The following is a 72,089-nucleotide window of genomic DNA, read 5'->3' as shown; positions in this document are numbered from 1 at the left end:
GTAAACACAATAGTTGTGTACGTCATTGTCAAAGAAAAGTCAGAACCAAGGACACAGGTTTTCAGTGGAAAACAGTATTGTGGCCTGTATTTTGATACTGTGTGTGTGTGTGTGTGTGTGTGTGTGTGTGTGTGTGTGTGTGTGTGTGTGTGTGTGTGTGTGTGTGTGTGTGTGTGTGTGTGATAGCCTACTTGCGGACTGAATTGTTGATGGTATCAGAACAATGTGTCATATGACAAAGGCAACTGTGTTTGAACCATGTTTCCTTCGGCATTACATTTGTGGTCAGTGGTTAGAACAGAACAGCTATTCTAACTGGAATGGTTGTGCAGATTATTTATAATATGGTGACGTTATGGAGACAGAGGTCAAAAGCTTAAACATACATAATGGATAATGGATCTGTCAGTGTGTGTTAGGACTTCCTCCACAACAACCACTTTCAAATATAGTTCTCTAGGCAGAGGGCAAAAAAAAGGATCCCAGTGTTTGGTAAATCAAAGGCAGTGCTTTGATTTAGATTTTGATACTACCATTTTTAAAAGCAACAGACCTAAGAATGGAGCTCCTGTGAGCCAAGACTTTTTGTCTTTCTTCCTATGGGGCTTTTATGTGCTGCTTCTTTTGTCAGCATCATTTGCAGAGGAGAAAAGAAAGCGATATGCACTAGTCTAGAATCTAGATCACTAACAGTCTTTTTGGCACGGACGGCTCAGGCCTGGCTTCAGATCTCACTTCTCAGAAAGGCGTTGCTCACAGCTTGTACCAGCAGGTTCCTTGTTAACAGGATAGCGCCTCCAAATCTGCTCCCGTAACACCTCCGGCTTGGGTCATTATACCACAGAGATCACACCTGCCATCCAATCAGAGCACACCACAAAGCACTTCCTCCAATCAACCAACGACACAACACAAGTCAGCAACAGGCAAAAGCAAGTACAAAAACTAAAAAAAATATATATATTTCATCTGGGCAGTAGATGAGAGGAAGTGGTGGTGTGGTGTGGTACTAGAGCAGGCATCATAATCACTTTTGGATTTTGGTGGGATACTATGAACACAATAGAATCCATGTGTGATTGAGCAATTACAGTGCATTTACTATATGCCAGCTGCTGTATAAATCAAGCCATTTGTGCAGTGTGGTGTGGCAAATGCATCCGGTAGATTGAGGGCCTGCTGGCTTTGTTTGAAATAAATGCACAAATTAAGTTGTGTTAAAAGAATGATGTTCTTTATGTAAATGGGAAGTCTGATTAAGATTGATATATATCTCTTTAAAGATAAACCTATGAATGTGTAAAGTACATACTGTATAAAACATGTCTGACAGACAAATGAGTTAGCCTCACACAGCCAGACTAGGGCAAACATTTCTTGGACCAGCGGATTCGTCTGGTTCCAAGTGAATATAAAAATCGCACCTGCGCGAAGTGAGTGGTGCAAACACGACGTCAGTTACTTTGTGTGCATGAGCACGGATCTCCGTACTAATAAAACGTGGCTAATACATATGGATCTCCATACATGTACACACACAGTGAAAGTGAAACATTTTTGAGCGCTAAAAAAGGACAAAAGAAGGTATGGAGTCGAGCAGTATGCAAACATGAGGATCAAAGGAAACAATTGCAAGCAACATCCTACATATCAGAGGTCAGAGCTCTGACTTAGACACAACCATAAACAAACATACGCCCATATATATATACACGCATATATGGATGGAGATCCGGTTGTCCAGAGCCACAGATCCGACCGCTATGCCCATATATGGGCATATATGGGACTGACCGATACGCATTGCTCAAGGGGGTGCGATGCACACCTCAGAGTCGTTCGGATAGGCTGTCACAACCGACTATCAGACCGAAATGTCCATATATGGGCATACATGGATATCCAGTTGTCCAGTACCACCGATCCAACCAATATGCCCATATATGGGCATGCCAATATACAGGATACTAATTACATCAGGGATCTCCATATGTGGCTCTCAGACATATTGGTCAGATCACTACACTGTAGCAGCTGCAGTTCCAATTGTATGGGGCTGGTGTTTAAAACAGGCCTTGCCAAGTTCTGTTTTCACCTGTAGTACGTACATAAAAGGAAATAATCCTGTGACCTAGCACCATATTTGTTGTTTAAAAGCAATCAAGGAGCAGAGATGAAAGGGAAGTTTCATAATCAGAGCCGTTATCTATTATTTTGTATTTATTAATTTATTTTGTTTTTATTTACAGCAGCCAATTATTTGCACTCCTTTTATCTCCCAATTTTGCCATTAGGGGATGAAGTCCTATACCCATGCAGGCAAAGCCTTATCTAGGACAGTGCTTCTCAAACTTCTTTGACTCAGGTCACTCCTGTAAATTCCACCACCTGAATTGGATTGCTACTTTATAGCAGCACCTTATATTTATGTCATATTACGGTATGTCAGTAATGTCTTTCCCCCTAAGATGTGTTACAAGGAAAGACAATTGAAAATAAATGTATACTTGATGTTTAACCGTTAATATGTTTTCCTTTTTATTTCATTTTAAGTGAACCTGTAACCTAACAACCCTCGGATCAGGAGCGTTATACACCTGTGGTTGCGACGACACCCGTTAAGAGCGTCACCCACACAGTCTCCCTCTTTCTGTCATTCTGGTCGGTAAGAGCTTAGGAGTTTGTGTTTTGACTTTGATTCCTCACGATCAGGGCAGGAATTTCAGGGAGGCCATGAAGGCCATGGCCGTCGTTGCCCCTCGGTTTGGCCTTGTGCCCCTCAAAAAAATGGCCTGGCCTGAGGCCACTGTGGCCTTAATACCACTTTCTCCTCTGTCTCTTTCTTGTCAATATGTAGACACCAGTGTCTCTTACTTGTCACCATACCAAAAAATATCTTCCAAGCCAATGAATGATCTAATTTTAACATAAGAGTTTAAGAGCTACGTTTCTCAAATGCCTTTTGACATTAACACTCTAATAAAGAGCCCAGGTTTTTTACGCAAATGAATGATGACCGGTAGATGATGACAATTCTTCTCTAATTGTCTTTAGTGCTTTGAAAAGTTTAAAGCCATTACTAGGAAAAAATAGAAAGTGAAGAAGGTAAGAAAGTAGACAAAAGTTCAGAGATCACCATGGAAATAATACACTTGATTTTTAAAGCAATTTTTGAAAATGGGTTATAAATTGCTCCATCTACGCCTTCTCTCTCAGCTTTCCTACTTACGGATGAGGACTAACCACTCTCCCTCTTTAAAAACACACATGCGTTCTCCATCATGTCTACTTGACTAGTATACATTTAGTATTTTATTCATAGTAATATTATTGACCACTCCTTTTGTATGTCCGTGGCAAAAATATATTTTGAGGAAAATGTCCATCACAAGCCCAGGGGTTGATGACCCCTGACCAACGCAGTAAGTTTGATTTGTGCAGGGCTGAGATTTCTTTCACTGCAGATAATCTGCATTTCAAAATCATCCTTAACCCCTAAATTCAATTAATTCTTTCAATGGTCTAAACCTTTTTATTTATTTTATTTGATGGCCTTCCTGCCCTAGCATTTGGCCTTTGTGCCCTAAAAAAACTGACAACACCAAAGGCCAATTGGCCTTGCCCCTAAAACGATGGAATTCTAGGCCTGCTCACAATGCTTGATGCCTACTCTGGGCTGCCTTGTGTGTGGCACCCCCTTGGTGTGCCGTGAGTTGTTTGATTGATTGAAGACTTTATTAGAAGTTTGCATAGGAAAAGGTACAGTTTCATGACAGTACAGTTCACTGGTACAAGGTCAACTAAAAGGAGATCCTAGTGAGCTTTTCAGCTTATTTGCACAGGAAACCTTTATGTATCTCATATAACATTGAATGACAGACGGATAGAACACATTACTACTATGCAGTAGATATTGTCAGAAATAAAAAACTAAATAACAGTGCAAAAAATATACAGTCGTCGATATTTACAATAGACGGGTCAGTGGGAGGTTTGGGCTAGGTTTGTTTTTACGAGCGGCTGCCGCCTTTTTTTTTCAGGACGATTTTAAAGGATGTTAAGGATTTACACTCCTTTAAGGCCTTCGGTAAGGCATTCGGTAAGGCGTGTCTGTATTGTTTGTTTGAACTCACATGGAAGTTTGTGGGTAAGTGAGTAACTTATTTCCTTCTGCTATAGCAAGGTCTACTAGCAGCACATAATAGCATAGACGGGGCCCGTTTTGGAAGAATAAAAAATCGCCCGCTCACTTCACATGGTATCAAATGAGAAATGACACACGTGCATACAGTATCTCCTTGTATGGGTTGTTCTGTCCGTGACATCAGCTGTAGTGATGATGGTCTTTGCGTACTTTCTATGACGTTTATCTTGTGTGGCGTTAGTCTCGTACTACGGACATAGGGAGGGACACGGACATAGGCCTATGGACATAGGGACCCCAAATGTCACTGTTTGTTGCAGAAATGTGATTCCCCCCCACCAAATTATGCACAAATGGTCTCATGAGTCATGTGAAAATGACTGTCAAAGACGGTTTTCATAGTACTCCATACCATTTGCCTGTAATTAGATTCATAAAAATGTGGGCGGGGCCAATTTCTTACAACAACAAAACACACCATATATTGTGAACGCAACATCCAATCATCCCCAAATTGGAATAGTGTATTGAGGAGATTCAATAGAGTGCACCTCCAAATGCGCTTTTACTTCTGCACATAGGGGCGCCACAAATTCCACCATCCATCATAAAAACTATATTTCCCCCTGCAGCAGCTTCCTCACTTCCCCACAACTGACACAGCCCTGGGGTAGCCATCCCGGCCTGGCAAAGAATCCAATTAACGAGAACACTTTTCTTTTTTTTTAAAGATATGTTTTTGGGCTTGTATTGATAGGACAGTAGACTGACAGGAAATGGGAAGAGAGAATGGGAGTGACATTCAGCAAAGTTGGTCGGGATCGGGAATCGAACCAGCGACACACTGTCAGGCTACATCGAGCATATGTGGTATGTGCCTGGACCGGTAGGCCAGTGGGCACCCCAGGACTAGGATAACACTTTTCTGAGATGAGACCTGTCTGTCCTTGTCCCTTTTATGCCCATATATGGAGATCTGTGATGTTACACACACTCATACACACAAGTGTGAAGTCAATCGGTCAGGCGAAGTCAATCTGTCAGTGCGTGTGAGTCACACTCACACGCACATGCACACAGAGATTTTGTGAATTTATAGAAGGATAAGATGATGGGCCTGTCCACGGAAGACTAACAGTGTAACTCTCTGGGCCCTATTTCAATCCATGCCTTACTATTACTACTATTTTAAATGTATTTTCTATATTTCAAATAGCTGATCTACAAGCTCACAATGTTTCGATATAGGTCACAAACACACACACACACACACACACACGCACACACGCGCGCACGCACGCACGCACGCACACACACACACACACACACACACACACACACACACACACACACACACACACACACACACACACACACACACACACACACACACACATATATATATTTTATTGGTGAAAGAGACATTGTCCATCACAGCCCCATATCCGCCAGTGTTATTATTCTAATGAGTTAAAGTATTCAATAAAGGGTATCCATGCCTCATAAAAGCCCTCAGTAGTGCCTCTTAGAGAGAACCTAATTTTCTCCAGGCTTAAATCATTGAGCCTCTCATCATTGAGCCAGACTGAGGGAGAAGGTGGCTTTGGAGATTTCCAGGATAACAGCAATCTTCTTCTGGCTAATAGCGTTGCAAACGCAACGATTTCCATCTTTTGATTTGTAAATTGCAGGTTTGGTGATGTGCCAAATATGGCCAGCAATGGACAACATGGTTGCAATGTAGCTTCGAGAATTTCGGACAGTGTGCCAAACACCAAGAACCAAGACTGTTGCAAGTACAGGCACGACCAGTAGGCTACATGTGTGTCAGGTGTGCTTGTGGCTGGGTACAATGATCACACTTTGAGTCGGCCTCAGGGTACATTTCAGCTACCCTGGCTTTACTAAGATGGGCTCTATCAAACTGAGGCGGGCGAATGAGGTAGTTGAGTTGACTTTATATAAGGCGTCTGCCCACCACTCATCTGACAGCTCTATATTCAATTCTCTCTCTCAATAATTTTTTACTCACTGTGTGATAGCAACAGTAAGGGATGAGATGAATGTGTAACTATTTGAAATAAATCCATTCTCTGTTGGAGATAATAACGGCAGTTTTCCCCACTTCTGACTGTTAGGAAGATGTGGAAATGAGCCAAAGACATGTTTTACAAAGTTACGGATTTGGAGAAATCTAAAAAGGTTATCAGTAGAGGTTAAATTCAGCACAGAGGGAAGGAAAACTATGAAATATATATTATCCTTGTATAAATCCTTAAAACACCTAAGTCCAAAATCATGCCACCTATTAAAGAACAGGTCTATGGTAGAGGGAGTAAATAAATGATTCATTTTGATGGGCGAGTATATGGATGTTGAGAGGAATTTAAAGTGGCGTCAAAATTGGATCCACATTTTTTAGGTCAGATATTTGAAGTATTTTAAAATGTTTTTTCAAAAAAGTAAAAAAAAATGGCAAAGAAGTTTAGGGATAAGGGGTAAGGCATGGACGAAAATATTGCTCAGTGCACACCGTGCTGCCACTCAGTAGTGTTAAGTAACCAAGTACATTTACTCAAGTACTGTACTTAAAGGAATATTTTAATTTCAAAAATATATTGGTAATTTTATCGTCTAATCTGGCTTTTATGATTTGCTTGATTCAATATTTAGATATTTGATGTAAATGTTATCAGGCCCTCCAGGCCCAGGGCCTCTCCCCATACACACCCATTGTAACTTCAAACTCCATTTTAACTATGATAGATTCATTAAAAACACCCATTATGTTTTCTGGAGACTCATAATACCCTCCTAATACATGAGCAGGCTGTGTTTTTCGATAACTTTATTCATTTATTTTTAATAATTCATTTTTGTATTACATTTTTCCCATTTTCCCAAAGAATTTTAGCCTTTGTCTGGGACGCCCTGCACGTAGAAACATAGACATGCCCATTAAAACCTGGGAGCTGACCAGTACAACCACTGACATTTTGGCTTTGGAGTTAGTCAGCCTTCTTTGGGAACAGTAGAGGATTTGGAAATACTGATCTGCCAGCATTGATAAACAAAGGTCATCTAAATTCAGAGGGCCTAGACATGTGTCCTTAGTCATTATAATTCCAATCTGTATTTTCCAGCCACAGTCATACTCTGTTTGTTCCAGTAGCCTTGTTTTTATTGCTGACATTTTGTGTGACACTTCTGTTGTCCCTGTCAATTAAGCCATTCATAAATAACCCAGAGATATTGTCCTTGGCCTGGGACTACATAGCTCTGACGGGAATTGTTTTGGAGGAGACATATTTCTCTGAATTGACGTCTTTATTTTATGTTCCCTCTAAAGTGGTACAAGAACAAGGTCCCTTTTTACTGCACATAGTACATTGAGCTAAATGAAATAAATGTTTGATCAAATCCATATGCATGTTTAACATCCGTTATTGTTAATTCATAACCCCGGAAATATAGAATTATTGAAGTCCTGCAGCGTTCCAAACATTTCTCAACATGAGGGAGATGAGAGCAATTTAGTTTAGACATTAATGGAATCCATAAAGAGAATATTTCAATAAGCCAGTCTGATGCATATGATTACAGTATGGGGAGGGACTAGTCCAAAAATCATGATGATGATGTTACAGTACTGACAACTACCGCATTGCATCTTCAAGGCTTGGAACGATAAAGGAAACAAGAGATGACAGTAACTATATTTTGTTATGATTCATTATATACGTATAAGATTATATCCCGGCGGATACAAGTCATTTGTAAAACTCAGATCTAACTCTGACCCACTTAAATTACATATAGCAAGCCTCACACACACATATATATGTCATTCAAAAGAGCAACTGATGTTTTTCTATAATACATAAAACACAGTTGACATGATCGTGTCTTTTTTAATAGAAGGTGTGTGCCCAGGTAGCTCAGTCGGTAGGGCTCTCGCCTTTGTATCGCAAGGTCATGGGTTCGATTCCGGGCACCGCCAACTCAGCATATGAGTAGCACGGCTTGGCAAGTCGTGTGGCAAGTACTGGGTGTTGATGGTAGGTGTGGCGCTCCACCTCAGCAGTCCATCTCCCAGGGGTCTAGCGCATTGTAACGGGGACAGACTCCCGCGTGTTACCGGCTGATATCGATAATAAGCCACTCCCGACCTACTTGTGGTTCCTCATATGCCTCTGAAGAGATTTCCATTTTAGGTCAAAGGTAGTAATAAGTGGATAGGTCTACTGGAGGAAGTTTCTAAACTTTCAAACAGTGGTGTAAAGTAATAAGTTACATTTACTCAAGTACTGTACTTGAGTACAATTTTGAGGATTTTTACTTTACTTGAGTATTTCCAATTTTCTGTACTTGTACTTCTACTCCACTACATCTCAGAGGCAAATATTATACATTTACTCCAGTACAATTATTTGAAAACGTTAGTTACTTTGTAGATTTTGATTATTATTACAAAACACACTAACCACTTCAGCCGTATCTATTTGGGCCATTTGAAAATAGCCGATCTACAAACTCACAATGCGTTGCGATGCGAGCTTGTAGATTGCCTATTTTCAAAAGATGTTTTTATACATTTTGAAATGGGACATTCTGCAATGAGTACTTCTCTACTTTTGGTACTTTGAGTATATTTTCATGCCGATTCTTTACTCAAGTGCATTACTCAAGTGCATTTCTACATTGCGGTATTGATACTTAAGTACTTTTTTCATCACTGCTTTCAAACCTGTTTTTACAATGAGGGACATAGTTGAAATAGGGCATCGGCTACAACTGTAAGGTGCTAATGAAGACTTTTTTGAAGGCTTTTCATATTACCATAGGGAGGGAGATGTGAATCTGGGTGACATATGGAGGGCGACTGGAAGTCTGCTCCGGGGTCCCGTTGACAGGTGGAAAAGCCAACCTCCGAGGGTCCAAGGAGTGTACTATACTATACCTCAATAATCGAGGAGCCCCAACTGGCACAATCGGTTCCACAATCAGTCAGTGTGCCAGGGAGATGCCATGTGCCATGCCAGGGCACAGAGCCATGCCGTTGACAGCTATGCCAGGTGGAGACGTGGGATGCATGTGGGCTGGGCGGAAGGCAAGTCCTCTGAGACGCAGTTGTTGTCTTTTTGTCCTTTTCAGGGGACATGATTTTCAAAGAAACGCGTCACACATGAAACTCACATACCGGTATACTTGGCCTGAACACTGCAATGATTATTATTTGTCATGTAACATGGTCTTCCCAATAAAGTCATTTGCTTCACATAGAGGACACACTTGGCACAAAGGAGCACAACACCACAAAATAGATGTTCCAGCCTATGATGCAATAGATGCAATCAACTTCAGAATTTCTGGGCCTCAGATCTACAAAGGTAGGCAAACAGTGTTGTGTTTTTTTGCATATCCTGTGACAAAAAAAAAAGGTGTTGTGTGGCATGAACTGAATCAAAAAGGAATGGCATAGTTTCCACTCTGTGATCAACCAGGAAAGATCCTTCAGATATTTAGAGGACGATTGTCTGCATTCTGTAACAGCAATGACAACATCATACCCACCTGAACATCATTATCTTGGTTGGTAGAATTGAGAACCGGCTCCTGGCACTTTGTGCCTTATTGTGATGCAGTACATATTTTTCATGGTTTGAAATTTTTATCGCTCCACAAATACGGTAGCATTTGTAGGCTACATCACATTTGTTTGAGTTGACTCTGGGTTGAACGTGACCCCTCAGAAATAAAAGAATTCGTGGCAATGCTGTGGCAAAAGCTTTTGTAATAATGTACTCACTTCAGAAAAACCTGGGTTCGCTCGCACGGGCTGTGCACAGTCCTCATTTGCATGAGATACGTATAATTCCACGATGATCATAAGGCAAGAGGAATTTTATGCTCTTTGCATCTTCGAGGATCATTCTATTACTGGATCCCAGAAAGACGGCCGCTTTGTGAAAGCTAATGGAGATCAGAATAAAAAAAAAAGAAATTGTTACTCTATGGGATTAAAAAGATAAACAAGAATAGTGGTCGGTCCGAGTTTCGTTAATCTCATTATTCACTATAGGCTAGGCTAGCCATCAGCCTAAAGAACATTGTGTGTTTCAAGAAAGCAGAAGGCCTATTGCAATTGATCCTCAAAGCTGGCATCGTCAGATAACAGTGAAACAGAGAGAGAGAGAGAGAGAGAGAGAGAGAGAGAGAGAGAGAGAGAGAGAGAGTGTCTTGCTCTCAAAACTATATGTACAGTATGGAAATTCAAAGATATCTTTGCCATGCAGTGCCTGTAATAAGTAGTTGTGAGACCATTGCTGGGTACCAATACAGGGGTCAGGTCCTTCAAAGGCATTTGAAGGCTGATTACATCACCGTGCCAAGATCTGTCTCAATTTACAAGGCTCTATTCTGGCCTTCGTGCCCTTCAGAGGACATGGCGTCACGGTCTGCAGCCTTCGCTGAATGCAGCCATCGAAGGACAGACCCCCTGAATTAATTTAGGACATAGTTCATTTTGTTTCAGATTCAACTCTAACTTTTTTTTACATCTAGGCTAATCTTGCTGTCTGGCAATTAACAATTAGGTTAAAATGAAATTTAAGCAACTATTCTTACTGTCATTTACACAAGGTAATCACAATACAAAAGTATGCAAATGATTTACTTGAGTATAAGTATCAATAGTTATACTGCAATTTAGAAGCAATCTTTTACAAGTAAAAGTCTGGAATACATTTTTAATTGAGTAAAAGTACAAATATATTGGTGTCAAAATGTGCCAAAAGTAGAAAGTACTTAAACAGAATGTCCCATTTCACAAGTTTTCAAATGTATTCAATGTATAAAGATCTTTTGAAAATAGCAGATCTAAAGCTCAAAATGCGTCTCATTGTAGATTGGCTAATTTCAAATGGCCGAAATGTATACAGACCTGAAGTGGTTAATATGTTTTGTAATCATAATCAAAATCTAATAAAGTAACAAGTAACTAAGGTTTTCATATAATTGTAGTGGAGTAAAATTACAATATTTGCCTCTGAGATGTATTGGAGTATAAGTACAAGTACGGAAATACTCCAGTAAAGTAAAAATAACTCAAAAATGTACTTAAGTACAGTACTTGAGTAAAAGTAACTTTACACCACTGAGGGAGAGTGTGCATGGGTTGAGGTGGAGTCTGATGAGGTGAGTCTCCAGAATATGGCGGAAAATTGGAAGTGAGTCTGCAGTTCTTCGGACTACAATGGGGAGTTTGTTGCAGTTTTCTTTTTATTCATATTTTTTACATTTTGAGGCAATTTGTAATACTGATGTACAGTAATGCAGTCACAGGCGCATTTATAGAGTATTTTACAATGGCTTTGAACACGGCTCAGCTAGCCAATGATACTCAAAGACTGGAACTATTTATTTTATAAAAAGCATTTAACAATGGATGTAGCTCACATTGGTTCTCAACCTGTGGTACGTGTACCACTGGTGGTACATTGGGCACTGGTGGTACTCAGAGGAGTTTCCCAAAATTAAAAAAAGACATACTGTAAGTGGAGTGAAATATTCATACTACAGGTAGTTCTTCTGACCAAGCAATTGGTTCAAATAGGCTCTCCAGCCATGCTGAAATGAACATGATGGCACAGCTAGCTGCTAATAGAGGATTTGAGAACCGATTAATCACATTAGAAATATCATCAGTTTGCAGGGGAAGTTCACAAATGTAGTAGTTAAATCTGTCCAAATTTGACCCGGTCATCAAATTATTGGCTTAGAAATGCAACAAAAACTAAAAAATCTCCATGAATTGAAGGAATAAATTGTGCCCCCTGTATTAAGTGTGCATAACAGAATAGCCGGATGGGGTAGGTCTACACACCAGTATTTTAACATCAATTATTATGGTGGTACTTGGAGAGTAAAAAGGTTGAGAACCACTGATATAGCTAGACCTTCAACAGAGTCCTTTTAACAGAGTTACAATACCTCGCTAGTCGCTAGCCAGCCTTTTCATAGCTTTGTTTGTTATAGTATAGTCAATGTCATTATCTATGAAAGAGCCCCCACACATTAATTTTGTTCCTGTACACACAGTAAAATCCTGATTGTCAAAGACCTTCGGGGTCCATTTAGTTACATTCTGTACACTCTCAGTTACAAATTGACGAATTAACACTGAGGATTTTATTGTTTGGCAGTAAACATCTGCCATTGAAGTACTACAGTATGTTGAGTAGGTAGTATAAAGTGTTGTGAGTGAGCTTGATACCACTAACCCCTTTCACCCGTGCAGCCTGGCCCTGAAATGTTGAGGAAAATCTCCTGCGCAAACATTTCACTCTAATGCTTTGAAATGTGTCAATGATCGACTATGATTCTAATCCTTAGTTCTCTGAATGTGCAAACACAGCTGGTCGAGTTCAACTGCTAGGGGGTCTGAGAGACATGAAGGATCATAAGCATAAACAGGAAAAAAGGGAAAAAGAAAAAAAAAACAGGATTGTAAACAAAAAGCATATGGAGCATTCCGTGAATGCTAAACAGTTACACCACAGAAACATCAGTGTGCCAGGTGTTTTTAGTAGATTCTAGACTCGACGTCCAGTTGCCTGGGAGGCAAATAAACTACATCTGATCACGGGCCAGCCCGGGACCATCTGGAGAGCACCATGCCACACATCTCTGATGAAATAAGCCAGAGCCACAGTTCTATGACCTTGTGCACTGAACTCAAAACAATGTGCTGCATTTATACCAGTATCAGTGGCAGTGTTGTTGTTTTTTTCTTTCTTTCGTTCCTTTCTTTCTTTCTTCTTTTAAGGGAAAAGTCATGTGAAATGACTGGGCATTTCGAAATCAAGCCACAACCGGCCGACCCACTCAACCGAGACCAAGAGAGCCCGTCGTCTCTCAACTTCCCATCAGCCATCTGGATGTAACTCAAGAACAGAACAGGGCACCGAGCCAAATTTAAACAATCCCTCCTCTGGGGGCTGACTGACTGATGAGGTGCTGCTATACACTGTAGCTCTGACCCCGGCCGCGCTCAGCTCTCGGCTTTTTCCTAGAACAACATACACTTATATAGTGGCACGACGCTGCCAAAGAACATTGCCCCTGATGCAACTGTCTCCATTACATATGTATGTCAACTGTCAAGTGACTGTTGTGTGTGTGTGTGTGTGCGTGTGTGCGTGTGTGTGTGTGTGTGTGTGTGTGTGTGTGTGTGTGTGTGTGTGTGTGTGTGTGTGTGTGTGTGTGTGTGTGTGTGTGTACAGTGGTGGAAAAAGTACTAGTATATATTTTTTAACTTTTTTACTCTAAAAAGTAAAAGTACCAAATATTGGTTATCAAAATGTAGGCCCTACTAAAGTACCGAAAAGTAGAAATCACTCGTTATGTGTCCCGTTTCACAAGTTTTCAAATGTATAAAATCTTTTGAAAATAGCAGATCTGCTACACATTGTGAGTTTGTGTGTGTGTGTGTGTGTGTGTGTGTGTGTGTGTGTGTGTGTGTGTGTGTGTGTGTGTGTGTGTGTGTGTGTGTGTGTGTGTGTACAGTATACTATGGAGAAGGAGGGGGTATAGTGCATTCCACAGTGTGGCCTGTTGAATAGGGACCATGGGGCCCATTATAATCAAATGCAGAAGTAGTAAAAAAGTGACATTTGACAGTGGTGGGGAAACCTGATAGATTTGACTGCAGACCTTCAGGATGACATGGCTTGAAGTAATGGTTGGTGAACTAATGAATACTTATGTTTGCATTAGCTGTCGTAGGTGATAAAATGATCGCTCAACTGCTCTCCCATGAGGTTACTTTATACTTTTCAAACAAGCCAGGGCAGGCAAAAAAATAATATATTCTTTTTGTCAGAATGATTACAGCAGCAAACAGTTACACGGTTAAATAGTAATCACGGCATGTATGGTCAACTGGACTTCTTTTTCTCAGGGCTCCTTTGCTAACCAACACTCCTTTATACACCACTGTTTATTGTGACCTTCACAACAGCTCTGCCTCAACCTGGCTAAATTGACCACGTCCTGTCAGGGAAAAAACTATTAAAACCACTCCTTTTTCTTATTACAAGTCAAGGCTACCTTCCTATTATTATGTGAGCAAAAGGGCACAGGGTCTTGAATTAATACAGAGTATACGAATGAGTGAATGATTGAATGAATGAATGAATGAATGAATGAATGAATGAATAGTTTTATTTCAGTCTTAAGGCATGTACAGAGTTAGTCACAACAAACGTTACAAATACAATATTTGGACCGAAAATGTGCAGGCTGAAGCCAAAGCCTACCCTTTTTGTCTTATAATAGGCTATACGGGTGCCTTAGAACAGAAACAATAGCAAAACATTGAACAAAAGACAAAACCTAAATGTGGACGTTTCACATGTACTAGAAATAATATTTTATGGTTCATAGGGAAGTTATTATGTATCTACTATATTGTCTTTAAACATTCTCTTGAATTTATAGATTGAACTGCACATTCTTTTGGTCGTTCCATATTTATCTTGTCATATACAGATGCACATCTCCTTTTAATGTTTGTTCTTGCTTTAGTCATTTCGAACATACAGTACACCCCTCAGCTAACGGTTTTCTTTCATTTGGAACAATTTCTGAATGCAGCATGGAAGCAATTTCTATTTCTATAGACGGCCTCGCCAAAATCTGTAGTTTTCAAACACTGCAAGAGCACAGAGCAGCATTTCTACTGGCAGGAATGTTCCCTGTCCTTGGTTCACTTTGAAGGATTCCATCCTATACGGATTAACATGGCTATTTTATTAGTGGGCATCAGCCTGGAGCAGGTGCTGCACTGATCCACTAATCTCACCGTCTGATGGATTACCCTGGCTCTTAATCAATGATCGGATTGACACCTCTATACATTATATACAGCAGTGATGGAAAAATACTAGTAGTATTTTAAAGTAAAGTTATCAATACTGCGATGCAAAGTGGAAATACTCTGTCCCGTATTCATTAACTTGAACAAAAATTTGACATTGGCATGTCAAATATAGGCTACTCAAAGTACCAAAAGTATGAGTGCTCTTAGCAGAATATCCTGTTTCACAAGTTCAAAATGTATAAAAAAATCTTTTGAAAATTGCCGATCTGAAAGCTCACAATGGATGTGACCGACCGTGACGCATTGTGAGCTTGTATATCGTCTATTTTCAAATGGCTGAAATATATACGTACATGGCTGGAAGTGGTTAGAGTGTTTTGTAATACCGTAATAATCAAAATAATTGTAGCGGAGTAAAAGTATAATATTTGCCTCTGAGATGTAGTGGAGTAGAAGTACAAGAAAATTGGAAAGTAAAAAGTCATAAACAATACAAACAATACAGTAGGCCTACTGTACTAGAGTATACTGCAGGGGTGCACAAAAGGTAGATCGTGATCTACCAGTAGATCACCAAGGGTGTGCAGGTAGACCACATGACATGCCTCTAAAAATATATAATTTTAAATAAAAAGAATATGTCAATATGACATCAAGAAGGGTCTGTCAGCTCCCTTCATGGCTTCTAAAGTAGGCAAACCTCCAATGCAATACTTTGTTCAAGAGTCAGTAGCATTACAAAGAACCCCAAAACCTACCAATTCCATACAGAATGGGATGAAGACATTTCCCCCAGTATTTCCCATTTATTTCCCCCTTACAGTAAGTGTGTTTGTCTAAAATGTAACGCCAGTGCTGCTATTCCAAAGCCCACCTCAGGCCCTCAGCCAAAACATTTTGGATGGGTAGATCATGTTGAGCCAGTCATTTTAAAAGTAGATCTCACGTCAAAAAAGTGTGGGCACCCCTGGTATACTGTATAGTGAGTGCGGCATCTGTTCTAAACTGATTCTAATTTAAAGAGGTTAGGTTTAGTTCAGTGAGATGCAATAAAGTGTGCCTTTTGTTTCTCATATTATGAATAAGTCTGGGATAAAGTGGGGGTTCTCTGTCTCAGTCTCCTCCATGATGTCGTAATCTAATTCTAGCTATTTCCGTTTGAGAGCCCCAGAACTTTATAACTGGCTCATAAAAGTTGATGATGCACCATAATGTGGCGCACATTATGACCCCATGCATCATTCATATGAGCTGCTTCATATCCCTTAATCTCTGGCAGCTTCCTTTTTATAGACTTTGCCCAGGGGTGTCACACCAAATTCTGGGCCCTGGGTACAAGGATTCACTGCGGGCCCCCCATGAATGTTCTTCATAGGGGGAGAGGGTTTAACCCATTTAGACTGGGAACGCATTATTACGCATTATTTTGTGCTTTAACTATTGAAAAAAAGCAGATATACAAGGTCACAGCGAGCTTGTAGATCTGCAATTTTTTTTTTTATCGTGAAAATTTGTGAAAATCTTTTAATATTTCAAATCCTTCTAAGGCTTAAAAAAAAAAAAAACTTTGTTTCTATGTCAGTGGTGCTCAAACGTTTTCATGTGAAGGACCCCCAAAATGATATGTATTTGGCCACGGACCACAATCTCAAAATATTTTGTTCCAGGGACCCCCCCAGAAGCAACATTTGAGTTACAAATGTTTGCTTAAAAAATACATATATTCAAAGATTTGCAAACATTTTCACGACTTTTCAAAACGAGCAGATCTACAAGCGCTGTGAGCTTGTGTATCTGCTATTTTTCAATAGCTAAAGTATAAAATAATTAAGGCCCCTCCACCTTGGGCCCTAGTAACTCAGTCCCACTTTGACGCACCTCCCCTTGTGACGCACCTGACTTTACCTCTCATCTCCATTTTCTGCCCTCACAACCTGTGGAGTGGTGCAAAGCCGCAGCTATAGCTGCTATATCGGCTCAATTCCTGGCAAAGTCAGAGAATCCTGTATGACAGGGGTCTTCAACGTTTTCAGGCCAAGGACCCCTTAGTTGAGAGAGAGATGAAGCAGGGACCCCCACAACCTTTTCATAGATTCCATATAGTTTCATGGTTTGACAGCAACGATCATCATTGTGTTTTGGATTCATGTCAATTTCTGTTTTCAGATATTTAACCACTTGAGCCGTCAGACCTTTTACTCTGTACTTGGTCTGCACTTTTCCCCATACCAAACCTCTTTGCCGAAAATAGCCGATCTACAATCTCATAACGCCTCGCACCGCAAGGCGTTGTGAGCTTGTAGATCTGCTATTTGCACTATAAATAAAAATAAACTGAAACTGAAACTGAACTGAACTGAACTCTGAGGACCCCCTAGGGGTCCCGGACCCCTTGTTGAAGACCCCTGCTGTATGATAATAGGCAGAGGATGAATGAATAGAGCCTCCAAAAATATAAAATTTCAACACTGTAAAAAAAGAAGAAGAAGAAGAAGAAAAAAAAAAGACAGACAGACATGAAAAGAATAGAGCCCAGAGGGACTCTCCCATTGCTGAATCACAACAATTTACAATTTAGGCATTTAGTAGACACTATTAATCTAGAGTGAATCTTACAGAAAGCAAAGGTAATACATCAAATGCATAGAAATAGTCATCTAGGATCATAGGTAAACCAAGAATCATCAGTGTAACAGTAGAACAAAAAAGAATCTATACTCTGTAGGCCTACATTGAAACTAAACACTATAGGATGCCTGGTCAAACTAGCCTGGTTCCAGCCCATAGACCCGCCCACTCTCAGAGTGGACTGTTTCTCTGGTCTGGAATTGTGTTCATAATAAGTGATTTCTGGAGCCCAAATGACGGCTCCTCCAATTAGCGCAGGGGGTGGGTTTAACAAATAACCAATCCGTGCCGTCAAAGTCCCTCCCCTCCAGAAATCGCTCAAACAGGGTACAATGTCAGACAAAAGCTTCAGCTGAGTCTGAAATCAGGCTAAGGTCAAACATGACCTGGCATCAGTCTAAATAACATACAGTAACATGCTATCTAAATTACATTCTAGCCTTGGCGTAAGCCGACAACAGTTCACTCTCATGAGCTTGATGGTACACAGGTGGCTGGTTCAAAGAGATGGATGTCTCAGAGAGGGCTGGAGCTGCTAAACACTAACATAAGGATCTCAGAGCGCTGACCCATTTGGCACTAATAGCAGTAAATGCAAAGCTTTATCAGCTCCCCTCTGTGACTCAATTTTCTCCGTCATCACTCATTAGCTAATTATTTCAGCTATTTGTCTATTTGAGTGTCTGTCACACATTTCTTTTTAGATTTTGTTCTCGTGCTCGTGAGCACAGATTTTTTTGTTGTGTTCAGCATTGCATTGGAATCTCCTATCAGTGAGAACTCATGTGTAAAAAATCATGTCAATGACACATTAACCACATAAGATTATATCCACTTCGTGCATTTTTGTAGTCAACTATATATTTATCAGAATTATCACAATATCCCTTACGAGTCAAGAATGTCACTGCCAACAATACTACAACTCTTATGTGAAATGGGAACCTTAATGTGAAACTGAAACGGAAAGTTTTAATATTTAAATGTTTGTGTCGGCTATAAAAAAGAAAGCAGATATACCCTCTTGTATTGTTTTGTTGTTGACATCCTACTTCTGTGTGGAAAGAAAAGAAAGAAAACAACAACAACTAAAGCAGTGCTCTTCCGAGCACAGGTCTCCACCAGGCCACACAAATCGGCCTGTTATAGCGCCACCATGAGGCTGATTTGAAAAATGTGGGGCAGAGGTTCTGATTTGGCATCCAGGGAGTGTGTGTGCTCAGTTTGGCAGCGATCGGGCCAACGGCGCCGGAGATTAGCTGGTAACAACCAGGCCACACAAATCGGCCTGTTATAGCGCCACCATGAGGCTGAAATGTGTGGCAGAGGTTCTGAATTGGCATCCAGGGAGTGTGTGTGCTAATTTTGGCAGCGACCGGGCCAACGGCGCCAGAGATTAGCTGCTCACAAACTGCGAGGACGCACGGACGGACGCACGCACGGACGCACGCACGGACGCAAGCACGGACGGACGGACGGAGGGGAAAACATACTCTCCCTCAGCCTTCGGCTGGTGGAGACAACAACTAATAAACATTGAGTCTGCCAGTTTTGAAAAATCTTGAACGTGTGAGTACTTCTGATTTTATTATGGATTTATAGAATTGGCCTCAGGTCATAATGGGTCGAATTGAATGACCCTCTCTCTCTCTCTCTCTCTCTCTCTCTCTCTCTCTCTCTCTCTCTCTCTATACATGTCAGCAGCATCAACATACCTGCTGGGCTCAGATTACAAAGGTTGAACCAGGAGGAGAGTATTAATGCCCCTCAGCTGTATATGAGGCTGCTTTCCTTCCACTATATGGCTATATGAGCTGCAGCAAAGGGCTGTGGAAATAAACAAGGGATGAAAGAAGACAACTTCTATTGTGTTTGCACAACATTATAGCAACATTATAACCCTTTTTTTCCTCCCAGTTTTTTTTTTGCATTATACTTTAGTGTAGTGTGCCTGTGTGTGTGTGTGTGTGTGTGTGTGTGTGTGTGTGTGTGTGTGTGTGTGTGTGTGTGTGTGTGTGTGTGTGTGTGTGTGTGTGTGTGTGTGTGTGTGTGTGCGTGCGTGCGTGCATGCGTGCGTGTGCACATGTGTGAGTGAGTGCGTGTGTGTTGGAGGAAAGGTTATCAGACATAGAATGTGATAGAAAGGTAGAACATCACCCTTGGCTTGTAGCACTGCAGTCCTTTCATCATGCTGACCTCACACACCATAAGCTCTCTATTACCCAGCATCCTCTCTGGATGATAGACATCTAATCATCCATGTTTCTGAGTGGATGAAAGCTGAACAGGAGGAAGAGAGGAGGACAGGGAGGACTGGCCCAGAGAAGAGGATGGAGGCATTCAGCCAAAAGGTGGAAGAAATACTCAATTCTTTACTTAAAGGAGGACTTCACCACTTTTCAACCTATCTTCATATACCGCAATTGGTCCTCACTAATGTTCATGATAAAATACTATAGCACAATTATTTTCTACTTGGTCTGTGTTTCAGAGGACGGCTGTGGGCAGGTTAGAAACCCATCATCTTGTGACATCATTGATGGGGAATCCAAGCTAATAGAAAATGCAGGCTTTCTATTCCTGAAAATTTGCAATGTTAAAGTGGAAGCCATTGTTCTTGCAATAATACAAATCTAAATATGTTTAAAAAATATATATTGTTAAAAAAAAAAAAAGTCAAACGATGATGTCACAAGATGATGGGTTTCTGAACTTCCCGCAGCTCTCCTAAGAGACTTGGACCGAGTAGATTTTTTTTTTTTTTTTTTGGAATTTCATTATGAACATTAATGTCAACCTATTATATGAAGATAGGTTGAGAAGTGGCAAAATCCTTTAAGTACTGTATAAGTATGAATACTGCAATGTAGAAATACTCTGTTACAAGTAAAAGTCCGGAATTCAAAATTGCCTTGAGTAGCCTAAAAATAAAAAGTATTGGCATCAAAATATAGTAGCTACCAAAAGTAAAAATACTCATGTAGAATGTCCCATTTTAAGTTAAAAATTTACAAAAATAATCTTGAATCTTGAATACAGCCGATCTACAAGCTCACAACGCGTTGTTATCTGGTATTTTCAAATAACCAAAATGACCAAATATGGGCATTCCCAGATATCTGCTTAATATATATCGGGACAGGGATCTCCATATATGGGCATAAAACGGACAAGGACGTAATTCATTTGCAAGTGTGACTCATGATGACATCAGCGATCTCCATGGGCATAAAAGGGACATCAATCCAGAGCGTGATCATGTCAGGGCAGCAAACCCATTCTGTTAAGAGTGGTTCCCCTGACATCACAGTGACATCAGAGCATGTCAGAGCGACAAACCCATAGAACCACAGACAAACCCATAGAACCACAGACAAACCCATAGAACCACAGACAAACCCATAGAACCAGTGTCAGGTGTGACGTACAGACAGAGATATGCGGACAAGATGTGACGGTTTTCATAGTAAACTTGCGACCTACGGTCACAAAAAACAATACTACTATAGACAGTGTTCTTTGGCATAGCCTTTTAGCATATATGGATAATGGAACCTTATGAAAAGGTTCCATTGTGAAATATGCAGTCTTCATGGTATCAAGGTTATGCAAAAAATTTTTTGCAAGTTTAATTTTTCAAAATAATGACAGATGTCAAATAGACTTTGTTATGTTATGGTGCAATTGGATTGTCAAATTGCAACTCTGCCCTGGGCCAAAAAGGTTCTTTGTTTAACAAAATAATCAATCACTGCTTTGTGAATAAGCTGGCTATAATTTAGCCACCAGAGTAAATCCAGAGATACATTTAAAAGATAAACAGGATGAGGGATCAATTTGGACATCTGTGATTGGGCAGGTTGATTACTATGGGTTTGTTTACATGATGTGATGTGTAGGCTATAGCAGGACATGAACTCTGCCAGTGGAGTAACATATGGCTTCATAATAAGAACCATTCTGGAATGCAGGATATACATGACATAACATCCTGGCCTTGGACCCATTAAGACATGAGGCAAATACACAAATAAATTAAAAGTCTTCTAAATCCTAACAGTTGCTTTGCTCAAACTTTTTCGTGTCAACGACCCCCAAACTGATATGTAGACTATTTGGCAGCCGACCCCCCCCCCCCCCCCCCTCCCACAATATTGTGTGTGAGGGACCCCTCGCACCCTGTCCTCTTGTGGTGTTTTCCAGTGGTGTAAAGTAACTAAGTACATTTACTTAAGTACTTTACTTTTATTAGGTATTTGTAGCTACTTTACTTGAATATTTCCAATTTGCAGTACTTTTACTTCTACTCCACCACATCTTGGATCCAAATATTGTACTTTTACTCCACTACATTTATTTGAAAACATAGTTACAGTACATGGTGGATTTTGCCGATCTACAAGCTCACAATGCGTTGCGACAGCTATTTTCAAAAGCTGTTTATACATTTTGATAACTTGAAATGGGACATTCTGCATAATGAATACATTTACTTTTGGTACTTTACAATAAGTACATTTTGATGCCAATACTTTTGTACTTTTACTCATTTTTAATTCTGTACTTTTACTTGTAAGGGTGCCCTCACACCAAAATACCTATTAGAGTGGAATCCGCGTTCCGCCAATGCATTTCAATTATAAGGGAGCGTTTTTTGCAGAAATCCTCTGCTGGCATGAAACCTCTTCACTCTCATTGAAATGCATTGGCGGAACGCGGATTCCACTCTCATAGGTACTTTGGTGTGAGGGCACCCTAACAGAGTATTTCTATATTGCAGAATTGATACTTTTACTTAAGTAAAACATTGGAGTACTTTTTCCACCACTGCGTGACTCAAATAATTACAATTGACTTTATCTCAGGGAGATCTATGCCCTTAATTACTTCTCATGGGTTATAATCTTATTATCTTTTCAATCCGCCTTGTGCTTTTCATTCTGGCTCCCTCCTTATGTCTTTCTTCTGGGTTCCATGCAGGTTCAGCAATACATTTTCATTTAGCTTTAGTCATATTTTTGTCATCTGAAATGTTTTAGTTTTAGTCTAGTTTTAATCGACTAAAATATCATACGATTTTGGTCGACTAAATCTACGGTTGATTTTGTCGACTGAAATGTATGTTGGCGGGCCTTGATGGCTGATTTTACACTTGGTTGCATGCTGAAAACACCTGAGCGAAACCAAACATGAAATTACTTGTCTTTTAGTTCTACTGGATCTCTTCTCCACTAGTCCCTCCCTAAAATGTTGGTCTTAGTTTTTATTTGTTGATGAAATTGTCAATATATTTAGTCTTAGTTTTAGTCATCGTAGCTCAGTTTTCTTTTTTTAACTTTTTATTCAGTTTTCGTCAGTGAAAAAAGGTAGTCGACGAACGTTTTTCGTCATAGTTTTAGTCGACGAAATAAACACTTTGAAAATAAATTATGTTGTGCCATGTTCTAGGGTCTATTTTTGTTGTTGTTAGATTAGATTAGATTTAGTCCTTAATTCTATTTCTATCTAAACCAGTGGCTTTCAACTATGTTTTCAACCAGTGGTCCGGGGACCACCAGTGGTCCCTGAGGGTGTTCCAGGTGGTCCCCAGCTAAATGATGGAGAGTTGGTAACCAAATGGACCCTTCTGGATCTTTAACTAAATTATTGTTAAACATCTGTTGTTACTATGATCGGGGAAATCTCGCTCTTTCGAACGACCGTCATTTCTACAAAGGAGCGTCGGAATGTTAGCGACTCACCCCACGGAGGTTAGGTTTAGGGTAAGGGTTTGAGTTGGGTGTCGAACAGATGACACGTAGTAACAGCGAAACGCTCCCGCTTTGATCAATGTTTAGCCTGCAATCTCTCCTATGGTACCCATCAAGCATGGAATTGTGGATTGTGGAAAATCGTATCCAACAAAATATTCTAAGTTTTGGGTCTGTCTGAGAGGCTAAATCTCATCAAATGGTGGTCCGCAGTTCAAATGCAGAATAAATAATGGACCTTAATATGAAAAGGGTTGAAAACCACTGATCTAAACTGTACATGTGGTGAGATAACATTGGAACAGAGGGAAACAAGTGATCTGAATAGTCATCATTCTTTCCCTGCGGGATACCATCTAGCTGGTGAAATAATAGTGAAATTAAACTGTTCTTCATTTTGCTGGCGAGGCAACCCCCCTGGAAGGCCCTCAAGGATGCCTGGAGGTCCCTGGACTCTACTTCAATAAGAAACACTTGTACAGGCTTCAGTAACGGCTGAATCGGCACATAAAACAAAGACAACGTTAACAAACATTTCCCTCAACGATGTGTGACACTATACCTGGCTCATGAATTAAAATACATTAATATAATTTGTTATATGACTTGGAGATTCTCTGCCAGTTTTCACCAAGCCAAGCTACTACTAGAGCAAAAAATCACACCCGTGTGAAGTGGAGCTGTGTGTGTGTGTGTGTGTGTGTGTGTGTGTGTGTGTGTGTGTGTGTGTGTGTGTAGATCATGTGTACCGATTTTTGTGACATTTGAAGAAAATATGTAGGAAAAGGAGCAAAAGGTGTGTTTTGGAGAAAATTCAAGATGGCGGAAAATCTATCCTGGCGCAAATGGGCGTGGCCTATATGGGGAGATGCGTCTTGACCCAAGGAATCCAGGGAAAAAAGAATTTTAATTTTCCGATCCACGGTTCAAGAGTTACGGGGCAAAACGTAAAGTGGGCCGTTATAGCGCCACCATGAGGCCGAGTGATGTAATTATTTTTCGATTCATTCTTAAAATCATTATGAATCTCCTCTCCGAGGTTTGAAACTGTAGCTCCTATGGTTTACGAGAGAAAAATACTTGAAAGTGATTTCTTGCATTGTCCCATTATAAGTCAATGGGGACAATTAAGCGTCGTTTTTTGCCGATTACGTCGGCATGGTAAGGCGGATCGGAACGAAAGGTAATAGAACACCATTCCCGGCCGAGCCGCACATTTTGATGTATATATTGCGCGAGTGGCGTAAATGGTGCGGCACTAGTTACGCGCCGAAGTCAGGCTACATACACACACACAGACACACAGACAGACAGACACACAGACAGACCCACACAGCCACGTATAGGGAGCTGCACACAGCTCCAAAAATCATATACAGGCTTTTCCTCAGGGAGAAGTAAATGTGTTCAGTTCACTGTGTGGGAGTTTAATACCTGTTGAGTGAACAGAGATTTAGTGATGTTGCAACACCATGGCTTAATGTCACCCAGGTGTGTTTCCACTTTCCACTTCTCAGGTTTACCATGATCCAGAGATAATAGCAGATAGAAACATCACTTCAACGGTGTCTGAGACAACCTCGGTTTTGAATGTGGATCACACAAGTTATTACCAAATATGGATAGGGCCCGTGTTAGACCACAAAGAAAAATGTCTTTGATATGCAGGAAATAACTCTCTAAAAGAGGGAGAGCTCGTTCGTTTTGTACTGATGCATTTAAAGCCTCTGCAGAGACCTACAGTAACTGGCAAATGTCCTCCTAGTTTGCATGTTTCATCAACCTGGCATCAACACTTTAGTACGGTGTGCATGTTTGCTAAATGGATTTAGTTTCTCCAAATTGCTAGTTTGGTGTATTTTCAGGCAAAATTTGAGAATGATGCATAAACCGTGCTGGTTGGTAGATTACTCTCTATGTGGGGGCGCATCGTGCACGCTGCAGCACCCCAAGTCATTTATGGTTCCGTACAGTATTCTCAAAGTAGTAATCGGGAATAAACCGTCGGGAAAAGGGCCTGCTGTCTGTAACAATTAAATGTTATAGGTATATTTCAGTCCATGAATTTAAATTCTTATAAAATAATAATAAATACATGTAATATTGGTTAAGAAGTAGGGCATTTTCTGCCACTGCAAAAGCCTGTTCAGTGGCTGTGTGGGACTAAGTACGTCTGCATGCATTTTGTACCCGTATGTACTGTACCTTATGGGAGGCCATAGCTGAGTGGTTAGTGAGCCCGCCTGCATGGGGAGCCAGAACTCTGGTTGTCCAGGTACGATTCCAGGCCAGCCCAGCAATGTGTCGATGTGTGTCCCTGAGCAAGACTCTTAACACTGAATTTCTCCCCGAGCAAATACCTGCTCACCACTCCTAGTTGTTAGAGGATAGGTTAATGCAGAGGACACATTTCACATAATACAGTATGTGATATACTTGTGATATACGGTGACAAAAAACACCCTAAGGAGTGGGGACTATTCTATTCTACCCCCTGAATGCGTTATGAAAATGTTTTGAACATTGTGTTCCCTCTACGGTGGAGGGCACACAAGTAGAGACTCTACCTTCTTGTTTATCATTCCGATTCATGTGTAGTCCTAGAATGGAGAATGGGAAATATGACTTGTAGTGTCAAGAGTTTCCCTTATTTGGAGTAAGAAACACAGTCTGTGAGCAATGAGCATATCGTTTACATATGCCTACAAATTTGAAAGGATGTGGTGAGAACAGAATAAAAAATACAACACAAGAAAAATCTGAGAATCTGTAGATCACTGTGATCTATTAATCATCAAGATACGCTCTGCATGCGTATCAAGGCAAAAGTATGTTCAAAAGTTTGCTTCCAAGGGAATTTTAGAGGCAGAAGCGTCAATTTATTTCATTCATCATCTGTTGGTCACAGTTCATCATGAAAACCAATATTTATATATCATGGGCGAATTGTGTAAAAAGACTAATATAGACATATGTCGATTATGTTTTTGCTGAAGCCAACCTATTTTTTAACATATTAGAAAACATGGCAAGTCAAAGTGAGTTTTAGTGGTTGGAGTGAAATAGACTGAAACTATTCTATTCAATAGAACTAAACATTACAAAACCCAGAAATTATTCACAGACTTACAGTTTGGTTGTGTGCAGTAATCGGTATAATCAATGAAAAGATTTCAATGAGGGGGGCAATTCTCAAGTTGTTGGAATTGGAATACTTTCTAATGTAATGATAATGTTCCAGACAGTAATCATTATTAATCTTCACTCGTACTGTATTAAAATAGCACATTTATAAATGTATTCGCTATTCAGAAAATAGGAATGACTTTGACGAACGGACCCTTTAGCACCAGGTCCATTTGTACGGAATGGATGCACATATAGTTGGTGCTGGTACTCTATGTTCTTTGAAAATGAGCTTTATGTGTGTGTGTGTGTGTGTGTGTGTGTGTGTGTGTGTGTGTGTGTGTGTGTGTGTGTGTGTGTGTGTGTGTGTGTGTGTGTGTGTGCGCGCACGCGCGGTTGCGCGCGTGTGTTTTGTTCTAATACAAGCATGCTGGGGAACCGCCTGAGGCGTCGTGTGTGCCGTAGCGGACATGATGTGTAACAGGTGTGAGGTTATGAGATGGGGGAGATGGCTACATCTGTCCCCTCCATACAGGTCATGTCCTCCCCCATCTGCCTCCCCCCATGTCTCACTAAGGCTCTGAACTGTGTGTGTGTGTGTGTGTGTGTGTGTGTGTGTGTGCGTGCGTGCGTGCGAGCGTGTGTGCACCAGCCGTTGGATATTCTCGGTACTGTGGCCAAGAGTCAGCAACCTCTCTCTCCAGCATCCCACAATCCCTCTCCACCTGCCCGGTCCACCAGTGATGTCCCGCAGGTTCCATGGAGATGCTGGACTCGTGCAGTTTTTGCCATGTGTCCACTACTACGACATGACTCTGCCTGCCTCATAGCTAAGGGCTGTCATGGCTTACACATTTAAAGGAGAATATGACTCATTTTCAACATAGAACTATGTCCTTAATATACATTAGAGTTGTTGAAGATGTACTCTTTGGCTTGCTGTACTGTACATCATTGAGTACATCTTAATGATGTCACTGATCACATAGTCTCGCGTAGCCAGACAACTATTCCACAATCTCCGAATGCTATACAGAGTCTGGAACAACAACTCCTGGACGGCGAGTAATGGAAGCTAGCATTTCCGTTCATGAAAATATATTTTAAAACGTCATTTCTGATAAGCAGCAAGCTAAACATGCTTATTGGTTTTTATTTATATTTGGATAAATGTGCGCGATGTCAAAAATTAAACGGAAGTGGGGAGGAGGCTTCACTTCCGCTTTAACCAGGCACTCATCATAAGAACTTCCGTCCCCCAGACTGTATGACTGGAGCATTTGCAAATCGCGGAGTCAACAACAGGGGCATAGTTCTGCCGATTTAAAATGACTCCAATACGGAACTAAAACTTCCTATGATTGGCCGCTAGTTGCGCTGTTTTCCCCCCGGGCCGATCGCAAAAAGAATTGCCCTCCATTGGATCCCATTCATTTTCCCCTTTCGTTTTCTAACCTTAATTAACATTTTCATGAATACTGTATGGTTCCTATCGCTAGTTAAACATTGCCTTTCAATCACCATCATATTCGTTTTGTCGAAATGTGGTCCAATGTATTTTAAAATAAATGATAAAGTTGCGGGGGGGCGTGGCCAACTAAACTGATACCAGCCGGCTGTGTTCTTCTTCGTGTGCTGTATTTCGGGAGGCTCCGACCACATTCTCCCATGTATCCCTGCGTTGCACGTGACCGTTGGCAGCCAATATCATCTCTGATGCCTTTACAATTCTATGATGGCGACACCCATTCCAAGGGGTAGAAAGGGCCATTTGCGCTGCATAGAAACCAATGGCTTCGCTTCGTCCATATTTTTCTACAGTCTATGGTCAACAGTCTGGCCACGCAAGACTACTGATCACATGACCCCACAATCAATCCTCCAGTTTTAGGCAACACAGAAGGGGGGACTTATTTCTTATTTCCACTCAACAATGACATATAGTTCAAAGTTGAAAATGAGTGGTATTCCCCTTTAAGTTGACTATTCATTGTCACACAAATAATTGCGCATAACGGTTTAATTGTATTTTGTCATTGAACACCGGAGAATAATGAATAAAAATTACATTTGTTTGGCTTTTAGGCTTTGAAGTTAGTTACACAGAGCAGATATGACAAATAATCTAAATATACAAAGGAATGACTGGTATAAATAATAACTATACATGTATAGTGGTGGTAATAGCTGATCTATAAGCTCACAGAGCTTGTGGATCTGCTATTTCCACTACTTTTTTGAAAATGTTTGAAACTACAGTAGGCTACATGAAAATCTTTCAACATGGAAACGATTAGGACAATAATGCAAAAATGATTGCAATTATCTCAAATAATTGTGATTAGACGGCCTACTCATAGCTCCTCTTTGGCCAGCAGCAGTAGCATGGAAACTGCACAATGCTCAATAAATGTGAGTGAGACGACAGTGAGACGAGTCAATAAATTACTCTACACTACAGTGTATTAATCATGAGGCACGTGAAACGCCAGTCATTACAACAGCTTCCAGGTGTAATCTCATGTGGCATGATGAGTTCATGCCAGTACTCCATTATATTGTCAAAAAGGCAATCAACCAATAATCTAATACTCAGCTGCAATATAAAGCCCTCAAATAGCTCAATAAACAATGTTACGGTGGTCTAATACAGTGTGTGTGTGTGTGTGTGTGTGTGTGTGTGTGTGTGTGTGTGTGTGTGTGTGTGTGTGTGTGTGTGTGTGTGTGTGTGTGTGTGCGTGCACGCGCGCATGCGTGTATACATTTCCCACTGTCTGCTATTAAACATTTGTGTTTAAAAGCAGCCATAAAGCAGGCCATTTCTGGAGCTTTGGCTCATTCCAGCTTATTGCAGCGATCCTTAACTTAATGTCTAAGTCCTTCTCGGGTTCTGATAAGATGCTGACTGACAACGAGAGGCCAGATAATTACATCTCGTCAATGTGAAGTCCATTAATGCTGGCTGCTGGTGGTCTGGTATAAGGGCAACACAAAGCCTGTTAGGTAATAGCAAAACTATAAGACTGTCAACTGTGTGAAAGGAGAGGAGGGGAGGGGAGCTGAGAGAATACCTGTCAAACATGCAACAGATAGACTGCTCAGCACTGCCAAATCCTGTGTGTTCTTTCAACTGTGTAAAAATTGGCCCGTAAGCGTAGATGGACAGACAATATCGCCTAGACAGTGTGTTTATTTTTTTGGACCACAATTCTAATATGAGACGTATGAGTCAATGTTATTCTCCATAGAGAAATCACTTCCGGGAAACCAGGGGACGAACGAGTTAAGTCAGGACTTCGCTACTCTATTGAACCAGGTACGTTGCATGATGTACAGTAGTCTGGTCAGCTACAGCAGGCCCCATCAAGAGAGAATCTACCCCACAAAATGTAAGCATCAGTCTCCAGTCCTATGCTACAACCACGACCCAACATATTCGCTAATAGCCTATATACAGCTAAACCTTACAGTATAGTATAGTGGTAGTATGTCTAAACTGCTTCTTTAACAGTGTGTGCCACATACTGTAGAGCTAAATGGATTCTCGCTGTCTACTCTCTAATATACACACTGACCCACCTTTTAGTTGGCCATGACTAATGCATACGGCTACAGACACTGATGTGATGTGCAATAGAAGGAGCTGGGAGAGCCCCCAGTTCATTACCGGCTCACCGGGGTGTCCTGCATTTTGATGGATTTCCCCAGGAACTTTCCACAGTGGTCTCTACATCACACTGGGGTAATTGCTGTTAGTCTAAGTGCACTATACCACTAGAGTCCCCAGACCCCACTCACTCCTTATGGAGATGTGTCCTTCCTTTTTCCTGTGTATGTGTGTGTGTGTGTGTGTGTGTGTGTGTGTGTGTGTGTGTGTGTGTGTGTGTGTGTGTGTGTGTGTGTGTGTAGGCCTATGTGTGTGTGTGTGTGTGTGTGTGTGTGTGTGTGTGTGTGTGTGTGTGTGTGTGTGTGTGTGTGTGTGTGTGTGTGTGTGTGTTTGTGTGTGAAGGAGAGACAGAGACGGAGAGAGACGGAGAGAGCGAGAGATGACGCCAGAGATAAAGTGTGTGCCTGTTCCAGCACGCTTGTGCATTTAAGAGACAGATTGAGAGAGGCTTCAATGATAATGATGTATGAAATGTAAACTAGAGGTCATCTGTTCCAATAAAGCATCTCCGGTCCCCTCTGCTTCCTCACCATGGAGGGCCGGGGGAACCAATAAAGGGCTTGCCTCGTTTCTGCTGTGCTCTCTCATTTCACTGCTACATGGGCCAATGAAATAGGATTGCCTACCACTATACATCTCCCTCACTGCGATGACACAAAGCACACAATGAAAAATAAAAGTAAAGGTGCCAATAAAGATAACAGGAAAAATAGCGAGGTTTAGATAGATACCTCATGAATCCTGTCAGAGACATTGAGGAAGATAGAAGAGAGAGAGACAGACTCCGGGTTTCTGATAACGTCTGAAATGAAACAGAATGATGAATACATTGGTAGGGAATTTGAGCACTGAGCATTTTACTGAGAAGTTCTGCTGGATTAGGAGATGAGAGGAGAGAGAGAGTGGCTCTACTGGACTCTCTATATCCTCTCCAGCAGGCAGCAGCTCAGCTGAGCTGCCGAGAGATGGCAGGGAAAAGGAAAGACTCACCAGGAGGTCTGGCACTTCTGATTTGATGCTAGAAATAATTGACCTTAGCAATGACTTTACCCTCGGCTTGTGGTAGCTTGCACCACCAGAGAGGAATGCATTCGTCATTGTTGGTTCTGTTTAGGAAGAATCATCGGTAGATATTATTTAGTTATTTGGTTTGTCACTGTGATGTGGAAAAACAAAAAAAAAAACTGTGGTCCATCAGAGTTATTACCAAGACGTTTCTGTTTATTGATGTCTTTGATGGACCCAATAATGAGACATGGAGCTAAGAGCATAGTTTAAAGAATTGTTGGTTCATTTGAATAAAACACACTTAACTGGAAACTCTAATTCAGCGAATCAAGAGGTTTTCTTATGGACCTATTTCATTAATAGATTCCTACAGTATAAACAGCTCTGCAAAATGCAGCGAATAAACATTAAACCATTTTAGTGCTTAGAAACTGTCTAAAATCAAGATTCCTATAATTCCACTAACATCAGTTACAAGCGGATCGATCCCCATAAAGAAACATAATGCTATGCTTGGTCATTCAGCTTGTCTCTAGAAAGCAATTCCACGACCGCCAGCAACATTTGTTATTGGGTTGTCTTAAAAAACCCTGCCACAAGAAGTTATTATGTTGCCTTGCCATGGTGGGGAGGCATTTAAAACAATGCAATGACTGCCTGGGGAGTACTTATACCTAGGTCAGGCCTGATTTATGGACCGTTTCAATGGCATAACAAACTCACTTGTAGGCACACTACTTTCACATTGACATGCACAAAGCAACACTCTCTCCACATCTGAAAGTGCCTTCTGAGTTCTTTTTCTCGAAGACTATGCTGGCCTCCCACTAGAACTGCACAGCAGTGTTCATTTTGACAGTCTTTTGAATAAAATTTCATTTTAGTTTTAGTCATATTTTAGTCAGCTAACTAAAGAGTCCCACACAGTCTTCACTCACAATAACTTTATTACAAGGTTTCGGTCGTTCAGACCTTCATCAGGCATCAGTCAACTAATTCTACATTTGATTTAGTTGACTAAAATCTATTTTGGCAGGCTTCAATGGTGTTGTAATGCCTGATTTGTAGACCGGCTACCAAAAAGTAGCAGATCTACATGCTCGATTTACAACACGTTACAGATCGGCTATTTTGACAGACACTTTTAGTTCTACTGGATCTCTTCTCTACTAGTCCCTCCCTTGACATGTTATGTTTTTTATTTGTTAACGATTATTATTATTATTATTATTATTATTATTACCCTATTTAGTCTTAGTTTTAGTCATCATAGCTTAGTTTTTATTTTGTTTTCGTCTGTGAAAAAAGGTAGTTCACAAACCTTTTTTGGTCATAGTTTTATCTAAAATCAACACAGCACATTGCACTATGCCTGTAGGTGCTTGAGGCATGTCTCCACTGAGGTAGTTTATACAGAGCTGTCACCCTCTTGTGCCACATTTACTAACACATGATGATGCCATCCGTTGATTGATCCAGATATAGAGGTAAAGAGCCTGACTTATAGTTTGTCAGCTAGGACTTCTCTGTTATTCAAGGGTCATCTTCACTCTTTGGCCTTGGAGGAGTCCAACTGTCGGTGGTGGAAAAAAACTGTCTGAAGTATTGAAAGAGGAGAAATACAAGTAGTACAAGTAGAAGTAAAAGACCGGAATTCAAAATTTACTTGATTAAAAGTACAAAAGTATTGGTATCAAAATGTACTTAAAGTACCAAAAGTAAAAGTACTCATTATGCAGGATGTCCCATTTCAAGTTTAAAAATTAATGAAATTCTTTTGAAAATAGCAGATCTACAAGCTCACAATGCGTCGCATTGCGAGCTTGTAGATCGTCTATTTTCAAATGGACGAAATGTAGGGCTATATATGGCTGAAGTGGCTAATGTTTGTTTTGTAATAATAATCGAAATCTACAAAGTAACTACTGTAGCAACGAAGGTTTTCAAATAAATGTAGTGGAGTAAAAGTACAATATTTGAATCCGAGATGTAGTGGAGTAGAAGTAAAAGTATAGGATATTTATTGGAAATACTCAAGTAAAGTACAAATACCTCAAAATTGTACTGAAGTACAGTACTTAAAGGAGTAGTTCACCCCCAAAATGATTTTTTTTCTATCGATTACTCACCCCATGGAGACTTGAGTTCAATAATAGTTTTTAGTTTTTGTCGCATTGTCAAGATAAAAATGTGATCATAACTCATTTAGCCACATTGATTCCGGATTTGGGTCTCCATCCAGAATGAATGGGGCTAAAATTACTGAAATCAAGTTATTGTTTTAACAATGTGACAAAAACTCAAAACTATTATTGAACTCAAGTCTCCATTGGGGGTGAGTAATCAATTGAAAAAAAGTCGTTTTGGGGGTGAACTATTCATATAAGGTACTTGGTTACTTCACACCAATGGCCTGGTCCTATGTGACTGTCTGTATCGGAGGTGCGCACCACAGGTCACAGACAGATATATATATATATATATATATATATATATATATATATATTTATTTATTTTTAAACTTATAAGTAAGTATCAATACAAGCGTTTGGGTGGTGTTGGTGCAGTGGTGAAGTCACCGCCCACCACCATGGAGGTTGGGGGTTCGAATCCACAGTGGTTTTGTCGGGCGTCTATGCAACCAGAATTGGCCATTGTTCAGGGAGAGGGAAGCTGAGCAGGGAGGGTGATATTGGTCACTGCAATGGTCCTAAAGACTGGGGCGGCACCTGTCAGCAGGGAGTGTTGGGCGGGAAGAGTACAACGAAGGCCCTACGTTGATGATGGCGAGGGCCACTATATTTCCACCTTCACTCCAGAGGGCCACATTGCATATTGCTACGTCCTACTTTGTCATTGTACTATCTCATACAAAAGAAGCACAAATAGCAGATCTACAAGCACAAAACGCTGCGATGCGTTTTGAGCTTGTAGATCGGCTATTTTTTCTTCTTTTGAATTGGAATCCTGAAAAAAATGTTGTTCTTTTTTAATTGGAATCCTGAAATGTAACATTTTGATTTAATTTCAAACGCATTTAGTTATATATTCATGTTAACTTTATGAACTTAAATACAAATACATTGGACATAAAATAAAAATACTACAATACTAGTCATTAAGCTACTAATATAGACTGACGGAATTAAAGCAGGTCATGTTTGGAATTGTAACAGCTGAAATCAATAAAATATCAGTATTCCGGTATCAACCTGCGGGCCGCATTAAGTGGAGGTGGGGGCCGCATGTGGCCCCCGGGCCGCCAGTTGCCCATGTATGCCCTACGTCCTCCTGGTGGGGGCTCCTCACTGGCAGGGGAGTCAGCAGTCAGTAGGATACAACAGCAGTGACAACACAGAAATGTGTGTGGGGAGGAATTCATTGGCATAACGACTAAATTGGGGAGAAAAAGGAGGTGAAAAATGTGTCTACTCTAACTGAAAATAATGGCTAACATATTGATACAATCTGACAAGAATGAAATAAATACTCAATTACGCTATTACTGCAGTCACAGCATTTTGCTTACGTGAGTAAAAATTAATTCTATGAGTCTGGTGAGAGGGGCAGAGAAACAATAAAAGGCACCGAGAGTGTGAATGCTCTCTTGTAATTGATATCGAGTCTCATAAAAATCTTTGGTCAATGTCAATTTTGACAGCAAATGTTAATTTAGTTTATTCTTTTGGATGCATTTTCATTTAGTTATAGTCATATTTTAGTAATCTGAAACGTAGTTTTAGTCAAATTTTTGTCAACTAAATCATTGACTAAATCTACAGTTGATTTGGTCTACAAAAATGTATTTTGGCATGCCTCGATCGTCACATGATGAAAATAGGCAGTCTACAAACTCGCTTAGTTTTTATTTGTACAGTGAAAAAAGGTATATTTTTTGTCACAGAATTAACACAGGCGTAGAGATGAGGGGGAAAAAAAGATAAAGGAGGGGGGAGCAACTTCTTATGTTTCCATAACACAGTCTGATTCAGAAAAACTGCACACTGTTAATAAAATTCTTTAGCCCCACTAGCCACAAGACGCCAAAGATGGTCGGTGTCAGTATAACCACCACTTTATTAGCCCCAACAACAACATAATACAGTACCTCTACAAGTAGGGGCAGGATTGCCATGGTATTTGCTGTGCGACTTCATACTCCCTGGAGCAGGGGTGGGCAACTTTGATGATGGAGAGGGCCACTATATTTCCAACTAGGGCCACATTGCTACGTCCTACTTTGTCATTCTATGTCGTACAAAAGAAGCAAAAATAGCCGATCTACAAGCTGTTTTTGCTTCTTTTGAATTGGAATCCTGAATAATTTTTTGTTCTTTTTTAATTGGAATCCGGAAATGTAACATTAATTTCAAATGCATTTAATATACTTATGTTAACTTTATGAATGTAAATACAAATACGTTGGACATAGAAAAGACAAACATTTGAATACTTCTATACTATAGTCATTAAGCTACTACTATACCATAGACTTCAGTAAATTTAAGTGGGTCATGTTTGCATGTTTGGAATTGTAACAGCTGAAATCAATAATATATGATTGTTTGATATTAACCTGCTGAGGGTCGTATTAAGTGAAGGTGGGGGCCGCATGTGGCCCCCGGGCCGCCAGTTGTCCATGTATGCCCTGGAGGATGAACGTGACTGATTTTGGTGACGCTGCAGCCTTTCCTCAAGTCAAAGCCTAGGTCTATAAGATGCTTAAAATTCTACTGGGTTCATGCTCACCAGAACCCAAACTATTTGAGTGACCCCATGACTTATTCTGTTGTAAGGAGCAGCACGACTTTAAAGGGATAGTTCACCCCCAAAATGACTTTTTCAATCGATTACTCACCTCATGGAGACTTGAATTCAAGGATATGTTTTTGTTTTTGTGACTTTTGTCACACTCCTAAGCCAATAATTTGAGGAGACTCTGTGTCTCCATAGGGAACAAAGCATGCAGGCTCTTTATGTCTCCATAGGGAACCACTGCTGGTCAAATTATTGGCTTAGGAATGCGACAAAAACAAAACTATCCATGAATTCAAGTCTCCATGTGGTGAGTAATTGATAGAAAGAAAGTAATTTTTGGGTGAACAATCCCTTTAAGGGGTTACTAGGGGTGTTTTTAATCTGCCTGGTGGAAAGCAACACTGGGCTCAAGTGTAATTACTATTTTTGCAGCACAATAGTTGTCATTGTGAGACCCAGCACCCATGTTGTCTAAATACAAAATGATCTTGTGCCTATTTAGTGCCCATGGTTTTGGTTGGTTATAATGTGATGGGGTGTGGTTTGGAGCTATCTTATGCAGACATCACAGGCCTTTTAGTTAGTCTTAACTCCGGTGCAGTGACAAGATTCCCTTACTATTTAAAAAATGCGTTATTGGGATTAAGATTCGAACGCGGTGGTGAGGCCTCGGACACACATAAAAAGCACGTTACCTGTGCTTTACCTTGGGAGAGACGGGGGGTAAAGCAGCGTCCATTCAATTAATTCCCTATAGAAGTCACATGGTTTTGAAGAAGCAACTTGCTTTATGGCTGGGGAAGGGCAGCCTTAAAGCAAGTTGCTTCTTCAAAAGCATGTGACTCCCCCTTATTATTATAGCTCTATGGACTCCCCCCAGGTAAAGCACAGGTAACATGCTTTTTTATGTGTGTTGTGTTGAAATGGGACGGATTAGGCACTGTCAATAAAGGTCTATCTAACATCTGTCTGTAACTAGCACATGAACAAATCCTGGGTTTTAGATTGTGCGCCTAGATCGTCTGAATAAGGCCCTTAGATTTGTATACAGACATCACTTTGCAAGTGTATCTGTCATCCACTAGCTAGTAGCTAGCAATCCACTTTTATGTCCTCCAAATGTTTTCATACAGCACATTGGAATTGGTAGCCATTGTCAAATGCAATACGATTCTCTATAACTTTGTAAATAACCTTATACTGCTGTGCTGCCTCTGGGCAACTGATTTTCCCCCTTGGGATAATAAAGGTATCCATCTATTTATCTATCCAACAGGGCCTCTCAGACCCTAACTAGGTGCCTGAAAGATGATCGTATTATTATTACTATCATGCTCGCAAAGAATGTTCTCCGGGCAACAGTTTATGACACCGGCAACGTCATGCCTAGAGCGCGATTAATACTTTATGAGGGTTCAAATAAAGTGTACTTTTCATTAGGCTTTTCCAAAGCAACTATATGTGTCTGATCATGTTCCCTAGACTCGGCAGCCTTTGCGACATCATAGTAATCTTAATACCTAAACTCTAAAAGAGAGGCTTCTATGCTCCCTCCTAAAACTGCCACAGGGGATAAACTTCTGCTCAGTATAGTGGGAGAAGCTTTGGTTATGTTGGAAACTGAAATGTTCCACTGAATTGCCTTGGATCTTTAAGACTATAAGGTGACGTTGAAGACTTAATGGGCTTGAAGTTAGTTAGAATTAGGTTTCATTCTAGACATCCTTTTTTGTGTATAGGCTACTCAATACTGTACATAGCTTTAGGATAAAATGGATGTCACATCGCTCTTTGTCACGCATGTTCATTACAGCACTGGTTCTCAAAGTGGGGTCCGGAGACCCCCAGGGGTCCTTGGGGTGACACAGTATCCCTCTAAAGTCATGTCATCACCATGGATCTGTCTCATTTCCCATAGTCCCTCCTGATTGACTATGATTGCCTTCTAAAATTTGTGTATGGGACCTGACAGAGTCTTACTGGTTATTTCTGTATTTTGCACTTGCAGTGGTGGAAAAAGTACAAAAATATTTTACTTAAGTAAAAGTACAATACTGCAATATAGAAATACTCTAATACAAGTAAATGTCCTGATTTTTTACTTGAGTAAAAGTACAAAAGTATTGGTATCAAAATGTACTTAAAGTACCAAATAGTCATTATGCAGAATGTCCCATTTTGTAGATTGGCTATTTTCAAATTGGCAAAAAGTATATAGGGCTTTAGTGGGTTTTGTAAATATAAAAAGTAGTGTTAAAGTTGTTCGGCATGAGGAGACGCACATGTGTTATCAAGTTTCATGGCTGTGGGTTAAGGGCATGAATTATACCTGTTCAAAGTTAGCATTTTTCAATGGAGTGCTACAGCGCCACCCTTTGGCCAATGGTTGCGAAATTACAATTATCCTTTTAAGAACAAACAACTGAACTCCCTTGTTGAAAGTGTTAATTTACAATACATGCATAGGCCTACAGAATGACAGAAATACATATTAAAGAATCGTGTACTCACAAATACAACAGTGAGCCATTGTTAGGGGCGCTACTAGTGCCGAAGCTGAGGCTCCAAATGGTCTTTCATCCCGGAGATGAGTTGGTTGTTTGTGACTGTCATGTGCAGCTCATGGCTAAGGTGATAGGCTACTGTAGATACAAAGCTTGTGGAATGAAAGAAGAGGAGAGGCGTGAGATAAGACTGCTTTGCAGATATGCCAGCAGGGGGTCTTTCAAAGTCAATTCTGGGAAAGGGTCTGTATTTTGGGTAGGCATAAAAATAAAATAAACAGTAACTCAAAAAGAAAAAGAAAAAAAGTGCAATATCCACCCTCCCTTAATCAAAGTGGCTTTATTGAAATGCAAAGCCTCACTTCCCTCAGTTCCTCACGAAAAACCTGAGTGATTAAAAGGAAAATACATTATATGCACCATTACGCTACCTAAATTGCATGTTTAAACACACCAGGATTTTACAACATTATATAATTAGGGCATTATTGGTGTCATCATGAAATATTGCATGAGGCTACTGAAGCCAGGCAGATTAATTATGTGAAATATAACCTGAAAGACAGACTGAGGCCTGCCTCTCTCAGTATTCCAATCCATCGATTGCCTCTGTGAAATCATTTCACTGGTTTGTGTTTGGACTAGTAAACTGTCAGAACTGTGGGAGGACAATAAGACCATGAATGTGAATCCTAATGATTTTGACATTAGTTTCTTTTAAGCCCCACCAAGTTCAGGATATTGGGCGTGCATCTCCATAAACATTTTCAGATGCCTTACAATAAGTTTAATATCCATATTATCTGCCCAAATCAAGCGAGACGTTGGGGATCAATGTCTCTTACAGTACAGTAGTGTAACTGGCAATTAGTTGGCATGATTAACCATCCATATTATCATGACCTTGAGAAACTAGATAATATGACGCCAAAGTAGAACATTTGGCTAATTATGAGAATGTGTCCCAAAAATTCAGAAAATCTTACTATTGGGCATAAAATAAAATCTATACATAAAATACAAATGAAATGGCTTGCATTGGACCCCTAGTAGTTTGACTGTGCTTTATAAGCACTTATGAATACTCTCTAGAACTTATTGTTCAAATCTAATGAGCATTCTGCATCGATATTCCCTTTTGCAAACATTTCTTTCTCCGACTATAGCACCCAGATGAGATTGGATCTCCGGGCCTCCTATGCACAACGGAATATAATACCGCAGGAGTATTTCACAGAGATAGAAATATGTCACCACATCTATCATACAGAAACGGAGGGCATGACTATAAACGCTATCTTGTTCCTGGGTCTCTGTCCTGGGGTTTTATTTCATCGGCTTGGATCTTGGTCGTTCTTTATAGCTTGTCAGATAATCATCAGCTCAGTGGAGGTTAAGAAGTTCTGTATCTCCAGAGGGACATTTCCTTATGCCATTTGTTGTTTTCTAATCAGAGACATATTTCCATAGAAATGGAAAGTCGTACATCAATTGGGACAATACTGCTTTGAGCTTCGGATACGGAAAATAAAGGAAATTAACAGAAACGGATAGAATAGCAGAATATACTTAAGATAAAGCAGCTCCCTGAGCTGATACTCATGAATTGCACAATGCGTTTTGTTATTCAACGCTTAATGCCCTCTTGAGTGGAATTCAGTTATTCAATTAAAATTCAGTAATTAGGCAATCAAAGGCACTGCAGAATTAAATTGTAGGACTTTCCTCAAACTGGAAAAAAATGTTTTTAATACTAGGCCAGACAAACTAGTCAGTTACTGATTTAGTCATCTAAATCACTGAAAAGCTGCATTTAACCTAAATGACCATGTTCTTTCTTGTTAGCTATTTTAGCCTTTGTCGAAAACAAATGTCATTCATGACAGAGTTCCACTTTATTACCTGAGGAGCGCTCAACAAACATTTTTGGGGAATTTCTTGTAATATATTGTTTGTAATATAATATGTAATATGTTAATAAGATTAAGCCACAGCTAACAACACATGCAGGCCTATAAGATTTAACCATAGTCACAATTTAATCCTTGAATACACTTTATTGTAGTAAACATTATAATTAACAACTTTTATCAGTCAAACTTTAGTTGAAAATAAGTGAAGTCTGAAGTGACTGCCTTCATATATGACCCTTTAATTCATCATAATAATGATTAATGACATACCTCATAACATTTATCTACATAATAAGAGCACAAAGCAAGCACCACTATTTACAGTCAACAATTCTCAAAAAAGAGCGCTATTATACAAAGTGTCAAGTTGTAAGGTTGCCTCTAATGAAACAACTTTAAAACCCATCCCTGTGCTTAGAGGTTACCAGTGATTGTCATATTATCATGAATGTAACTGAAATGCAGCAACAACACAGCTTTGGTTCAAAAAGTAATAAACATCTATATTCATATTCTACAGTATATGCAAGAGGATCTTTTCAGCTTCTCAAACTGTCCTTGATAATCAATGACACATTCATGAACCCCTGCGCCATTCTGTCTGCCATAAAAATCCAGTGTAAGATATTAAACTGCAGAGCAACATCGATCTAAAATGAAAGCCCTGCACCTCAAGGCTTCATAATTGAAACTCATAATTCAGTGAGCTAGAAAATCAGAAGAACTGGATTACTGTTCCTTTGCTTCGGTGGTGTGAGAGCATTGCAAAGCTGTCACATTGATAGGTTCCCAACTAATTCACTTCTTCCATCTTAGACTTACTCCTGGAGGCTTTGGGTTTGGGTGTGTCCGACTCCTTAGGTTCAGGCGAAAAGGGGGCCTCGCTGGGTGGGCTCGGAGCACCAGCTACATCAGACTCTGGCTCCAGGGGTAAAGATGGGGCTCCTGTATGGCAGAAACATTAGGGTTGGGCCATTTTACATGATGATAATAAAGACAACCACCTCGTGTCTGCAAAACAAATTGAAGAGTTCAAATAGTATTGTGTAGCTAACGGATTCAGTTGTTAGTCCTAGAATACCTTAGCCTGCGATCAATAACATTTTCGGGTTTCTGATCCGGACGGAGCGGAAATAACTTTACGTCATCAAGCAACCGGAACTTGCACCTCCAAAATGATTCCCCTAGTTTAAAATGTGTTTAGTTTGGTATAATCATTTCATTTATTTTGGTGTAATAATCTTTTGATATGTCCATCTTTTATTCTAACTTGTGACGAGGCTAGTGAGACTAAACTAATTGATTTGCATTATGTGGGAGAATAAAAACAATGCGATGCCGACCGGAACAAATCACCGGAAAACACATCTTTTTTAGATTTTTTTCTAAACCTGATCACACGGGCCAGTTTAGAACGACTAACAGACTTTCCTCCGCGGTGGAAAACCCTGGCCTGCACCTTTTGGTAAGTGGATGATCTTGTTGTAGCTTGCAGCAGAAGACATGGCCTGGCCCAGGGCCTGGTTGGTCCCAAGGGGGGCACCAGGAGTTTTGGCGACAGCTGCTGAATGTGGTTTGGACTTGGAATCCTTGGCTGGTTTGTTCCACACCAGACTCTCTGCCACCTGCAGGGTAGCCCCCATCTTCTGAGCCATGTCTATCAGCTGTCAGTGAAAAAACAGCCAGAATAAAGATTAAGAACTGATTTCTAAAAGGCTGGCAAAGGACTGTCAACAACATTATAAACGCCTCACATCTACTGGACACATGACGGTGAGACACTTAAGAAGCACTTTTGAAGCTTTTACTTCTGTTTACCGTTGCTCTGTATTGTTGAAGCTTCTTCTTCTTATTTTTCTTTTGCCATGTATTGCTGTACACAACAGTACTTTTATGCAACAGTACTTACAGTATGCATCAGTACTTAATGCTCTTTACCAGTAATTTTGTAACCTTAACTGCTGTGCCGCCACTGGGCGACTAAGGTATCTATCTATCTCATTTTATGTAAAGAATCTAAACAATAAACATTTGGATTACAGCACCTCGGGATCAAACTCCACATTGCTACTAGAGTCTCTGAGAATGTTGACTTTGGTCTCCATCTCCTGGTACTGTTCCAGGGCTCTCTTCTTGTCCCCGTGGTTGTAGAGCAGGATGGCAAAGTTCAGGTTGACCAGTGGGTTGGACCTGTCGGATAAGAGTCAGTCGGGGTAACGAAGACAATCAATAAGTCATATTATAACCTCTGAGGCCTCCTTTACACCTGGCATTAATACACATGGCTTGGTATGATTCCATGTCTTCATGCATCAAAATAACTCTCCAATGTCCAAATGGAAATGGAACTGCTCTTTCCTTCACGAGACATACAATGCCATGTACCGGTAAGTAATTTAGCATGCATGCACATTTGAGTAAAACTGTTTCCTCATTCCAGGGAAGGAATTATGTGAAATGTTTTTTTTTTTTTTTTTTCACCCAGCTTATAAACAAATGATGGAACAAGACACATTTTGCGTCCAGACAGGCCTTTCAATTTCAAACACTGAGGAAGTTGAAACGCTACTCAAAATGAGTGGCATTAATTGCAATCTGCATTTGGCACACAGTATAGTAACTTTCTCAACGGATTCACAAATACAGACTGTCCTTACTAGCGAAGGTAGAAGCCTAATGTGTCTGGGTCTTCAGTCCATTATTGCGACCGTAGGTCACATTTACTATGAAAACCTCCAGTTCCTGTGCGCGTGTCCCGCTCCATAGCCATACATGGAGCTGGCCAATACATCTACATCTGACCTCATGGACTCCAGGTATGGATATAGCTGACCTGTTCTGACATCACAATGATGACTCGGCCAGCTCAGCAGAATGGTATAAAAAGCCTTTTTTTAAAACAATATTCAAGGTCAAATGGAAGAGACTCACTCGTCCAGAGCCACTGCTTGTTCATAGGATCTGGTGGCATTCTCTACGTCATCCAGATTGGTCAAGGCAACTGGTGAGAGTGAGAGCAAGACAGGAATTAAATTAAACAGAATCATTTCTAACAAAGCCAACATCAGAGGTGTCTTGTTTTCCGTTGCAGTGTGAACACTGTAAAACAACATGTTAGCTAAGAACATCCATACTGTATTTCAGCAAACTGATCTGGGAGGTTAGTTCTGACTTGTTTCATGCAGCTTGCTAGTGGGTTAAGTGGCACCTGAACCCTGGTTAAAGGGGCCCCACCATGAATTTCACATTTTTATTTATTTTTTCTTCTTTTTTGGTCTTCCCAGTGTCTCTTCCAGCCCCCCCCCCCCAAAAAAAACATTCATTAACTCTAAGCCTTGCCTTTCATTTCAATGATTTTCTGAGTGAGTGTGTCCGAACGGTTCTCTCCTGAAATGAGGACTGGTGTGAGGTCTATATTCTATTGAGACTATATATATGTCACAGTTAGTTTGAGATTCAGTTAGATTGAGAAGAGGAGCGCTCGTTTTTGTGCACAAGGTGAACAAGGAATAATTTGACTGAGGTTAGGCTTAGGATTATGGTTAGGTTTAGGCACAGTTTTACTGAGGTTAGGGTTAGGATTAGGGTTAGGTTTAGGCATAGTTTTACTGGGGTTAGGGTTAGGGTTAGGTTTGGGGTTGGGGTTAGGTTTAGGTTTAGGGCAGGGGTCGGCAACCCAAAATGTTGAAAGAGCCATATTGGACCAAAAAAAAAACAAAACAAATCTGTCTGGAGCTGCAAAAAATTATAAAAGCCTTATATATCGCCGTTGTCGGGTGGAAACCTTGTATGTCCAAAACTAGTGAAAACAGCAGATCTACAAGCACACAACGCCTCGCACCGCGAGGCGTTGTGTGCTTGTAGATCGGCTGTTTTCACTACTTTTGTGCATCAGTCTTGTATGATGAAGCAGGGCTTTACTTTGTGAAAAAAACATACAAATTTGAATACAAGGTTACAAGGTTTCTGCCCGACAGTGACGATAAAAAAATTGTTAAAACAAAAAAATTTTTTTTCCCCCCATCTTTTTCCATTTTCATACATTTTTGAAAAAGCTCCAGGGAGCCACTAGGGTGGCGCTAAAGAGCCGCATGCGGCTCTAGAGCCACGGGTTGCTGACCCCCGGTTTAGGGTAAGGGTTAGGGTTAGGGTTAGTGTTAGGTTTAGGCATAGAAGCATTCACCAGGTTAGCATTCACCAGCGTGGGACTAATGTAGTCAAATGCTCTACCACTGGGACATGAGCTTCTTCCACATCCAGGTGAACAAAAACAAGCGCTCCTACCCCAATCTAACTGAGTTACCCAAACTAACTGTAACATATATATGAGGTGGAACCATGAGGTAAAGTGGTACTAAACTTGGAACGATACAGAGAAGATTACGATTGACTCTACATGGTTCTCACCGGGGTTGTCTTATATTCTCTGTATCGTTCCAATTTTAGCCCAAAGATAGCACCCCGTTGCCAACAAAGGGCATTTTGGTATTGCATCTGAAACACCTTGGAATTAGAGACAGACAGAACATGAAATTTCAATATCCGAGTGGTCGTTTAGGCTAAAACCTGTATAAAACCGTATTATGGACCAATATTTATTTAAAATATATATTTTGAAAAGCATGGTGGGGCCCCTTTAGGCTGTGGCTTAATATAATAATATTTGGTTTCGACAAAGGCTAAAATAGTAAAATAGTAAAAGACAAAAACATGTGCCAATCCATTTGTCACATAACAATATTTTAGTCAAATGGGTCAGTGGTTCTTAAAGTGGATTTCAGGGACTCTATGGGTTCCTTTATGGGGGTCTAAATTGACCCTTACTGTAACTTTGACAGTGTAAAAATGGTTCCATTTGTACACTGTCAAAGTTAAGGGGACACCTTCAAATTTCAAAGTTTGAGAATCACTGAAACAGGTCATCTGGCTAATTGTCATTATTTTTGCGTTCGATTGGCTCCCTGTCTAGATAAGATACGTCGGTACCTGCCAGCAACATGTACAGCTCTCCCATGCGTGGGTTGAGGCTGATGGCTGCACTGAGGAAGTGGAAGGCGGAGGCATATTGCTGCATGGTCAAATGCACCAGACCCAGATTGAACAGGATCTTCCAGTCAAACGGAGACAGGTAGTGAGCCCTCTTCAGGCAGCTGATGGCCTGCGAGGAGGGGAAGGGAGATAAGAGGGACCTGCAGTCAGCGAGGTCAATAATATGTTATGCCCTGTATTGGTCCACAATGCAGGGCTGGGGCGATAGGACTTCAAATCACTATCACCATTATTTCAAACTTCTGCCTCAATTATGACTACTGTACTGAACGCTTATTGAAAGAATACGGTAAAAATAGCAGATCTGCAGCACACATGCATTGTGAATTTGCGACGCGACACGTTGTGAGCTTGTAGATGGGCTATTTTTGTACGCCACAATTGTACAATGAAGTAATAAAGTGGTTAATCAAACTTCAATCAATCAATTCATTACAAAAAATATGTTCGAATTCTTTTATGTCAATTCTTTGATATATAAGAAATACAAATTAATACTGATTAAAAAATAAAACTTTATTGGTTATTGGATCTAAATACCGGTTTTGATATACTTTCGGTTAATTTCGGTTGAGGTTTAGCCATAGGACAACAGCCACATGACAAATAATGCTGAAGCAAGGGAAAGCGTCTTCTTTGGCGGCGTCTCTCTGGCATACTGCTATGATTGAGGATGGCTGTATTTTCTTTTTGCAGCTTTGAATGTTTATCACGGGACCACTTCCACGGGGTCCTAGATGAATGAAGTGAACACTATTACTCACAGCTACATATTTCTTCTTGCCAAAGAAGCACATTCCAATGTTATTCCAGAGAGGGGGGCTCTCGGGCACAGCGCAGGCTGCCACACGGTACTTGTTCATGGCCACATCAAAGTCTCCATGGGTCTGCATCATACTGCCTGCAGCCAGGATGGCCTAGGAGTAAATAGAACATTAGAGAGGATGTCACTTTGAAACTCCACATGCAAGAATGGTAGCATGCGAAGGCTTAAAGTGGCCTACAATGATTTCCTGAGGATTCTACTTAACCCTTTAACTGAGTTAAAACATTGTCTATCCGCCACTGCCAGCATTCACAATGCTGGCAGTGGCAGTTTTTCACAACCGTAATTGATTCTGTGACAAAACAAAATGAGGGGGGGAAAAAGGGTATTTATTATAGTATATCATTTAAATATTCAAATATTTGTTGAAACAAAATCAAATGTTTTATGGTCATGATTCACCAGGAGTCTGGATCGTTTGATACCAAGCTAAAAAATAATTAATACTAGAGCGGTGCCTGGCCTACTCGGGAATGGTGCAAGTGTCTGTCGGTGTCCCTTTCACACCCATATATGGGTTACACTAACCGTGTAGTTGTTTGGATCGTAGGTGAGCGCGTTCCCAAGGTGCTCGAAGGCTTTTTGGTATTTCCCAAGCTGAGAGAAACAGACATACAGGAAATTAAATTGCTAATTCCTGTTCAAATGCTTACAGTATGTCTACATCATGACAGCTTCTTCTCAGAAACATCACCATGACTAATGTTTGCACAACACCGGCAACCACAACAATATGTTGTGACAAAAGGAGAATGATAATTGACAGAAAAGGAGACTGATAATTGACAGACCTGTAAAAACAGCAGACCCAGAGTAGTCAGCACTTCAGTGTTTTCCGGGGAGAACCTGAAGATAGCACAAGAATTTGACTAACTATGCATGTCATTACACTGCAACGCAATTCAGTGGCTGATTATTCAGTCGAACTTTGATTCAGCATAACTGTGGGGTTTTATTTATGAGTTGTTGGGGAGACGATCTGGTTCAAAGAAAAATACCACGGTGAAGACAATGGGATGAAGAGTAGAAGAGGGAGGAATAGACGAGGGTGTAAAGACTCTCAGTGGTATGTCTCATTAAAACCAACACCAGGGGTTTGGGTGCTTGATTAATTCATTTAAACGCACCAGGAGACTCGTGGCCTTGCGCCATAATGAACCCCGATATAGATAGTGACTGTCTGACATTCCTTTATTTACAGCACTGCAGCGGATGACACCACTATTTCCTCATGAAGATCAAGAGGTTTCAAAGGTTTTTTCTTAACTATTAAAAAAGTTAAAGCATAAATGACAAAGAAACGTGCCTTTTTCAAAAACATTCAGAAAGAGAGACGCTGAAAGAAAGAGGTTGTGTGTAAAAAAAAAAAGTTTAAATAGTTCAAAGCTCTATACTTACTCCACGGCACTCTTAAACACTTCGATAGCTTTGTCGGTATCACCGGCTAACAGGTGGACCTTCCCCAGCATCATAAAGGTCCGGTCGTGCTTGTTCGTCTGGAGAGCCATGTTTAGATGCTCTTCAGCCTATAGGAGAGCCGGAGAGAACTGCAGTCAAAACCACTGTGGCATGATGACCTTTAAACAGTGTTTATAATGTCAATGAACTCGGCATACTCACATTTTTAAAGTCTTTCAGGAAGGAGTAGCATACGCCCAGATTGTGGCTGATCTCCTGTGGTAGGAAGGAAAAGGGTCAGATCATACCTGAGGCATTGGCTCATTTGGACTGCACATAAAAAAAGGGACTCATCTTACAATAAATGCGAGAAGTCTCTGCGTGCGTGTGTGTTTTTGTGTGTGTATGTAATCCGCATATCTCGAGAACCGTTCGCCCCACCGGCTTCAGATTCGGCACACACGTTCCCCGCCGCGGCGCGGAGTGCAGTGCCGGGCCTCGACCCGACCCGATGCACGGTTTTCCCGAACCGGTGCGAAACGTTCGGAATCTCCGTATGCGGAACGGATTGTTGACATCAGGCTGTTCCGGAGGAAATCGGCGCAAGCACTGACTCATTATGACATCACTTCATAAAGGCTCTGACATCACGTACACCACATGAGTAAACAAAAAATGCCATGGTTACGTATTGAATGTCATCAGCAGATGGAGGAGAAGACAAACATAAGACAAGCAACAAAGAGTGTGACTGGGAGGACATCGATGATGCATATTTAAATGACTGTACAGCTTTTGCTGAAGAGAACAAGGATCAGTAGTCGAGATCTGGGTTGGCTGAGGTGCAGACGGAGGAGACAAACATAAGACAAGCTAAATCAACAGCACAAGACCGACAAAAAACAAGTTCTCCAAAAAAACTCAAGCTGAACTCTCCCGCTCCAAAAAATAAAAATAAAATAAAAGAGACAAAGACAAACATAAGACAAGCTGCAGCAACAAAGCGTGGGACTGGGAGGATGACTTGAATGATGCAAATTTAAGCAAGCTGCGTATTCTGCTTAAAGAAGAAACAAACAAAAAGCGACAAAGATCTCATATATAGGCATAAAATGACGCAGATAAACAGATATCTCCATATATGGGCATATATGGGCATAAAATGGACGCAGAATCACAAAGATCTCCATATACGGGCATAAAAGGGACACAGACAGACCGATACAGAGATCTCCATATATGGGCATAAAATGGACGCAGATAGACAGATATCTCCATATATGGGCATAAAATGGACCCAGAACTGTATCTGCAGAGATCTCCAAATATGGACATAAAATGGACGCAGACAGACAGACAGACAGATACAGATATCTCCATATATGGGCATAAATGGACACAGGCAAACAGATGGTCAAAATGGGTCATATGACAACAGGTATAATGGGGTTTGCATTAAAGGGTGGGGCATTCATTCCCTATTTACATTGTTCCTGAGTATGCCGGTCCCCGACTAGACGCTCGGCCGCCCGACAGACAGATACAGAGATCTCCATATATGGGCATAAAATGGTTGCAGACAGACAGATATCTCCATATATGGGCATAAATGGACACAGGCAAACAGATGGTCAAAACAGGTCCTATGACAACAGGTATAATGGAGTTTGCATTAAAGGGTGGGGCATTCATTCCCTATTTACATCGTTCCTGAGTATGCCGGTCCCCGACTAGACGCTCGGCCGCCCGCCCGACAGATACAGAGATCTCCATATATGGGCATAAAATGGACGCAGACAGACAGATATCTCCATATATGTGCATAAATGGACACGGGCAAACAGATGGTCAAAACAGGTCCTATGACAACAGGTTTGCATTAAAGGGCGGGGCATTCATTCCCTATTTACATCGCTCCCTTCGGGCGGCCGAGCTTCTAGTATACTATATAATAGGACTATAGATTATGGCTACATAATGTAACTGTGAGAGGGGAAATACTTCACATAACTGTGAAGTATTATATGCATAATCAAGTATCATCCTTGTTAACAAAACCTGTGGAAAGACACAATTGCCAACAAATTGCTGTTAGCTCAGTCTTACGGAACAGGCCACACCGGTAACCGGAAGGCTCGACCCAAAACACACTCGCCCCCATTTTTTCGTCGGACCAGCAGTTCTTGTATTCTTGCATTTGTTTTTACTGAGGATAAGGTTAGAAATAAGTTCAGGGTTAGCCGGTTAGGCATCGTTTTACTGAGGTAAAGTTTCTGAATAAGGTTAGGTTTTGGCACCTTTTTACAGAGGTTACGTTTAAGAATAAGGTTAGGTTTAGGCATGGTTGGAGAGGTTACGTTTAGGAATACCAGGTGGATATCACCGGATTTGCCCTGGGGCGACTATGTTTTAGGGGGACCGTTTTAGTATCAGTCATTCGCATATCAATACCAGTGGTATAGCACCTGTATGAGCGAGTGACACCGAAAACCCTTTTGAATCTTGAATCAACAATAAAGTAATAGCATACAATGTCATTTTGCCATTTGCATGAGTGATCACCTGTCCTGTCTGACCAGTTCAACACATAGAGCTGCCATTCCAGGTTATGCCCGACTGCACACACAATGTTAGGGAGAATAATGTTGCCATTGTCTCGGAGATGATAAAGAGGTTGGCACGCTATGTTAATAAAATCTGTCACGCACTCCGAACTGCAGGCCATATCAGCGACAGAAGGGCTAGTACGTGGGAAATGGAGGCATTATCCCCACACTCACCTGTTACTACACAGTAAAATCCACAGTGTTCATTTATCTGAGCGGGTACAAATGTAATCAAATGGACCCGTAAACATTTTGTTAAACTGGGAAATGTACTGGGTAAATTAAGAACAATATAAAACTGTCTTTATGGCTATGACACAATTTCACGCTATTTTTGTGCGACACTGTTGTAAACAATAAAGTATAAAATAAGGCTTGTGGTTAATAAGAATAATGATTCAGACGATTATTAAAAAAAAAAGAATAAGAAATGTTTTCGGTTCATTCTACACGGCACGCTAATTTTCTGATTGCTCGAAAAGGTTATCCATAGAATAATCAATAGTTGCAGCCCTAATTAGGTCACAGAGGAGGGATGCAACATGTAACACAAGGATGCTGTGATTACGTGACTGACATAGTAACCGAGCCCCCAGTGTGCCTAGAAAAAAAAAAAGCTGTTACGTTTTACAAAGCTATCTGGCCCACGTAGATGTGGCCTTGTTAAAACCTTGATGCCTTTCCCAGTGATAAGCTCTTGTATAAACGTGAAAATAAAACGTGTGTCTCTGGCATTCGTGTTCCAAAGGCATCATGTGGAGGTCAATTTCCCCTCCCGCATTTAGAATGCAAAGATGCCAGGAGGCTTGTTGATTTTCTCAGATAAATTGTACACAGCCTAATAGAGGATTGATTTCTTTTCCTCACCCAGTCTTTCTCATTGAGCCTCGCAGCTTCATGATAGACCTCAATTGCCGCCTTGTGCTTTCCCAGCAGAAAACTAGTGGGAAGAAGAAAGTTAGACAATAAGTCAGCTTATTATTATGCAGCAATGATGAAACAAGCCCAAGTCATAGCAGGCTAAATATTTGGCAACTGTCTCCACTCATCTAATGCATCAGTGAAACACAATCATCGGTGGCGGTGAATAGGGTCATTTTGCAACATGAACTAAAACTAAACTAAAATGCTTTCATTGGCATACAGTTTTCTTTTCATCACTGTGTTTTTCCTCTTCATGTGTGCCGGGCCTCGTTACAGTAGATGATTAAAGATGGTTTGTGCGCCCCGTGCTGCTGTGTGTGTGGACAGACACAGTGCACTCACAGTGATCGTGCCACTTGTTTAAGGTTGTCAGCACTGCTGGGATTGAGGATAGCACAGCTCTGGAACAGCTCCAGGCTCTGTTGGATCTTCCCCTCCAGACGCAAGATTAGCGCTGTGGCGACACAAAGAGGAGAAAATGAAGGGCTTTTCATCTGCATGAAGAGGAGTTAAACCAAACACATTAAAACTGAGGCACAGCAGGGGGTCTGGAGAGCATATTTTGGAGGGGTAATGATGCATTAGGAAGCTTGGATGCTGAAGGCGTGGTTTCGGTGGAAGACAGCTCTAGTGTATGTGGTGCATTCGTTAAATATAAGAGCTGCGGCCCCAGTTAGAAGAACACAGTTGACCTACCTTGAACATATATGGGATATTCACACATCCCACGGGTCTCTTGCAGTTGTTCTTTGATGATTGCCTGGTTTGACAGAAGGATTGCAACATGAACTTCCAATGCGGTACTGGGTGATGTTGGTTTGCAACAAGAAAATAATACAGAAAGAAATGTGTGGGGGAAAGATCATGTGGAAAGGTCACAAGGTCAGGGACAAACAGGGTATTTCTCACCGTACAGGTGTCATAGTCCTTGCGTATGTAGTGCAGGTGGATCAGCCAGTTCCTTCTCTCTAGGATGGGAAGCTCTGGGACTGGGCGAAAGACAGTAGACTGAGATTTAGAGGAAACATTACATAGTTTATAGTCACATAGTATCTTAGTCGTCTTGTATGATCACATCAGCAACAGAACTCTCTCAATTCGGGATCATAATAGCCGGCTTCTCTGAACTGAAATACAGTATCATGCTCTTAGGGTTACTTTGCCCTTCTAAAGCCAGTTTCTTTTCACTGTCTAATGTCTATAGATTTGTGTGCAGGTATTCGCGAGTTATTCTCCTTGTTGCCGAGGCAACCGTGTCTCTAGCAGATGGGGTGCTTCTTGTGAGTCTGACAGAGCAGAGGTCTATACCACACTTATTGAAAAGTTGAACAAAGACGGCTTCAGAAGGGCAAAGTAACCCCAAGAATAATGACACAACTCTTAAGAAGTCTCGCCTAGCAGTCTAGCAGGATATTATATTTCACTTCAGAAGTCAGCTTCTTTTATAATCCTAAATTGAGTTATCTTGCACCTTTTACTGTACCTTTCTCTGAAGTGACAAAAAAGACCCAAATCTATTTCAAATGAAGGTTTGAGCCCGCGTTCGATATTGCACAAGATCGCTGTTTAACTCTTAGCATACAAAGACAACGTGAATTACACTAAAGCAGTGGTTCCCAAACTTTTTAGCTTGTGACCCAAAAGAGAGATTAGACGTTTTTCCAGCCGGGACCCAAACTAGTGAAAACAGCAGATCTACAAGCACACAACGCGGTGCTTTGTGCCACGTTGTGAGCTTGTGGATCGGCTATTTCCACTACTTCTTAGACATTTGTTTTCTAGTTTATGGAATTTCTTCGATTTTTCTTTTATTTATTAATGAAATTACTTTTTTTGGTAATGTTTTGAAATAATAATAATTAAAAACCAAAGTTAGGAAACAAAAATTAAGGGAACCATAAAATGTGTCTGTGACCCACAAATGGGTCTCGACCCAGTGCAGCTCCTTTCTGTTTTTATCTGCCAGCCCTTTAGAGCAAGCCTGCACTGTTGCACAGCCAGTACCAGAAGCTTGTGCCATGTTCCAAACCCCTGACAAAAATCCTCTCCGTCGCCGAGTAGAAAAAGCTGCATGGTTCTCGCAAATATTTGCCGCATCAAGATTCGGAATGGCCCCGTTTGAAGTGACTTAATCCGCTTCGCTCCTGCTGAGACAGCAATAATGTTCTTGTCTCTGCGTTTCAGCTGTGGCTCTGTGGCACACCAAAGTCCACATATACAAAGCCAGGCAGATTTGTCGAAAAGTCAGGGATACACATGTGTGACATGCATTCTGGCGACAATAAAAGAGGCATAGAAAGCGGCGAGGAAGAAGCACAGCATGGAATCTCACAAATATAGGCTATATCCCTGTGAAAAATTACATCCCATTTCCCAAACATGGTGGATTTCTTTCATTGTTGGTTATGATCTGGGTAATGCTAAGACAGATTCTCCCCTTTCCCTTCCATTCAAACATCTAAGAAGAGGAAAAGAGGAGCGGTATGCTTGGTTGTCAAAAGACACGTGGAGAATATGGTGAAAAAACGGATTAAATGTTCAAATGTTGGCGGTAAATCCCAGATCCATAACCATAATGTAATAGCACATAAAATGAACTGAACATGATGGCACTTGCTGACTATAATACAAATGTAATAAACACTGAAAATGTAATAACCGGCATAGCATCTTTTGTTCTGCTCACAAAGCAATTAAAGGTAGGGTAAATGAGCATTGCTATAGCGATTTGTTCAGCTATAGAGAGTGTCCCGCTCTCTATAGCTTTTTAGCTTTAAAAAAGGAGAAGGGAGGGGAAAAAAAATGCTGGGATACCAATTTTATCCAAACAGGAGAGAGAAGAGGATAAAGGATAAACAAGTGAAATTATGATTATGATATATGATTACTATCATAATATAGAGCTTTAACCTTGGAAAACGTTTCGTTTAATCAGGAGGCCAGGATTTAAAATGAAGCAGGTTCTCCATAGGATTCCCAGAACTTTTACATTTGATTTTCTTAAACATTGTCATAAATACTTTATGGTTCCTGTCGCTAGTTTAAAGCCTCGTTTCAATCACCATGATATGCATTTTGGGAAAATATGGTCCAATTTATGTTATAATTGATGTTAAAGCAGGGTATGCTGTAGGAGGGGCTTGTGATCATAGGCTTGTGATGATTCTTCTTGGTGTGCTTTATTTTCGGCGAGCTAAACACCACATTCTCCCAAGTATCCCTGGCCTGCGGTTGCATGTGACCGTTGGTAGCCAATAGCATTCGAGATGGTACCATTTTCTACCAAAGAACGTTGATTTCTACAATGATGGCGGCACCCGTACAAGGACCAAAAAAAGCGTCATCTTCGCAGCATAGAAACCAATGGCTTCCCACCGTCGATATTTTTTACAGTCTATGGTTTTAACCAAAAGAATATCACTTTACCTACCTTAGTTACTTTACATATCATCATAACATTACTAAATATATCAGTTAGTCTGGTTCTCCTCAGTTTTAAGATAGAAATACATTTTGTTTCATTTTAGGAAATAAATTACAGACTCTCTCACTAAATCTGACAGCACAATATATGAAGGACTGCAAAGAGACATGCCATATTGTGAGACAGGATTTACTGATAGAAATATTCATAGCTGTCCACGAAGGCTTAGGGCACCCTCTGCAGGATCATTGAGACACAAGCCATCCCATCCCACTGATGTAGTAACATGGAGGAAGATGAACATGAGGATTTTGCATAATATTGTCTTTAATCCTATACCCTTGGAAGACAATATCTAAGCTTCAGTGTAGTTCTCGATAAGGTTATAGAAATCCTGGCAAAACTAATGGGCACATAGTAACAATGAGATAGAAATAGAAAAAAGAAAGAAATATAGGCTACTTGCAGAAGGACAATACCTTTAGGTGCACGCCGTTTCTTAGGCTCAGTAGCAACTGGAAGCTGAAATAAACCAACACAAATGTAACGATCGACACCTTCATAAAAACCTTAAACATACACACACAAAGTAACCACTGATCATAAGTGATTGTATGGCTGAGTGTTCATTTTGTATTCCAAGAGTGTACAAAATGTAACTATATATCCATGGATAGTTGGATACCCAGTCCCAGAGATAGGCCTACATTAAGGATTTTATTAATTGATGCAATCTAGTGGTATAATTGCTATAAAAGTAGAAGTCAGTATAGAAGCATGCTTGAGTGATACATCATAGGAGGTAGTTTGTGAATGAGGGACTTCAAGTCATCATCATCTTGCAATGTGACGCATTGTGAGATCTGCTATTTTCAAGTAGGACACTCTACATAATGAATAGTTTTACTTTTGATGCCAATACTTTTGTACTTGGACTCAAGTACATTTTGAATTCCAGACTTTTACTTGTAACAGTATTTCTATATTGCAGCATTGATACTTTTGAGTAAAGACATTTACTTTTTCCACCACTGATATTTACATACATTAAAGGGTTTGATCGAGGGGAAATATGCTATTTGGAACTTTAGTACCTCATCATCATAAATGTGTCTGTATACTGTATACCCAGCGTTTACAAACAACAACTAACTTCATAGGCTACAAACCCCAGATAATGAAACCTTTTTTGACTGCTGTTACAGATGGATATGTTGTATACTTAGTAGCTACACACTCCTGTAAGGAGAGAGATTATAAACAGACAGCTGGCTATAATCTACTTACAACCTAACGTAGCTAGCCAGCATAGCAGCAGCTATATAACAAAGTGAGGCTATAAATCATGGGCTCTATTATAATAAAGTGAATGCACATAATAGAAATATCCTATAACCTCAGACTATGGAATATTGGTTTGTGTTGAACGCCAGATGCATGCATGCACTCACCGCCGAGGCTTTCTCCTCTTCAGCCATCTTGATTTGGGATGACACACACGACAATGTGTTACCATGGATACGGCAGAGGAAGGAGGGGCGAAGCACGCGTCTGCTCCAATAGAAAGTCTGCTTCTGGCCTCGCGAGATTATGACCACCTATTCCTTATTATTACTAGAATTCATTTATTTAGTGTTTGTAGGTCTACAATGTTTTAAGGTTTCTAGGCTTTAAAAATATTTGGACGTCCGTCGACTGTATTGGGTCCGTCAGCAAATTTGGTACAACAATGAATATGAAAGTTTAAATAATTAAGAGGTTGATAGTCTATATAACCTCAAGCCTATTTATTATTTCCATTTATTTTTCCAGCCTTTTGTCCTGTTACTTGTAATATTTTGTTAAAATAAATAAAATAGTATGATTGTGTTTTTGTGCCCACTGATAAATAAAAAAATATACAAATTAATTGTTTTCAGCTCACATCACTTTTATTTGTGAATATTTACAATTTCTATACCCCATCATAACTTAATCCCTCTTTACAAAAGTTAAATCTACAGCAGCATTACATACATGTACAGTTACCCTATCCTCTATATAATAAGAAAGCTCCATAATATTAATAATCAAAAACAATACAGTAACGTTACTAGTAACAATGCAATATAGTCTCAACTTTTCTGCAAAAACATTAGTTTCATTTGAATCAACATTTCTTCATTTGACCATCTTAACCTGTCTTCTTCATCTATGCCAGTATAATAGATTAAACAGTCGAGAAAAATAGATAAAAAAAAACCTTCATCCCTTCATCGATAATCATCTAATCATATACAGTATAATACACTTGGGAGGGAAAAAAGCATCCATCTGTTGATGTTTGCCAGACAGTGAGCAATACATTCAGACATGTAATTCTTCATATCAGTAGTGTAACGTTGTCATAACTTCAGTGTATTGATCTTTGTGATATTCACTTCCAAACTATTTTCTGTCCACGACCTGTAACATTTGTTCCCATAAAACGGGTTCTTGGATGTGGAGTTCCAAATAACAGTAACATAGAAACATGTTTTCAAGTGTGCGTGTATGGAACAACTGATATAAACCAGTGTTACAGTGTAGTGGTGGGTTCCAAAACAGTAACATAACAATTAGTACACATTATAAGAATAGGGATTCAGTATTTACTGCAGCATACTGTATGTAAAAAAAAAGGAAGAAAAAAAAGAAAAAAAAAGAAGAAAATAAAAATAATGCAAGTTGAGTACCAAAAGAGAGAATATTGTTTGGAGAAATCTATTGCTATAAATGAAAGGCAACTTGCCGAATGCATAAAATTGATGGTGACAGTAATAAAGGTTTAAAGGGTTGACCTCACCATCAAGGGGAGTCTGCTATTGCCTTCCAACCATGTGAAATTAATCAGTGTCATGTCATATAATGAGCAAAACCTAAAACTCTATATTCTGATTGGGCAGGTTTTCAATCATCTGTAAGCCAATATAGGCCTAGAGAATAGAGTGAAAAGAAAGGAAAGTGCAAACATTTTAAAGGCTATGTTTGCATTAGCCTACATATCGTTGCTTTTGGGCAGAAATCTCCTATGTCCATATTTTTATTCTTTTGTTAATTGATTCGATTCGTTAAATTACTACCCAACTTGTCATGCTACAAAATCACACAAAAGTATCTTAAAATAACCTTGAACTTGTAGATCTGCAACTTTCTTTTTGTTGCCATTTTTCAATTTGAATGCTGAAGTTTTGTACATTATGAGGTTTCCACCCGACAGCAACAATATCTAATTTGGTGTTGCTCATATATAGATACAGTAGTATACTGTATTAGTAAACTTACTTCCATGTTCACAGCCACCTACTTTACTTGGGGGACCAACGCATGCATTGTCATGTACAGCATTGACTACTTCTTTTTCAGCGTTTCACATGGAGGCAGAGTGTTGCTTTTCATTGAAATGTTGCTTCTATACTTTTTCCCAATAGTGCTACCATATCCCACAGCCAGTATGAGCATTGGGCACACGTGGTGTAGAGCACGGGTCTTCATCGTTTTCAAGATGCGCCCCCCCCAAAATAATCATCTTTAAACTGGAGATCTCCCTAAATAAGCATATTTGAACTGTCTGGGGATATGAACCGGGGACTTTAACTGGGGACCCTAACCCAAATATTCATATTTGAACTAGAGACCCCCACCCTGACAAGCACTTTCAATTGTAGAAGTCGAGGCATTACATTTAGTTTGACTCAGTTCCACAGCGGCAACGGCTCGCAATGCAAAACGTTGCAACTTGTGAGCTTGTAGATCGCAATTCTTTTTTCCTCTACATTATATTATTTGACAATTTGGCCAATGTTTGACCAGTTTTTAATAGTATAGGTTGTTGATTACTTTTGATGCATTAATGGTCTTTATTTTATAAAATTGTATTTTATTTTTGAGGTACTAAAAAAGGTCTTGAAAGTCCTTAACTTCACTCTCCAAAATCTTGTGGGGACCTCCCTGGGGGTCCCGACCCACAGGTTGAGAACCACTGGTGTAGAGGATGTACCTCAGCACACACAGTACGCACTTTCATATAATAACAAAATGTGTCTAGAGATTTGTATGCATTCTCCGTCCTTTTATATGCGAGGCCTCAGTTTGTTTTGAATATGTACATCATCTTTACAGAGGGAGTGAGATGCTCACAGTCCTAATACTTTTTATCAGTTTCCTTGCATCAGTAGACTAACGAGAATGACAGGAGTTGCCGAAAGATGCTTTCACCAACGCCATTCCTTTTCAGACATGCAGCTAATGGGCAGCCTACTTCTCATTTAATTTTGTATTATTTTACAGCATTTGTTCCGTTTGAGTGGTCAAATGCAAGCATTAATAGCTCGGCATCATCTCCAGTAACACACATTAATTTTGAATTCAATTAAATCTTTCAATGGTATTATCTGAAAGGTACAAATTGCAGAATTGGAGAAGTCTTGGAAATCTTTCTTTGATCGTAAATGGCTCCTTTTTTCATCAACTCAATAAATAAGTGAACTCCCGGTCTAAAAGAAAAGCTACTAAAGAGTATTGGAACATGGCAGGAGTGGTATAGACATCTACAAAGTGAGTAGATGTAGCATTAAGGCCTTTGGACAGCCTAGATGTGCTAGTTCCTCTGGAAGGCTCCCTGGGCAGCCGCCGAGGCAGCGCTGGTTGCAGCCGACTGGAAGGCTCCGTTGGTCAGGACACCCACGCTGAACTCCTGCTGGGCCTTGGTGAAGCTGGCTCCAGTCCTCCGGTATTTAGAGTGGACCTGGAGCAAAGAGGAATTGGGAGTGTTGACCAAAAATTGCCACTGATTCACACAGGACAGCCTTTTACATTGATTGCAATCAATGTATAACGGTTCAATGCAGCTGAGACCCCTGCCACTGTTGCGGTGAGACAGAGCGCCAGCCAACCAGAAGCAAGCACAGCCATCATGTGCTATGAAGTGGGCGTGGACTAGGCTTATACACTTGACGCCATAGAAACAAAACTACTGGTATTGAAGTTGTGAATATTGATCATGTTTATTTTAAACTAGCAGTTGTAGGCCAAGAATGAGAAACTACAAGGCTATTTCCTACCTAAAATGTATAAATGGTTACAAACAAGCATTGTCTGTCTGTACTCTGTACTTCTCCCTGCTTGAGAGAAGTAGCTGGCTTTGATCTAGCCTGACATGGCCAGACTAATGTCACTGCGTAGACATTAGTCTGGAATCTCTGTATGAAAACTGCATTTCCATTTATCACCAGAGGCATTTTTTTAAATCCGCCCCATATTTGAATAATGGTCTGATCGGTCCCTCACTACTTCGGAGGGAGTGAAATCCAATCACAACTGAGCGGTGCCAGACTATAATCTGGTTTCCAGGCTAGCTTTGATCTGCTCAAAGCAGTGGAGCTTTCAGAGAAGCACAACTTGCTTAGTTATGAGAGTGTCAATCATAACAATTCAAAGGGCTTTATTGGCATGATAACTCTCACCCATTTTACTGTATTTTTGCGTATGTCTGCACTATGGATTTTCGCCCCTCAAATGTTGGGGTGAATTCAATGTAATAAGACGTAGAGGTCTGCAAGGGGGCCAGAGACTACTGACAGATTAAGGCTTCCACAAGTTAGTGCTGGCGCATTAAACCAAATAGGCAGCCTCGGGTGTAAACGAAAACAAGAATGCAGTGTTGATTTTGTTGACGAAAACTATGACGAAAAATGTTCATCGAATATGGCCCGAGGCTGAGAATAGGCCTAAAATGGCATGATATTAGTCTGTGTCATCCTTTCTCATCAGGGAGTTCAATTCTGGTTGGCTGGCGCTCTGTCTCACCACACAATGGCAGGGGCCTCAACTTTGACGATTAGCGTTTTGCTGGCTCCAGTCCTCCGGTATTTAGAATGGACCTGGATCAAAGAGGAATTGGAAGTGTTGACCAAAAATTGGCACTGATTCACACAGGACCTGATCAGGCCTAAAATGGCATGATATTGTTCAGAGTCATCCTTTCTCATCAGGGTGTTCAATTGAGTAGATTAGTCACCGGGCATTAGAGTTGTTCCGATATCAGTATTGGGGAAACACGGCCGATACTGCCTAAAATGCTGCTATCTGTGAATATGGCAATACCAAGTTATAGGTATCGGGATCAGGAAGGATAAACTGGTATCGGTACATCTCTACCCATCATAAATCTAGACTGGCCAAAATGTAAAAGACTCAACCGTAATGTATATAGTATGAGGATCTTTATAATTCCTTACCATCTTCAGTAGGATCACACCCAAGACAGCGTTGACAGTGAAGAAACCTGCCACTACCATCATAACTACGGCCACCGCCAGGTTTGTACGGATCATGGAGATGGCTGCAATCCATCCACTGTAAACAGTGTCACATTTCATTTTACATCATGCATTGAAGAGGCTGACTGGCACAAAGACATTTCAACTTTAAAGTGGAGCACACACTGACTCTAGCCAAAATAAGCATGAAGTTTGAAAAGTTGAATGAGGGTTTGGAGGATGGAAAAGCCAACTTAATGAAGTAGAGATAGAACCCAAAGAGAAACAGAGAGTGAGAAAGAGAGAGAGAGAGAGACAAAGGTTCCACACACTTACAAAGTATAGCCCCCCAGACAAAAAGCACAGCATCAAACTAGGGCGGTTGGAATCTGTCAAAGAGATGGCAAGAAACAGGACAGGGTGCAGACAGAGACATACAGGTATATGAATAGAGAAACCCACGAAAAACCCATGTATACCCACGTAAACTTACTCAAAGTAAAATGTCCAACATTTCTTAAATGGCTAGCTACCCACTTGTAACTCAGTCACAGGCTTTATTAAAACATTCAGGTGTTTTGGCACATTTCCCCAAGAGATACGGTACGTCTGGGGTTGTCTCACTGACCTGTTGCCCCACTTGGGAATCCCCACAGTCTGGATGATGTACACAGCTACTTGGAAGAAGAAAACAAAGAAAAAGAAAAAGAAACTGAAGGAGCTGTCAGACCTGAGGAGGAAAAGAAAACAGAAAGGGATGATGTCACATACTGTACAGTACAGTATGACCATGTTTACAGTGAGAGACATTGGCCTTCATTTATAAACGTGGTGCAGAACTGCAGATCAACATTTTGGCGTAAGCCAAAATTTAGGCAAGTGTCGGCATTTATCATCGCAACGTGACTTTGGCGTTGGCGTAGGGAAGGATCAGATCTCACGTCAAGTTCTACGGTGGTGAAGGATTCATCTTACACCACTTTGTTCCATTGTAGACATGCGGAGCAGCATGGTCTAACTATCTGACACGTGTATCCACTCCAAAATGTATATCTAACACACTAATAAATAATCCCTGTGAAAATATAACATTTTATAAAAGCATACATCAAGGACATGCACGCCAATTGTATTTCCAAGTTACAATGACAAGCAATTAAAATCTATAGCAATAGGGAATAAATCTAACAACAAGTGCTTTAACAGTCATTCAGATAAGATAAGATAAGCCATCTCAGAACAAGGATATATAAACGCTCCCATTAGGCTATATTTAAAAAAAAACGACACTCCAAACCTTCAGATTATGACTGCCTACTTGCCATGGCATTCATGGCCAGCTACATGGCAAGCCTGTGGTTTATGGGGAATAGCCTACGTGATTGCTTTATTTTTTGTGTAACCACTCAAACGTGCACTGCTGGTGTGGTCTCATTCATGAAGGATGCAAGCCTAGTTTACAGAATAAATGGTAATATCCCACATTCCCACTGCCAAAGACTGCCGTTTCCACAGTGTACCAAAATGATGCTCCGGCTGGGCTTGCGTGTGTGCGCGTGCGTGTGGTCAGTGTAGGACGCGGACATGAAGGGGACTGAAGCGTGCAGAGTAAACGCTCTTCTATTGGCTTTCCTTACGTTGCTATGTCGTAATCCGGTTGTTCTGGTCGTAAAATTGGGGCGTTTCGAGAATATTTAAGGGCGTGTTATTTTAATTCAGCCAGCCAACGCTGGGATCAAATATACGCCAGGGTTGGCTATTCAGGACGCTTTTGTATATGCCACTTGAACGTTGTCCTACGCAAATATCTTGGGGGAAAAATGTGCTGATTTTTACACTCCATTGATAAATGAGGGCCAATGATGCTATACAGAAAACAAATAAACTGCTGCCAACACGTCCTGTAATCAAGAGGTGTATACCCCAATGAAGATATCTTATAGTGTTACATTCTAGGAGATTGAGAATTGTAATTCTTATCTTCTACAATAATTAGCCTACATTTTAGCCTAGTTTTTATTTGTTGACGAAATTGTCAATACATTTAGTTGTAGTCATCATAGCTTAGTTTTCATTTAGTTTTTGTCAGTGAAAAAAAGGTAGTGGAACATTTTTCGTCATAGTTTTAGTCGACAAAATGAACACTGTGTGCTGTGCTGCACAAAGCTAACTACTTGAAGTGTGACTGACCTGAAGGCCTTGTAGACGGGCCTGTACCAACAGATGAAGGACACCGGGGTGAAGAGGATGAACCAGAGGATAGACAGACCAAAGTCAACACCATACTGAGAGTCTGCTGTGAAGTAAGACAGGCAGGCCAGGATGTTCAGGAAGAGGGTGGCGCAGTGGACTGTGGAGACACAGGAGACATCATGGTTATTTGGAACACAGATTTGTTTAGTTTTTTGCTCATTTCAACTACATACAGTATTTATAAACTAAGAATGATCCATTTGGGGGGCGCCCGCTGGCCTACTGGTCCAGGCGCATACCACTTAGGCATTGCTACATAGGCATGGATGCCTGGCGGCGTCGCCGGTTCGATTCTCGATCCGGACGACCTTTGCCGCGTGTCACTCCTCTTCTCTCCCCCCATTTCCTGTCTACTGTCCTATCAATAAAGGCATAAAAGATCAAAAACAAATCAAAAAAAAAAAAAGAAAAAAAAAAAAAAAAAATTATCCATTTGGCTAAGATCTGCTTAACTCATTCCCTGCCAGGCCCGATAGTCCCGAGATTATTCCAATGTCTTTCCCCGCCAGGCCCGATAGTCCCGAGAATTAAAAAAAAAAAAATTTTTTTTTGACCCCAAAAAATGGAGTAGGCATGATAGCAATCGCGAAATTGCATGTTTAACCCCCATAGCAACCCCATCTTTCAAGCATGGCAGCCATTTTGGCAGCCATCTTTGTTAAACATAGTGGCTGTTATCTCATGAATGCCTGAACGGATTTCCATTCGGATTTTTTTGTTTGAAAGCTGTGAGCAATGTGGACACACGTGGTGCATTATCTAGGCATGGGTGTGCATGATCCGTGCACACCCAATTACATGGAAGTCTATGGAGACGAATGGCAGGTGGGAGTACGGAGGTATGTTAAAATGGCGGTCAATGTGTTAAGGGGCCAATTTAAACACACCAAACAACGGTTTGGTGTGTTTAAATGAGAATTAGAACCCTCAAGTTCTAATTCTCAGACAAAATGCACACACTGTGTAGACAAGTCTAGACAGGTCCTCAGGCTTTTATGAACACCCTGGACAGTTTTTAATTTGCTTGATTCAATATTATATTTGGTGTAAATGTTATCAGTTCTCCTCCTCCAAGGCTTCTCCCCATACACACCCATTTTAACTTCAAAATCTTTTTTTCTTTTTCATATTGTATTGAATGAAATGATTAGGAGGGTAGTATGAGTCACCAGAAAAGATAATGGGTGTTTTTAATGAATCTAGCATTACAATGGGTGTGTATGGTGTGCCTGGAGTGCCTGATAACAATTACAACAAATATCTAAATATTGAATCAAGCAAATTAAAAACTGTGATCAGGGTGATCATAAAAGCCTGATTAGACGATAAAATGTCCAAATCTTTTTTTTAAGTGGAATATCCCTTTAACATTTGAAAACCAAACAGACCATACAAACTAGTCTACAGATTTTTGATGACAAGTACGTTCATATTTCAGCAGAAATGTATTTGATGGATTGCATTCTTTCATAAATACTACAGTATATACAGTATATTACGTACACATCCAGAGGTAGTACATTCTCCTGCAGATCTTACGATACTCCTCAGGAATGTCCTCGTCAAAGTCCTGATAGAAGCAGGGGTTCACAGGGAAGAACTTTGGCAGCGGCGGCCAGTTGTTCTCTCGGGCTGTTAGCAGAAAAGGGTTTCAGAAATTAATCGGCAGATTAGTCAGACAATTTTTATTAATTGCTTTTACAAAGCCACTGATTGGGTGATTCACCCATTCACTCACACATTCATACACCGATGGCAGAGGAAACCATGCATTGGGAGCAATTTGGGGTTCAGCGTGTTGCTCAAGGACACGTCAAGCTCACAACCGCATCAAGACTCGCTCATTAATCGAGTCAAACGTTTGAAATAATCCTGATATTGATTTGACGTCATGTCTTCATTGTTCCTAATGAAGACAACACACAATTAAGGGGAATTATGGAGGAGTGCTTTTCTTACGGCAATCTGAAGTTATTACATTCATTAACAAGTGGTAAGAGGCGAAGAATAAATACGTCTATTGTCAGTTTGCCTTGTTCAGTGTTCCCACACATTTTTACCAATTCATTTCCAAAACCTTTCCAAAACTTTTTCCAGAATATTTAACCCAATTTCCAGGACTATATAACAATAATTCAGCTCAATAACAAGTTGCTTACTCCTATGCGCAATTCCCAAAGACAGGTAGTGTATGCCAGTGGTTCTCAAACTTTTCAGGCTTTAACCCCGAAATAATCATATTTTAACTGGGGACCCGGCACCCTGACGAGCACTAAGAGTTGAGGAATTTTGTATAACATGTTTCTATTGTGAAAATAGCTGATCTACATCCTCACCTTGTGAGCATGTAGATCGGCTATTTTCACAATTTCTGACTCTAATATTTGACAATTTGGCCAATGTTTAATTTGTCATTTCAGAGGTATTAACAAAATCCATAACCAAAGACAATGCATAGCTATTTTTTCCAGGACCTTCCAGGACCCTTGATCAATTCCAAAACTTTTCCAGTACTGGAAAATTATTTTTCTAATTTCGAAATATTTCCAGGAATTTCATGACCGTGGGAACCCTGCTTGTTGTTGTTGAGTGATACAAATAAGCGTTTTGGCAATACATCCTAAGTACTCACAATGAAATAAAATAAAAGATTGTTCATGGACATAACATCAGTGGATGGAAGACTTACTGTAAGTCTAAAACCTTCAAATTGCAGATGTGTAAATCTCACCACCAGGCGGTCCCGTCCGCGAGGAAATGTTCTTCAGTTCCTGCTCCTTCCTCTCCAGCTCGGCAGCTTTCTTCTCCAGCTCCTCCTGCTGTTTGAGGAGGGTGGCCTGGGCGGCAGCCGCAGTTGCCTGGTGGAGAATGGCAGATAACTGGTGTGAAGAGCAACGTTGAGCCAACATGGGGATCGACCTTCCTCAAAATGCTCACACTGCAATACCAAGTGAAGCATGCTGTACAGCAGTGGTTTTCAACCCATTTCATATCAAGGTCCATCCATTATTTATTCAGCATTTGAGCCACAGACTACCATTTGATTTGATTTAACCTCTCAGACGCAAAATAATAAAGATAAAGATTTGTATCCACAATTCCATGCTGTATTGATGTTGGTACCATAGGAGAGACAACAGGCAACACGTTGACCAGAATAACTAGTCTTCTACATTCTCTAACTGTGCAGACTTCTTGTAAATTAAGTAATGCCAATGTTTAACAATAATTTACGCGTAAATTTAAGCGCAAAATGAAAACCAAATGGATAGTCCAGATTTGGTTTCATTTTATGCTCTCAATTTGGTCACCACATGGTACCCCCTCAAGGAACACTGGTGATCCCCGGACCACTGGTTGGAAACCACAGCTGCACAGTATGTACTTTACACGCTCACACAAAAGACTAAACAGCAGTTGGACCTGATTATAAATGTATTAAAATGTATTAGGTTTGATTATATGGAAATTAAGTATATTACTTTTAAAATATAGCTTTTTTCATTGCATGTTTTACCTCTGCTACTCCACACCATTGTGTTAAATTGTTTGAGCATTGATTATATCGTCAATAAAAGAAGTTCATAAATCAATCAATATAATAGACTCATGCTCCAAAACCAATTTTGGACCACTGGCATAGCGGTCCAGGCACCTAGGCTCCTGACAGCGTATGATGGGTTCGAGTCTCGATCCCAACGGACTTTGCTGCATGTCACTCACCATTTCCTGTCATTATCCCATCAATAGAGGCATAAAAGACAAAAATAATAATAAAACTCCATAAGGTGTGCTCCAACTATTTCCAGATTTAAAACAAAACACAGTGAGACAGCGTTTACACTTTAGTTACTATGCCACACAAAGCTGGAAAAACTTCCAGATGATCTGAGACTTATGGCAATATCTTGGGGATATTTCAAGGACCAAAATACAGCGTCAATGTTGGCTTACATGTAAGAGTAACTGACACAACATGTTTGGAGGGTGTTGGCTTATAGAAATCATTTCATGTTCGCCCTCAAAATGCCACTGTCATAAATTATTTATGATCAAAGTCATATTTATTTGCCATTAGCCAAGGACTAGTGAATATATATATATATATATATATATATATATATATATATATATATATATAATAAAATAATAAGGAATACTTTTTCATTGTTATTTGTCCTTCATTATTTTCACTGTCCCACACAATGCTATTAAAGAGAGTTCACTAAAGGCTTGTTTCAGTATTAAACAAAATGGTAGATAATACCAAATTCTACACATTATTTCAATGATGTCAGTCATTTTCTACATTCAATGTTTGACCCACTGCAAATGTATCCCGAGTGCTGTGTTAATCTTCAAGTCAAATAGACAAGTTCATGTATATTCACACCTCACATTTTCATCATACATATTAGAGTGTATGAGACTCACTTGCGCACTACCGGGCTCCAGAGATGATGCTTGTAACACAGCCGGCTGAGATACGGCAGCAGAGATAGGGATTGTAGTGTCGCTGTGGCGTCCCTAAAGACATATTTAATATAAGCACACATTATAATATAGATATTTATAATTCAGTTGCACATGAATTCTAAGTGAAGAGGTAAGCAATGCGGTATTATTTCTGTATCAAATCAAAATGTGAAAGCGGTAAAGTGTTGCAGCTTACCATTTCACTCGCGGAAAAGGGGTTGAATTCTCCCACGTTTTCAATCCCTTTGGTGGCTTGTGTGACTGAGGCATCCTAAAAGTAGAACATAAGCAGAATTCAGTATTATTTCAGTATCGAAATCGAGGTTGGAAGCCCTTCCCCTTCAACCGTTTACTTGGTTACAGAGCCCAACCAGCTCTGGACCAGTGGTGTCCATCTGGCCAGGAGGGCTAATTGAACATGATGGCATGTGACATTATGGCACATTCCTAAAGGAGAACTAAATCATGTATTCTCATTTATATGGGATAATGGAGAAACTAGATCATATTGAGAGTGACCTCAGGGTCAGGGACATGATTCATGAACTGAAATTCAAAGAGGGAACAAGATATAAGACATTCCAAACCATCAACCCAGATGTACAGTTGTGGCTAAAAGTATTGGCACCCTTGCATTTGTAAAACAGAAAAAAACTAAAACAATCTTCCAGAAGCTTGGCAATTGAAAACATATTTTGCATCAACATACAGTATTTGGTTTGCAGAGGAACACAACATAAAACTAGAATACATACATAATCCTAGCTCATTCTACACAGAAATTTGCATAAATACTTAAATACACTGTACTTGAATTTCACTTCAGGTGGATTCGGGGTCACATACCACCAGAGCAGTGAGTATTTGTCAATGTGAGACTGATATACAAATGAACAACACATACTGCACACTGTGCACAGTGTACACATGTCCCCTCACACAAGACATCAGAGCACCCTATCTCTAACCCTAAACCTAACCCCCATGGGAGTGTCGCCACTCCGACAATAAGAAGTCAATTTCGGAGTGGCGACATGTCGTTATGGAGAGAGCCTCCCAGAGCAAAATATGGACACGATTTTACTGATCTGAGCTCTGCACTCTTTGTGGGCACTGACTAACGGAGGAACTTTGTGTGTGCTACATGTCTGCCTGTCACTTTTGGAGCAACAGAAAGCTCCTGTTAAAGGGATTTGTGTTGTGTACTTGTGTATTGTATATTTCAATGTGATGTACCTTTTTTAAGTTTTTATTCATGGGTTTTCGATTACTGTTTGGGCGTCATGTTTTATACAATTGTGTCAATAAAGTAACTGACAGAAGGAGACAAGCTGGAAACAGGTTTGTGTGCCTTTTTGGCAACTCTTGGCTCAGGGCAGGTGGTTTAATAACTTGTTTTCCAGCAAACAAGACTACACTCTTCCTTAAGGGCAAAAATTATAAAATAAAGTACACATTGTGAATGTGCAGCTCTACCCTGTTCTGCCCAACAGCCATTTGTTCAGAAGACACAAAGGCATTTATTTAGGTCGAAACAGAGCTGTTACAGTATGGCACAACTATGTTCCTTTTAGATGTAAACAAACTCAAATATGGCTACCATACTTGGTATTTGGCAACATTATTATAGGGCAAGTCATGTATATGAGGTACATGCAGGATGATCATTCATTAAAACATAAATTACAAACAGTAAACATTAGGTGATCTTCAACTTCAAGTCCCCAAGGGGCCTATACTAGTAATATTAGCTACCTGCGCAGGTACGTCTTGCAACGTGTCATTTTCTATTGGCTCTAAAAGAAATATAATTGGATGAAATACCTGTCGATCACTATCACCGCGTCGATTACAAGGAAATGCTCACTTACAGGCCAAACCCAGCAACAACCAACCAAACAGGTTTCTGGTTGCCAATGGAATAATAGGCTCTCTTTTTACAGCGTTTTCAGTCTTTCACTACACCGACAAATAATGCTTTAAACAGAAGCGTTGAACAACAAACGACGAACTCACCTGGAACGGGTTAACGTCAACGGGATCCACGAAGGGGTTGGCGTCATATTCAGACATTGTTGCAGATACAGGAGGTTTTAATTGGGATAAACAGATCCCCTGAATGCTGTAGTGTTGATCCTGCTGCCTCCCTCCTCACTGCCTGATACTGCTGTGTGACAAGTGCTGCTACTCACGGTTGCCATGTCTGCGTATTATAAGCGTCGTTGGGCTTGTTTTTCCTGTAAAGTAGCTTGTAAATACTTGTTTAGTTGTTTTTGGGGTCTTGTTTCTATAGTGTATAGTGGATATACAGGATAGGTGGGGCACGCCGCACTAGGGACATCTGGGCACCTCGATGTAAAATTGTCTATTTGTCCAAAATGTAAAAAAATAAAATAAAAAAATAAATAGATAACAAAATGTGTAATAAGCACACACGTGACCATGATGCACTGTACATCATTATCAGACTTATCCTTCAACTTCTTGTTTATGCCCCAAAATGCCTGGATGTAGCAAATTTTACATCGAGGTAACCAGATGTTTGATGTGTCCCTAGTGCCCACCTGTTACCATTTTCAAATCTGATGTGGCCTCTGGTGAGTCTGGTCGTGTCTTTTTGGGCTCGTCTTCACTTTGTTATTGTTGCTTATTTCTCACACAAGATCTGGCAACACTTCTGCCACAGTATGCGCATGCGTAGCTGAATAGGCGGCGTGTAGGCGGACGCTGGGTGGACTGCGTCACTCGGAGTTCTCCAAGTCATTTATAAACACAATTAGCTTTATTTATAGAAATAAGGTCAAATTGTTTCAATGGCGGGACTTTCTCGTGACCACTTAAGTCCCATTTAAACATTCCCTACTTAATAATTGTACAAAGTGTGCTGTTTTGTGGTTTTTAACCCACTTTAAGCCCGGAGGAGTCCTCATTTTAAGCATGTCAGGCATAACACCCCCCCCCCACCCCCCAAATAAATTCATTAAATGGCTATGCGTTTTGTATTTTCACTAATTTTGAGTAAAAGGTTTCAAAATGTACTTACAGTTACAAAAGTAAAAGTACTTGTTACAAAGAATGACCCACTTGAACTTGGGTTTTCAAAAGTATATATAATAATAATATAATAACCACCTCAAAATTGTACAGAACTGTACAACTGTACGAAAAAAATCACACCACTGTGAACCGAGCAGTGGTGTCCATTAATTTCAAGGGGGGGGTGAGCATGCATGTACATTTCAAGGCTGCTCAACAGCACCTCTCTGGTCACTCAACGGTATTGCAGGCCAGGGCTACATTAGCCTGACTGCAAGCGTCAGACTCAACACACCACACTACGTGGGGAAGAGAGTCTGAGATTTCGAGCAGACATTCTACTTCAGCGGGGGCGGGCTAAAGCCTATTGACGTCACACACACACACACACACACACACACACACACACACACACACACACACACACACACACACACACACACACACACACACACACACACACACACACACACACACACACACACACACACACACACACACACACACACACACACACACACACACACACGCTTAGAGCCTCCGACGGCGAGTCATTGCAAAAATACGTTATTTCTCATAACATATTATATGACTGCATGTTTACGTTGGAGTGCAAAATGGTATTAAAACGTAATGAAACGGCACTATTGTATAGTTTATTAAAATAATTCGAGTCGAGTCTGACTCCGCCATGACAGTTTTCACGGACCAATCAGAGTCCACTAGACTCTCACGTGGGCAGAGGACACCAATCAGAGTCCACTAGTGAATCTCACGTGGGCCTACACTGCTCTGACGTGGGCAGAAGAGCTCTGTTTGGAGGGGGCTGAGACCGGAGCAGCCAAACCACGTGCCCCAAGCATACAACCCTGATTGGCCCATTCAATTCGCCCGCTCTTCAGGCAAGCCTGAAATAAAATAAAATATCTGCGGGTTCAGTCCACACTACACACCACCCACCAACAGGGGGTGGTGATGTGCGGACAGAAGTATCAGGCTAGGGCTACATACAGACACACACAGGCACGCTATGGAGACGGTCAAATCCGTAGAATGGAGAGTTCTGCCACCTACGTTCACTTCATGGGGCGAGTCCAATGGCGGCTTGTGGGGAGCTTCTAAAGTGACACATCGCGAGAATTGGTTAGAAAGCAATGTTTCCCGAGTTTGTATTGGTACCAACGCTGTGCCAACCCCGAGTTTCCCGAGTTTGGGCCGTTTTTGAAAAAAAAAATAAATAAATTTTTTTTTTTTCAAATTTTTTTTTTGGACCTCCAGAAATGTATTAGGCATGATCGCGATCGCGAAATTGCATGTTTAACCCCCATACCAACCCATTCTTTCAAACATGGCAGCCATGTTTGTTTACATGGCCCATAAATCATGAATGCCTGAACGGATTTCCAAGCGGATTTTTTTGTTTTAAAGCTGTGAACAGT

The 72,089-nt window shown here is 40.5% G+C and overlaps 2 protein-coding genes across 2 annotated transcripts; both read right to left on the bottom strand.

The window, feature by feature from the left end:
* Positions 1–41,173: 41,173 nt before the first annotated feature.
* Positions 41,174–56,085, bottom strand: bbs4 (Bardet-Biedl syndrome 4; the record flags this gene model as incomplete). Its single annotated transcript, XM_080730358.1, has 16 exons — positions 41,174–41,322; positions 41,828–42,044; positions 42,426–42,570; positions 43,312–43,381; positions 45,367–45,538; positions 46,194–46,346; positions 46,784–46,852; positions 47,047–47,101; positions 47,654–47,781; positions 47,876–47,929; positions 51,127–51,199; positions 51,526–51,637; positions 51,880–51,943; positions 52,093–52,172; positions 55,087–55,129; positions 56,059–56,085. The coding sequence occupies 16 exons, from the start codon at positions 56,083–56,085 to the stop codon at positions 41,174–41,176; spliced, it is 1,611 nt and encodes a 536-aa protein (XP_080586484.1).
* Positions 56,086–56,577: 492 nt separating this feature from the next.
* scamp2l (secretory carrier membrane protein 2, like) lies at positions 56,578–69,758 on the bottom strand. The gene is made up of 9 exons (XM_080729268.1): positions 69,631–69,758; positions 67,811–67,885; positions 67,573–67,665; positions 65,870–65,996; positions 64,642–64,770; positions 63,076–63,235; positions 61,514–61,615; positions 60,865–60,982; positions 56,578–59,372 (listed from the first exon to the last, which is right to left on the bottom strand). The coding sequence occupies exons 1-9, from the start codon at positions 69,685–69,687 to the stop codon at positions 59,226–59,228; spliced, it is 1,008 nt and encodes a 335-aa protein (XP_080585394.1). The 5' UTR covers positions 69,688–69,758; the 3' UTR covers positions 56,578–59,225.
* Positions 69,759–72,089: the final 2,331 nt, after the last annotated feature.

Source organism: Nannobrachium achirus (assembly GCF_963921795.1).
Source record: "Nannobrachium achirus genome assembly, chromosome: 7".
In the NCBI taxonomy this organism is placed as follows: Eukaryota; Metazoa; Chordata; class Actinopteri; order Myctophiformes; family Myctophidae; genus Nannobrachium; species Nannobrachium achirus.
Note: the sequence above shows the minus strand (reverse complement) of the source record. Positions and strands in the feature narration are given on the sequence as shown.

Coding starts and splice junctions, on each gene's coding strand:
- scamp2l (XM_080729268.1), bottom strand. CDS start 69,687: ATGTCTGAATATGACGCCAACCCCTTCGTGGATCCCGTTGACGTTAAC. Junction 67,886..69,630: donor TTGACGTTAACCCGTTCCAG/GTGAGTTCGTCG, acceptor TTCTACTTTTAG/GATGCCTCAGTCACACAAGC. Junction 63,236..64,641: donor AATGTACTACCTCTGGATGT/GTACGTAATATA, acceptor GTGTCTCCACAG/TCCACTGCGCCACCCTCTTC.